The 68,528-nt window shown below is 38.1% G+C and overlaps 1 protein-coding gene across 1 annotated transcript; it reads right to left on the bottom strand.

The window, feature by feature from the left end:
- Positions 1–7,967: 7,967 nt before the first annotated feature.
- On the bottom strand, positions 7,968–41,947 carry RORB (RAR related orphan receptor B). The gene is made up of 9 exons (XM_065661923.1): positions 41,837–41,947; positions 37,324–37,465; positions 33,852–34,256; positions 16,693–16,814; positions 15,304–15,436; positions 13,275–13,382; positions 12,083–12,193; positions 8,593–8,705; positions 7,968–8,123 (listed from the first exon to the last, which is right to left on the bottom strand). The coding sequence occupies exons 1-9, from the start codon at positions 41,945–41,947 to the stop codon at positions 7,968–7,970; spliced, it is 1,401 nt and encodes a 466-aa protein (XP_065517995.1).
- Positions 41,948–68,528: the final 26,581 nt, after the last annotated feature.

Genomic DNA, 68,528 nt, shown 5'->3' with positions numbered 1-68,528 from the left:
TACAATTTTATTTATATCGTCCACTCGTTACAACCAGAATAATTAGTTTAACATGGGAATTAGCTCACAGCGATTAGCATAAATCTCAAAATACCCCATGCATTTGATTTAGCTGGATGTTGATAACAGTTTAGAGTTCAGTTGTGCTTCATTTGTGGCCACAAGTACAATCAAGAGAGCCACTCCCTCTAGCCTACTAGAGGTCACACTGCAGTCACGCAAGAGAAAGAGACTACCACGGCTAGTTCACTTGCTATGCTACTCAGTGGCTTATTTAAGAGTAAGTGCACGAATAAATCCCCATCTACTGCACGAGAATGAGTAGTCCACACTCTGTAGGGTTGAATGATTATTAGCATTTCTTACTAACAACAAAACATCTTTTTTTGCCTGATTCTGACACTGAAGTGACACATTAAAAAAACACAAATGTAGTGCATCTGAATCTGAATCCCCAAAGTCAACAGCTTAACGTAGTTACTTTGACTTATTAAGCTGTGTGTCTAATCAAGACAAGTGCTTTTTTTTTTATTTTTTTTTTTTTTATTTTTTTTTAATAAGCTGGTTTTATTTGGAACAGTCTTCAAGGAAAAGCCTGTTCTTTCCTGTTCTTTGTGGCTGGCCATATGGCCCTGCCTTTTTTTAAATGCAGTTGCGCTCTTGGTGCCCAAATAAGGGACCCAATGTGATCATAATATTGAAAACTAGGAGACATCTTTTAAATTCTGTTCAGACAGAGTTTTATATCGAGCATTCTTTACTGCTGCCAATGTATAGCCATAAACAAGGGCCTGAGCCTCTTCTTGAAGCACATACATTTTTCTCAACAGCAGTGCCTTCGATCACAAATTAGCAGCTCCATCCAACGAATCCAACAAATATGTAAACCCAGTGATATCTACATTATATGAAGTTTTTTCTTTATGTTATTGTACAGGAGACCACGTGCAAAGCAATTTCTGCAAGTAGTTACAAACAAACACTTATAATTTATTTATTGCTGCTATATCCAATGATGTTTTCTTTCACTCTACGTGCTGTGCTTGAATTGTGAGGATGATAAAATTATGTAAATGTAGTACATCATGTTACTGAGCTCACTGTGAGCAGTGTTATCCTCGCTGCCTGAAGTAACAACCAGGAAATATCTTTCCTTTCCCAGACCATTTTGTGTATTTCCTTATTCTTCCAGCACAAATAAAATGCAAGGATCATTTGGAGGACAGTGACACATCTATCACGTCACTGGACATTCAGGCTGCCTTTTTAAAAGAGTTACTGTTCTGTGAGCTACTGTAGAAATTTCAGGTCTCTTCGCAATGGCTTTTGTCTGCAGACTGCTACAGAAATGGCTTTTATAGTTGTGATTTGCTGCAAACCACCTTTGGGATGGTAAATTACTGGTTTGTTTAGTTCATTGGCACACACAGCTTTACTTGCAGGAACAATGCATGCAGGAACAATACAGCTAAGTGAGGATTTGGAGGCTGGGAGGAGCCTGCTTCCTATCTCCTCTGAGGAGCCTCCCTTGAAGGCTGCAGGCAAAGATCAGCTTACAAAAAGATCTAAGATGAATCATCTACCTCTCCATACTTCATTCACTAGGAGTCAGGAGTAAAACAAAAAGGAAAGAGAGGCAAGGTTCTGTGGCCAGAAAACTTTACTTTCTAATGGGGAGGTATCATGCTAACAAGCATTTCATGGTCATGGCTCCCAGCAACCTGAAAGATTAACATTCAAACTGCAATAGAACAGTTGGTAAAGAATGAAATTACGAAAACTTTGATGCATAGGGATGTTGGCCTCTCCTTTTCATCTCTTTAATTCATTCACCTGTCTTCTACGTGTAGGGAGTTCAGAAGATGGAGGGAGTCAAAACCCATACATACGCTCTTTGGGGATAGGAGCAGTGATCATACTCAAAACTGAGGAAGACCTCTTGGTTGGAGACCTGGAATTAACTCAATGACTGCAATTTGTTTTTCTGTATGTGTTCTTGTAATTATAGAATGTCTACAGAAAACACGTGGTGTAAGGCTATAAGCAAAAGCAGATTTTAAAATTCTAGGAAATGGGAGCATTTTTCAGTAACACACTATAAAACAGGGTCATGTTTGCTTGAGGTGAGAAAAGGACTGGTCATACCATGGAGAAGTGTTGCTACAGAAGCCTGGGGGTAGTTATGATTTTGTGCATCCCTGAGAAGAAAGTGTAGCTGTTAGCCACTTTATATTGCCTGTTCTTTATAGTCACGTCTCCATGTGGTAGCTTGGCGTAACTGTTGCTGTCACTGATGACATACTTTCATTGAATCCGTGTCTTAACCTTTCTGATTACATGACTGCAGCAATTCTGAATATGAGCTCACATTAATGGTACATAAACTCAATACCTTTAAACTGCACTTTCTTTTGTCAGTTGTCTAAATTTAGTAACTCATACAAAGCTTACTTGCATTTTGTCTCCAAAAGGACTTTAACATCACAAACTGATGGGTCAGTAGGGCTCCACTGACTGTGAAACAATGGTGAAGTGAGTCCTGCATCAAGCTGAGGAAATACTGACAGTGAATTTAGTTTATATCAATGTTAATTATAATCACTGGCTTGAAAGCCTTGTCTGGGTTGCATTCATTTGGGCAGCTCAACCTGTGCCCTTCAAAGCCTCCAACATTCTCTTCCTTATTATCACTGTTATATTTATATATCTATTTTTAGTAATGAAACATCCCTGAGTGGCATACAGTGCAACATCTGCGTCAAGCAGTGATTGTCATTTACAAAGTGTGAAACTCAAAAAGGAAAGAAGAGGACTGGGTCTCCAACACACTGTTCCTAATGGATGTCAGAGACAGGAGTTAGTTTGTAGACTGGAGGCAGAAACCACTGGTACAGGTTGGTGGGTGTGAATACACTATTTTATCATTGCCTGGGAAAAGCAAGCTGTTCTGTTTCAGGTTTCCATTTCAACTGTGCTTAGACATAACACATCTGGACAAAACAGTCATGTTTCAGTTTGGTCTTACTGCCCAGTGCTATGTTACTGGAACATCCAGCAGACGTTCTGGAAATTGGAAGCAGCTTCCAGGCTGGACCTTGGGTGTTCTGGAAACAGCACAATCAGTGCAGAGTCAGGATGGAGGACAGGGGTAGCCTGAACATCTTTCAAAAGGGCTTTGTAGCACAACTTAAAGACAGGGCAAAAAAGACAACAGGGAAAGGTGCCATCAGCTGCACATCTCTGACTGTCATGTCTGATGAATTCGTGAGACTGCTGCAGCCTTGGAGCAGCTCTCACAGCCTGATGGTGGGAGGCTGAGAGGCCAGCACACAAGAGCAGCTTTGCACCCTCTTGTGTAGAAGTTGTTAGGTCAGAAATCCCTGCAAATGGTCTCAAAGGAAACATACACCTGTGCAAGCTGCCAGTATGAAACCAAAGAAAATCACATAATAAAGCTCATCTTCACGGGCAGGTCTGGTAGCTGCTCCACCTGGAGCACCATTACCTGTCACAGTGATTGAGATAGCATTGATGCCCACAGTGCAACAGGAGGAATAAAATGTGAAACGGAGCTGAAATGAACAATGGGAAGCATGAAGTAAGAGCATTAAAATGCAAGTATGAGTAGAACATCTGACTTGTGCTCTGCAAAGCTCTAAGGGGACCTCTTAACACTAAGGGCCTCTGACTTTATGAGGGGTTGAGCACCTTCTGTATGCTGCTGAGATGCCTCCATTTTTAGTGGCTCTAGTTATAGCTAAGGGAGCCTAACAACTTGCAGAGTCAATTCCTAAATGCTGTCTATCACAAACCAATCAAAAAGTATACATTTCTTTTGGAAACAAGTTGGTTCAACTGAGGTGTCTTCCATTACCCTGTTTTATTTTCTAGCAATCATTAAAGCAGTCTTTCCGTTAGAAGGAAATATGACTCTTAGAATTAATTCTTTATACAAAGACCTGGCAAGAGTGACATTTATACAAAAATTAAGTCTCTGTGGTAGTGCAATGAAGAGCCTACATCTGCTTCCTCAATGCGAAGGATAATTTAGGTCAATGTGGCTGAATTATCTGAGAGCAATGCGAAAAGTAGAAGATTGAATACATGCTTTACATATCCGTTTGTTAAAGATCTTGGGCTAATCAATCATTAAAAAATGTGTGCTCTTTTGAAAACTTGTCACTGAAAAAATCAACAAACAAAACCGACTACTACAGACAGCAGATGTGACAAATCCTAGGTTTAGATGTTTAATTGAAGGGCTCAGATGCTACTGTGGACTCATGAAAGCCAAGAAGTACAACACTAATATTTTCTGAAATGCATTTTTTTTTTTAGTAGATGATGCAATTATTTACTCAAATTCATGTTATTTTATTATTTAAAGTCTATGAATAACTGGAACATATGAAATTCAGTATCAAGATTTGAAATCTTGAGTATAAATTACCATGCATTAAAACCAGCAACAAAAATCTAGCCTGTATCATGTGATTGTTAGTTGTTGTTCTATATTCAGTCAGTGACAGGCAAAAGAGGTACTATATCTATGTGGCCAATCCCAAATCACAGAAAAATAAATAAAATTTATCAGCCTTAGTTACCACAAATAAATAAGGTATAAGAAAGGATTTTTATTTTTCCAAATAAACTACAAGTTTATTTGCTCAAATTCTGTAAAAATAGTAACAAAAATAGAGCAAGCTGTTGATAATTAACTTTATTTGAAGACAAAAAAAAATCTATTGGCAATGATTGTAATTGTTTGTACAGGCTATTGCCTATCAATGGCAATGAAGATTTTGTATACCAGCATCGTAATATTTTTTGGAAAAAGGCAAGAATCCATTATTGTTCCAGGACTGGACACTGCTACCTGTGTGGTGCCTGGCAATTAATTTAACTTCTTTTCCTTGAATTCTGCACCTTTAAAAAGTGGCAGTAACCATTACTGATTGTAAAGGTCATTAGGCTGCAGTGATTTAAGGGTAGTGCTTTAACGACTGAAAGCCCTGTGGACGATTAAATAATATCTTTCTCACTAGTGATCTCCATGTGGTTATCTTGCCTATGACATAAATAAAAAATCCCAAGGACTGATTAGCTTATTTGAAAAGAACAAAACTTTTTCAAGATTTAACATATAATTGTGAAGGACTATTTATAAAAATGACTAACCTCTTTATTTATCAGCACTAAGAAAAGTAAAATTTATCACATATTCTATATTCCTGTGGGTTGGCTAAATATGTTACTTTTGATATACTGAAAACAAGTTTATAAAGGATTTCAAACAAACACATATTTGTGTTTTCTTGTGTTGGAAAAGATAAGGAAAACATTAATCTCTTGAAGTTAAAACTGAACACTTATAAGGTTCAGTCTAACTTGATTGTTTTTCTAAAAAAATTCACACAAGCAATACATAAATGCAGTTAAGTTTTTGTGATATGAGAGAGTTAGATTTGGGCATCCTATTCATGGATTTGCCATGTAAAAAAGGCTGCAAACAGATAAATTACCTTACAAAGCAATACCAGTCTTAGGGTTTAAGTAGTATAAAGAAACATCAAGAGTAATACTTCAGTAAGTCAATTGATGATATTTTAAAGCAATCACCAAAGATCAGAAAATGTTCTCTAAATTTGGAGGAAAAAAAGTGGTTTAGATACTGCTGTTCTGTAAGACTAAGTAATTTTGAAGAGTATGTTATGTTTGCAACACAATTACCAGCACAACCAACTTTGCTGTGAAGTTTTACTTTTTAATCTTTTTTAAGTCATAAGGGACCTACAGAGAAACATTTATTAGCTGAGAGTTTGTAACTACCCTTGTGTCTGGTCTGACATTGCTAAAACAGAGCAAATACATGTTGATGTTATCTAGACTGGATTCTGTTTAGAAACATGTACGAAAACTTGCAAACCGGCTGAGGGAGGGAAAGGGAAAACTCCACAAAGTAGTTGGAACAGCCTGTGAATTATTTGGCCATGCAGAAAAGGGAACCGATCAGGACTAGAGGTGTGTGAGTCTGCTGGAAAAGCTGGAGGCATTAAGCTGTCACTGTGACAAACCAATTCTCTGCATGTACCCTGGTGCCCACCTGAGTCCCAGTGGGCTCCCTGTGACACTGCTCTGCTGTGCAGCTGGAGAGTCCTCTGCCCTCCTGCCCGTATGTGCCTCCTCGCCTTGCCTCAGACTGCACTGACTTCTGTGTGATTTGAAATAAAGGAACACATCTGCTTGTCACCCTGCCTTCACTTCATTTTTAATCTGCTACCTGCTGCTTCTTATTTCTGCTCCACTCCCTCCACTAGTGTCCCAGGAGGAGACTTCTCTGCAAAAGCTCTCAGCAGGTAGAAATGGTGGTAAGGACAGAGCCATAGCAGAAACTGAATCCCTCTTCTATAGCTAAAATGTCTGTGTTTTGCTTCTCTACCAGTATCCAAATACATAAATCATGACTGCTAATTAACCTTAATTAATCCACAAGATTAAGTCCATGGCAGTCTTCCACTACCCTCTGTGTTAGCCTTTGGTTTTGCAAGCAACTGCACATAAAGTGAATTCAGACAAAAAGAAAGACCCAATCCTTTGCTCCCCTCCTGAAGTGCATCTAAGATCAACCCTATATATGTATATATATACAGTTATATACACACAGTTATATGCATACATATATGAATGTGTATGTGACATACATATAAGTATGTGTTTAATGGAAACCGTGAGTCCCATCCAGATGGTGGCTATGTCAGAAACAGTGATATTTGCCTTTGTAACTAACCATGGACATTGCTCATTTTGACTTTCCTCCCCCTTTCCTCCATTCTTCCCTCTGCTGCTACTCTTCAGAGCTACATTTTAGGCTTCCTATGGTTTTCACTGAGTTCACTACATGTCTTTCCATTGAGTTCAGCAAACAACAAGCCTCACAACTAATTTTCAAAGCAGTATATATAAAACAAAAATTACGTATGGAATCAGAAAAATATGCATGTGGGATAGTCTACATTATTACTCCATGTTTCAGATACTTTACTGACATCAGGATGTTACAATGTTCACTTTTATATATGCTCTATCTCTGTAACAGGAAGAAAATTCCAAGAAAACTTTTCCTCTCCTCACTAAGATCTTCCAGACAAGGCTTTTGCACCATTGATACAATCCTGATGTTTCATTTCCAGGCTGCGCACGTGCACTACATTACACATATCTCAGAAGTGATCCTGTCATTATACATTGGCATCTGATAAATAACTTCTGACTGGCAAAGCAAATCTTCATTGCCCAAAGTAAATCTAATACATTACTTGGAGAGTAAGAAATACATGAAGCCGGTCTGAGCATCCTCTGAAAGTAGGCATGGGATTTTTAAGCTACAGCATGTATGCATATAATACCTACATATATATATATATAAAATATATATATATAAAAGTATATAGCACATATATATATGTGTATTCCATACATGCACTGTAATTTTCAAGACAGCTACAAATCTCCACATGCATTAAACTATCTAAAAACATAGAAATAGGCAAGCCTAATAAGTGGAATTTTCTTAAATTATATTTGAACAATAAACAGCAAGAGTAATACTGCAAAGTACTTCTCTATTCTCATGTATATCTACAATAAAATTCTAGGAACAGTTGTCTCCCAAACCATCCCCCAATAAAATAATAAAAAAAAAAAAAGGTAACACCCATATTTGTATAATCATTGTCAGTTCAAAAATAAAAAAAGAAAGGTAAACAAAGAGAAGAGAAAAAAGACATCCCCACTCAGAGTTGCATATTTACATTCTTCAAACTGTAGCGGTGAAAAATAATTCTATTAAGTGCAGGACATTCCTAGTGTTGCAGTAGTGACATTTTTAGTAAGTTCTTCATGAAAACATTTCTTTTTTTCTTAATAGTGATGCATTCCATGACTACGTGAAAATTCTATTATCCCCTTCACTTGCAGCCAGTGGTTGAATCTGGGTTGAAAAGCTCCTTGTATAATGGAGGAAACAGTGTGTTCACTATGTCTGGATGAGATTGCTTAAATACCTGTAGTTTCTCTCCGTGCAAGTTGCAAAGTGCAGTAATGGTTGGTATCTTGGCTATTAACTGTGAGACATTAAAAAGTAAGAGGGAGTAAGAAAATTTAGTGTAAATTACAGTTTTCAAAAGAACTATGTTAACATCTTGTTGGGTAACTAAATGCAGTATTCTGAACTCCATGAAAATTATGAAAAGGACCAGACATTGTTCTTACTACACAAGGCTAAAAACAATTGTCCTGGAAATTTTAGCCAAGTGTCAAAAATGCATTAGGAAGTAACTGCCTCCAGGGGTATGCGTTTAATGAAGTGTCATTCTTGTGAGGGTACCAGTTAAAAAGATTGGTGGGCTGAACAAAAAAACAGTAAGAGAAAGCAGGGACATGAGTAAGACTAGCTTTACTTCTCCTGTACACTGCACGCACTTAAAATGCTGTTTTAAACTTACATTAATGTGCCAATACATGGAGAAATGGCTAAAAAATCTAAAACAGTCATGATCAAGGAATGCTTGGCCATTTGTTTTAACAATTTACCTTTGTCAAAGTCTCATCGTCAAGGTGGTTCTTCTGGATCACATGTTGAAGTGCAAAGTAAATCTTTTCCTGAAGCTTCTGGACCTTCCTTGGCTCTATTAACCAGGCTCGATCTGTCAAAAAGGAAAGCAAGAGCTCAAGTCAAGATGCACAGGCACGCTCATGGATGAACACAATGTCCCATGCTGGCAAGCATTCACGGCACTCATAATTCCCATGACAATGGACTGCATGATAATTAAGACATGACTTCAGACACAAAGCCTCTTAATCCATTAAAGGATCACCTGAGAGTTTAATTAACAAAGCATAGAGAAATGCAATGTTAGCTCTGCATCTCTTTGTTTAAACCAAGATGTTAAACATAGGAGGAGAAATAAAAAAAGGCCCAACCATTTTATTATTCTCTGTTGGTAAAATCAGCATTTTAACTTCATACTGGCTAGGTGAAAAACATGTCATGTTATCTCTGTGTCTTAACACATAAATAATAAATATATTGATCAAAACAGTTATTTGAAAATAACAGAATATAATTATTTAAAAAATAAATAAAATATATATCTCATCATTTACTTTGAGACCAAATATTATATTCTGAATAAAAAGAAATGGCTTCCTTCAAAATACTTTCTTTAATAATTTAACAGAATTATGAGTTGTTGCAATGTCTTGAAGTGCAAATTTCTCATTATTTAAAAATGAAATAAAAGATTATCTAGGAGAATAACAGCTATAGACACAATTGTTTGGAAACCTATATGGCTTCTACTGAATTCAAACCCAAGTCTCTGTGGTCTTCCTTAAGAACTATATTCTCACAAGTCATAGCTTCTGGAGACAAACACACAGGAAGAGAAGTAGCAGACCCCAGACAATCCCCAAACAATTAATACAGTGTATTTACAGCACCATTGAACTTTCTGTTTTCCCATGCTGCAAACTTGTTTCTTCCTCCCTCTATCCCTCAATCCAAACCAATTCTTGGGTATAGGTTTTAGCTTTCGAACAGGAAATAAGAAAATCTATTTTAACACAGGGTATGAATCTACATGTACAAATTGAAAGGCAAAGGAAAATGCTGTTCACTTTCAGAGCTCTTTCAGCCATTTCCAGTCACCGAAGTAATGCATAGAAATAATATGTCAATCATTTCAATGAGTGCACATGCCACAGAGGCTGGAGCTGAATAGTATTTCATCGTGGGAGGAGTATGACTATGTCATTTGCCTCACTGTCTATGGAGAGGTGTGTATGAAAAGTGTTCACCACCAAGGACTGTGAAAAGAAACAAAATCAAGCCTCTAGCTACCTAATAGATGATCAAGAAAAGAAAACGAGTTTTTTTGCAAGGCTGAAAGAATCATGCTCCCAGTAGGTAAGCCAATGGATCCTGTGCCACTGGTGACCGTAGAAATAGAATTAGCTGAGACAACACGCAGTTGCTACACAAATAAGCATACAGTAATATTTACACTTCACAGGTTAGGTGCCAAATCTTATGCTATTGCAAAAACATTCCATTCAATAGTGTTCAATCAAGGCTTACTGTAGCAGGCTGGAGCTAAAATGAGTTATCATAGAGAGAAATACTTGAAGATTTATCTTTCTGTCACAAGAATAAGCTTAAAAATATTCTAAGGCTATTGGAGGACAGGTTTAATCACTTATCTGTCATGGATCATGCTGTTTATAATACAAGAGTTCTTAAATTTACTACAAGAGCTAGGTGAAACTTTTACAATGGATGTTAACTTTGCCTCCCAAATGTGGTTTCTACCACCCAACACTGTCTGCAAATTCAGCTGGAATGCATTATGTACCTCTAGTTATATTTACAAAAGTGCAGAAAAAAGACAATAGATCAGTGTCAACCCATAGAGGATACAAGAAGTAGTGGTTCAACTGTACTTTTTTGTTTGTGTTTTGAACTTGTGCATCTTTAAAGATTGCACAGGCCACTAGCCTGGAGAGTAATGTAGGCAAGAAGTTGAGGGACGACTTCAAAGATCTGCTTTTGCAAAAAGGAAGATGGTGAGTCAGAATTTCAGAATTTCACAGCCAGGTAAGTGTCTTACCACCTGAGGCTGACTTGTTTGCAAGTGGAGATGCCTCTGCAACCTTCTCTGGACTCCTCTGGCAATGTTTAACCTCTGACATCAGAAATCAAAGTAAAGAATCATCTCTAAGCAGAGTGGTTAGGTCCATCCTAAAGGAGAAGACCTGTATTTGTGCTCTGATTCAAACGGAAAATGGGTCAGACACTGGGCTTTGCAGCCTTAGCAGTTGTATTAGTGGATGTTCTTAGGTCCCCTTACTCTTGATAAGACCACTCTGTTTCAAATTGAAAATATCTGCCCAGGCCTAAACTCAGCTTAAGCCTAGGCTGCCAACTTGCTGCAATGGGGGGGAAAAATCAATCTAAAGAAAAGGTCTACAAGTAGACCTTTTTTACAAAAAAGTAAACAAAAAGAAGTTTGTTTACATAGAACTACTTAAACACTGAGATCAAGGGCAGACAAATCACCTTTCAGGATTCCTTTAGAAAAGAAATTTGAATATGAGTACTTTCCACAGGGAACATCCGTGTACCCATATTACCGGACGGAAGGACTGGTGCAATTACTTCTGTGAAGCAATGCTTGATTTTTATAGTGGGTGTCATTAGTGATGAGAATGAGCATGTTGACACCATCTGTGCTAGCCTAATTCTGCCTAACATAATCTCCGCCATAGATGTGCAAAAGGGCAAAGTGACCTGGAGGAAGTTTATAGCAGAACACGCTGGAAAAAAAAATTCTGGCAGGATTTTTTGTAAAGGCCTTTCAAGAGGTGAACTTAGTGGGAACTGGAAGTCTACCTCCCCTGAGGTATGTTCAAAAATCCCACACTAAACTGACAGTTTATCTACTCAGTCCACCTTCTGAGTTGATTCAATCACAAAAATCTCTTTTCTGTGGTCAGACAGCTAGCACTCATTGAATGAATGCTTGCCTGTGCAGAGTTATGATATGTGAATGCATGAAAAAGAGCTTGTTGCCCCTGGAAATCACCACTTTTCACCTGGAACTAAATTCAGACAGGACCTCATACAGATTTTTACTGCTCCTGTTCTTATACTCACAAAAATGCCAATTATAGGAACTAGATAATCTGCTCAGGGCTGTGAGGTTTGAGGTCCCTGAAAATGCTAGGAGGAACACGTACCTCCGTGAGTATCATGCTTCTCTGTATGTGGTCTGGAGGAATGTCAGCCTGCACTGCTTATCTGCACAATCCTGCTCCATGTCTGTTATCCTCACACTTTGGATATATTTCCAGTATGTCTAATTTCCAATAATCTACCACAGGTAATTCACACCTTCTTCCATTGCTTAATACATTGCTTAATATTGCTTAATACAGCTTAAACTGCTGTTTAAGTAGGTAGAAATAGAAGTGGACTAGGAGGAAAAAAAAAATCATTATGGTGTTTGGAATGAGAAATTACCTGGAGATATCAGAACAGCAGATGAAAACAAGGCAATTTCCTCCTCAGTCAGCTGTAAGGAACATAAATTCTTTGCAAAGTCAAATGCTTCATTCACCAGATCATCAGAACCTGCAGACCACAGAGGACAAAATTAGTGCTAGAAATCTATCAGCTCTTTAACCTGATATGAAAAGTACATTGGATTGGTAAAAAAAAAAATCGTGAGCGCATGTCTGTACTTCTAAACCAACTGCCTTATATCAGCTATTACAATTCTACCTACCCTTAAAATTTATCATTAAAACACCCACTGAATCACAGAAATATCAAGAATTAGGGGCATGGCCTGAACAAAAATGACATCTTAGGAGAGTATTTTCTATTCCCAATGTGGAAAGAAATGTTATTTCTAAATAGAAAAGAGGTGAATGACAAGTCCTAAATAACTTTCACATATATAATTTTATTAATAGTACAAATATTCAGGAAAATTTGTGAAAACATCACAAAGACTAAAATAAATTAACTAATGCATATTCAGAAATGCCTTAAGCTTGTAAAGTAGTGTTAACATTTATCCATATGCAAATAAGAAAAATATATACCTATATGATAGAGCTATATATATCTGAAGCAAATCCCTCTCTCTGAGTTTGGTCCTGATAATGCAGCAGTCTCACAGATGGACAAAAGATATCCATTTAGCTATTAACATTTCAGGTAGCACTCAATATCATGCTAAGAAATGATGCAATTGTTTCAATATATGAATTTAAATGAGCTTAAAATTTTTGGGCAAACCAGTATTTTAGTTAAGTCCTTGTCTGTATTTTATAGTAGCTCATCAGTTTAGTCCCCATGTTGCTGGTGCTAAAATTGCCTCCACAGGACACAAATAGTGGGAGTGATTTGATATATCAAGCATAACTGAATTATGATGATAAACTTCTTGGCTCCTGTCATAAACTAATGTTTTATTAAAACTTCAGTTGGCAGATTAAGAAATCTACCTGAAAAACCCTCATGACAACTATCACTGTTAGCAACCAATGGAGTCATCTTTCCTTTTTTCAGTTCCAGCCTAGAGATTTGTAGGTTTGGGGCTTCAACATTTACTGGAGATTTTCACTGTGGGTCACTATTTTCAGAAAGACAAATCTGTCACTATCTGGCTTAATTTAATTGGTTGAAAAGAAAAAAAACAACGTACCCAAGGCTTTAAACATTTGCATCCCTCCATACTTTCCTTCAAACAGAACAGTATTGTTGAGTGGGTTGAAGGCACGGCACATTCTTACCAAAACCACTTCCAAGCAGCCTATCAGACATGAGAAAGAGCAAAAGTACCACACTTAACTGCAAACCATCAGAATATATGAATTTTCATTAAAATATGTAAGGATACATCAGTTATTAGAAACATCAGCAGAGATCGACGCTCTCTGAAGACGTCTAGGTGATATGTCTCTCAATGACAGAAACATAATTCTGTCTGCTTTGGATATAGAAAGGTGTAATTTCTGGTCCAGCTTAACCACCTTTTCTTTAGATTGATTTTTTCCTCCCCATTGCAGCAAGTTGGCAGCCTAAGCTTAACCTGAATTTAGGCCTGGGCAAATATTTTCGATTTGAAATATGCTGAAAATCAGGCATTTATTGAGACTCTTTTAAAGAAATATGAGTTATTTTTAGGCTTTTTAATGCATACAAAAAAGCAGGTTCATTCGATGTATATATAAATCCCAGCTTCATTTGGCTGGAGGGGAAGAATATCACAAAGTGTTTTTAGAGGGAAAACAGAAGTTAAAGTAATGTGAAGAACACCCCTAAATTGGGGTTTACTTTTCTGTTTCTTTTTTTTTTGCTTTAAGGTTGGGGAATAACCAAAAGATCCCCCCACGCCCCTCCTTATCTTTCTATATTATTTCCTAACTGCAAAAATATACAGTTTGGGAAAATGAAGGGAAAAAATTCAAAAATCCCTTAACTAAATCCAAATCTCCTGTAAGAGAAACTCTGTATCTGAGGATTCTTTTGCAGATATGCTTTTGAGTACCAGGTCCTGATTTTCTAATTCCTGCTTAGCATTAATAGCAAACCAGAAAATAAAACCTGACATATTTACACGTGTTGAAGCTCAACAGGGTTGTCTGATGGTACAGTCAAATATAACTAAATGTTTCACTGAAGGTGCAGTTGTGTTGTTAGCTTCACCAGCCAAACGAAGGAAGTAAACTGGGCACCACTGGCATCTGCAGAAGCATAAGGAGCTTTAAAAAAAATAGTTCTCATGCCACAATTCTGTTTTTCCAGAATATTGCCTGTGTGTTCCCAGGGTCTTTGTATCCTCTCCTTTTGCACCTGTGCTTGCTGCCTAACTCCAGACCCACACTGTCACAGTCCTCTGTGTATGGAGCACTGAATCGCACAGGCTTTCAGCCTTAATGAAGAGCTGTTTTCAAATAGAAAGCACTTCCTACACTTTAACAAGCTGCCTCAAACAGCATCCTGGCTTTTACACATGGAGGGTGCAAGAAACTGATATGACAGGGTAAATGCAGTTAATTACCAGTTGCAGTTTGCTTGGTCATACCATTTTGTCCTCTTGAGTTTGGCAGTGTTACTACATAGTCACAATAAATCTTATCATGACTCTTCTGGAGGACAGAATCCAAGTCCCATGACAGGGAAGGAAATCCTTTTCCCCCTTGCCCTTATGCATGCACAGGCACACCCAGGCATGCACAGAGAGCACAGCCGGAGCACAGTGCCGTAATCTGCCCTCATTTATTCTGAAACCAACTGGCACCAGCAGGGATTTTCCCTCCTGCGCAGTGGCTGGAGGGTATTTCTGTAGTCTCATTAAAAAGATTAGAGATGACCACAGAGGCAGGCCCCGGTGAGCCTGCGTTCATTTCACTAATGACAAGTAGGGATTTTACAGGGTGGCAGATGACTGATTTGACCAGCTCAATTTGCAGGGCTCCTCCACAACATGTCAGGTTTGAGACTGCAGTTTCTGCAATGATTGTGTATGCATACTTAATAATCAGACCTACTGTAAAGGAAGGCAGTAACATGACTAATATGGAAAAAATACAGAACAGTTAATGTAGCTAATTAGACAGACTGAAATTAGGGCTCATTCAAAATAAAAATGATTTACAGAACAAGTAAGAAGAGCACATTTGTAACATGCTGCATGCTAAAGCAGTCTCAAGCCTCTCGTCTTTACCCACCTGATTTAAGGAGAAGAATTTGGTCATTCTGGCATAGCTCCATGAAGCCTGTTATGCGCTTTGCAAACTCCACCACGTACTGGATAGCATGAGTGATCTGAATGGCACACTGCTGCCACAGAGCTTCTCTGGTCTTCCAGGAAAACATGTACAGAAAAGCAGAACAGTGAGCAAGCAGGTTCATCAGCACATTGAGTTCTTCAGGTGGCCTTGCAGAAAGGCACAGACCTCAGACTCTGACCCCAACCCCAAGCAGAGCTAGCAGCATCTCTGCTTCTCTTTGAAGCACTTTTCACTAGAAGGCTGTTTTCTTAAGCTGATTGCCCCATTGATCTGAACTCTGGCACTGCCTCTTCAAAGGGGAAGAATGCATTGTCCAAAGTTAAAATGTGATTTTAACGTTGGCTTTTGTGCAAGATAGACAAACAGTAGCACAAAGAATGCAAACATCCCAGAGTACTCTTAGGGAAGAAGTGGCACAGTGCTACTAAACTATCCAACAAAGAATTTTTGCTAGTTTGAAACTTAACATAAAATTAAAGTATCATTGCAATTTGAACACTGACTGCGTCAAAAATTATTTTCCTTGATAATAATTTTTCTTGCACACACAAGTGCACAAATGTAGATTGATGCTCTTAGTTTCTGCAAGCTGTGATGTGTCTTTAGTATGCTCGATACATAGTATGCATAGCCCCTCAGCTTTCAAATGTCAAGCTGGAGTCTCTTCTTTCTCTTGCATGATCGGCTAATGTGTGAACTGAAATCTGCCTGAAGAATCATTCCTAGCAATGCTGGTGCAAGGGGCACAAAGATTTCTGTTAACTGGACTACACCTGAAAAGGTGCCAATGGGAAATAGTCTCAACTTGACCTGGGAATTGCAGAGGTACAACAAAAATGTAGCGTAATGAGATAATTTCTCCACCCAGTTTTAAATAACTTCAATTTCAGGAGTTTCACTTTGTCATTTTCTGTTGTCTGTAAATGACAGGTACTTGTTATTCACCTAAAAAGGAAATGCGTTTTTAAATTCATAAAGAAACAAAGTTAGGTTGACTTTTGTCTTAATATCCTTACAACAGGGGATCCAATCCTGATCACATTAAAGTCACTGATTTTCTGCATGAAGTTTAGACCTGTGATAAGAAGCAAAACATGGAAAGCTGAATTCCATAACCATGCCTAACCTCTGACATTTACAAACACCCCAACATGCTGGAAAGCTGCTGCTTTTCATGAAGTGTCACTCCTTTGCTCTCTGTAACCATTCCTCAAAGATATTTAAAAGTCTGTTTTGATCTCTATGAAACTCATCAGTATATCCTTGCTGAATACATTATTACATGTTAACAATTTCAAACCATAAGATGCAGAAAAAGGATTATACCTTGCTCTGGTAAACCTTTATTTCTTCGTATGTGTGGGTCTGCCAGGCTAGCTGGTGCAGTTCCTCCATTGTATATTGACATGTCTCCAAATGAGATTTGATGATATTCTGTGCAATTCGATCTGTGAAGAGGCAAATGAAAAAATAGCTTGCATGAAACAGCAAACAGTGATTTGCAATAGCAAAATGCTGGAAACATTAAAGTTGCTGGAAAATGCAGATAAAAAAAAAAACAACACTTTTTTTGCAATGCTACCTTTTTTATTTTTTTTAAGATTTCATTTTCTGAAGATGACTTTTGCAAAATATTTCAGTATTTAAGCAAAAGGCAAATAATGCTTGATAAATAGTGCATATGCAAATGCAAATAACAATGAATCTTATAAAACTACTCAGAATCTTTCATTCTGGAAGTGATTTTTTTTTTCTGCGTTTAAATAATTTTTTATTTGGACATCCTGATTGCTTCATCACTTCTGTCTGCCCCAAGCCTGTGCAGGTGTCCAGCTCTGGCAGCTCAATCCTTGCATGGGCATGCTCATTACCTTGGGGTGACTCGTATCAGAGAAACAGAAAACACATCTCCTCTGTTTTCTCAGATTAGTTTCCAGCTGGATCAATTTCTGATTTAGTCTGAACATGAACATGGAGACTGGTGCTAGCAAGGGGTAAAATTACTGTCCTGGGTCTTCACAGAAACATGGAATGGTTTCATTTGGAAGGGATCTTAAAGATTGTCTAGTTCCACCCCCACCACCGGGGGCAGGGATCCCTTCCAGTAGATCAGGTTGCTCAAAGCCCCATCCAAGCTAGCCCTGAAGGAGAAAAGGTGGGAATAGATCTCACATACAGGATTAAGTTATTATTAAAATTATTCTGAAATTGCAGCCTGAGAAACTACTGCCTAACATGGAATGCAGGATGCAAAGGGGAAGGGAAACATTCAGTGCTGGCCTAAGACCCACTGAAATGTAAAGTAAACCTCTCAAGGAAGCGTTTGAAAGTAGATCTTTGCCCTTTAAGCCAACTGACTGGATTAAAAAAAAATCACAAAAAATTCCAGGATGAATTCGTTAGCATTGGAAGTTGAAACGTCTTGATAAAACATGCTTTAGAAATGTGATGATTTCGTATTTTACAGCTTTGAGGCCTATATGTCTAATGAAGCTCAGTGCTTCAGCCTGAAGACATTGCTTAAGCTGAATCTCTCTTAAAAAACAGAACAAAGTAGAAGCCACAGAACTGAACTGAAGCCCTTGTGGCAGAAGTGGCATTTTACAGAAAATGTGTTTGTCAAAAAAGGAAGGCACATTGACAATGCATGAGCCAAATCTGAGCACGGGAAGTAGAAAGAACTAAGAACCTCATCATTTACTCATTCACATCCTCAAGATTTATAGTAGGTAGATCTGGTGCTTGGAGTCCCAAAATACCTGTTTCTTTGGCCAAATGTTGACTGAATTTTAAAACACTAGCAAGAAGGAAAGCTGAAAAATGAATGTAAACATGTATATACTCCCTGCAGTCACTGCTATAGGAATGTTATTTAAGGGAGAGATGTCTGCATTACTGTCACAGCTAATAAGCTGAGACTCAATGGAAAGGTGCCGAAGAAAACACAAAAGAATTCCAGGTTTTTGTAGGAACAATAAAACCTCTTCAATTTAATCTTTACAGGTACCCCCTTAGAGGTCAGCACTATCTTTAGGTTTTCTGATGAGAAAATTGACTCAAGCATAAAATAAGTGAAAGCATATACTCATAAGTACAAGGATCTATCCATTGGTCTTTTATGGAATGTTGGATGCAAGTCTTAATCCATGATGGTAAGCTGTTGAGTTTTACAGTAAAACCATATAAATGAGCATGCTGGAATAAGTGGATGATGTATCCAAACAGATACTTTTTTAAAAGATTGGCAAAGATTTATTTTAATTTCTTTAACTAAGACAAGCAAATAGCACCCATCTTTTTTAGGAAGATCAAATTTCAGATGTTAAGTCCCACACTGTTCTATTTAAAGTACAGTTTTAACAATATTATCTTCCTGGAAACACCCTTAGCCACAGTAAACCTGACTGCACAAGTTAAGTGATAGGTTTTGTCAGTTATGTTCCTGGAAGGTTTTAACCAGACAGAACTAAGGTATGGGTATAGGAACATTTAAGCCTTGTATCTAAAATACCAGTGAAAGAAGTACGAGTTCAATCTGTATTACAATTCTGCAGCCTGAATGGAGAAGGATTTTCTTCTCTGCACCCACTGGATGGTCTTTTTCTCTCTAGTGCTTCTCAGCCCAGGTCTTCTAGCTATACCATTTGTTACCAAAGCTGGAACTATTCAAAATCTTGACATTAAGAAATACCCCAAATACTCTAATATTACTGCATAGGCAGATTTTGAATCAGATAAGGTGACCTGATGCTAACAATCTGGAAATAAAACCAGTTCACTGACCTCAAAATATACTTGATTAGCTGTTCTACATTACTGCAAAGATTCTCAGCTCCACTCCTTTTCCTACCATTTATGTAGTTTCCTTAGGACCGAAGAACTGACAAACTCTTCAGGGTTTTGTAGGGATGGCATCCTGTGTTTTACCCCTATACATCTTTTCCTTGTGTACTTGTGCTTATGTTGAGCTGACATTAAAACCCATTTAGATGTGTGAAGGCTTAGGGCAATCACAGCAAGCAGCAGCTCTGAATGCTGACATCCAAAGAGGAATCAGGCGCAAGACAGACTTGAAACTCTTGTGCCGCAGGCTAGGCAAGGCTGAGTGTGTGATGGAAAGGGTACACTGGGTCTCAGGGGAGTAGCAGACTGCTTCATTCAGCACAAGCAGCAGAGAAGGCTGCTCACTTATACTCAACAGTGGAGTCACTGGAAGAAGTTTCATGCAAATGTAGCATACACTGAGTATGCAGACCTGACATGATGCAAAAATTAAATAAGTATAAACCTGTCTTGTCTTCTCAGATGGTCCTTCAGCAGATGAACCAATGCAGGCAGAGCAAAGAACATCACTCTCATAAGGTTTCAAAGACCATAGCCTTTTTTTCTGCCATTTTCATTTTTTTTTTCACTTTTCCATCTTTTCACTAATAAAGTCAGAATCAGCGCAGATCTCAGAAATCCCATGCACAAAGAGGTTCCTAAATCACTGTGAAGAATGTACTGACATCTAATGTAAACTGTCCCGTCACATGGCACAAGTAATGTGCTGGGCAAAAACATGATTCATCTCCATGAGACCTGGCAGCTCTGAAGCTCTGCTGGCAACTGAGTTCAACAGATTAATTCTTTTAGTAGAACTAGGAAAAAAATGCCAATGAGGAAAAAAAGCAAACAGCTTCTTAGAGCAAGATGTAGAGCTATTGCGTTGCTACAGGGGCTATGGCCTTAATCCTATGGAGGTACTCTGCTGGGGCGATGCTCAACAGCAATGTCCCTCCTGTTCTCCATGCTAGAAGAGTCCAGCAAAGTGAGTCAAAGCACCAAATCTTGGCTGTTGTTTGTTTTGTTTTCAAAAATCTTGGGCCAGAGATTTCAAGGATCCCCTTACACTAGAAGCTGCAGAGATACAACTAGGAATCCTGTTTGGATGTGTTGTGAGGACTATAAAAGACAACTCCATTTTTGTGACCTCAATGTGAACTTCATTTCTGCTTGAAATGTTGTCAGTTTCCATTTGTGTAATTTACAAGGTTTGCAAGACTTGCATTACGAAAAGGAAAACAAAAGAGATTATGCTGGCCACTCAGGTGTGAGAATCAAAGTCTGCAACACTTTCTTTTTTACAAGCATCAACTGCTGCAGCTGCTGAGTGCAAATTAAGGATTCCAACCAAAAGAATTACTGAGCCTGCATGATAGTACACCACAGCATTATAATTACAGATGTAAACTGGAGGATTTGTAAAGCTTATCTGCTGTAGTATGTAAATGCAAAGGTAGGCCTAGGTGTTTCACTCCTCCTGTCTACATGCTGGGTTTATTATATTAGGGCAGTATCTCCTACACATGCATCATGATCCTTTTATACTACATGATACCATGCAGAACCTGATAGCCACAGCATAGCCTGGAAAACTGAGTCTTCCTGGGAAACATGGTCCACAGACAATAACATGTTCCTATTGTCTGAACTCCATCCAGCATGCACTGTGACATGGAAACATTTGCATGAGATAGCTTGCTTCTAAGTTTGAAGATTTCTTAGTATTGGTATTGAAAATTTTCCCAGAAAAGTAGACACTTTTGGTACAAATACTATGTTTCATTAGAAAAGCATGTTTCTATAAAAACCTATTTGCTTCCAAAGAGGTAAACCAGAAACAACACACTCAAGAAAACAGTCAAAAGTTATAAGTAATATGAAGTCTTAAAAAATCAGAAATACTCAAATAAGGCATACCCTGGAATGACCACTTATATTTCATTTCTGTCCTGCATATATCTGACTGGTTTTCTCTAATGGGTCAGTATTCTAGCTGTAAAGTCCTTTCCATTCTTAGGGGTGACAAGGAAACCTAGATATTGTTGATTGGCATGGCTGTAGAGCAGAAAGCTGAGAGGCTGGGCTGGCCAACATACCCTGCAGCTCATGGCAACACTGCCCTTCCTCTTACAGCAGCTCAGGTACTGCTGGTGGGGCTCCAAAAGATGTCCGGCTAGATGGGGAGATAAATTAGTTGGGATATTGCAATTCAGCAGTGTGAAAAAAAAAAACCAAATCAAATGCATGAAGGGGATGTCCAGAACCAGTTGAAAATTATATATTAGGAACCTGAAGGATTATCTGTCAAACAGGTTTTTCCCATTGAGAGAAAAAATTGTGGATTGCTTGAAAGAAATACTGTGTGCTGTATGTAATTTTGTGGTCTGTGACATGCAGCTTGTCAGACAAGACTGCTTTAATACCTATAACTAGACGTAGCAAAAAAAAAAAAAAAAGAGTAAGACATACAGTGGGTGAAATAAAAGCTGTACAACGTGAAAGGGACCACGGTAACAGGATAAATAAAAGATCTATGACATGTCCCCCTGGGCTCGTCACTCAGTGGTTACAAACAAGGTTTTTGAGGCCAATATCTGAAAGTGGCCACATGCAAATATTGATGGGAACTGTCCTGACGCATAACTAGGGATCTCACTGGTGCTAACAGAATTAGATGAAGCTCTTAGGGAAATGCAGCATCTGGAGAGTCAGATGTGGAATATAAAACATAGACAAGATAGGGATGAAGAGGGACACAAGAGATTCACGCTGTTTTAGGAGACAAAATGGCTTTAAATTTAGCCTGGCCTACCTGGATCTACAGGGAGAACAGAAAGATTTGAGGATGGCCCAGTGAAGAGTGAAGTAAGCTGTACTACAATTAGTGCAACAAGTGCACCAGAGTTTCCTATAGATGTGTCAAATATCACTTGCCATTCTGTCTCTGACCTCCTGTCCCCTGTGCTTGGCTGGGTTAAGGGTGCCATGAACATGTACTATGGGCTGGCCTGCTCAGGCTGACTCGCTAGCAACCACCATTTTTTGGGGTGAACATGGGCTTGGGTCATAGCTTCTGCTTTTCTTTAATGTTGTCTTTCTCCATCACCTGCAGGGTAGCCCCTTTTGTAAAGCCTGTTGAAGCTCAAGCAGCTGAGATTCTGCTTCCCTTCACTTGAGCTGGACAGTAGGAAAATAAGTGTCCCTGCCCATGGCAGGGGGGTTGGAACTAGATGATCTTAAGGTCATTTCCAACCCTAACTATACTATGATTCTATGATTCTAAGTGTTGTATGGTCCTGACAGAAAGACTGGGCAGACAGCAAGCCCACAAAAGACCTATTCCATCAGCAAAGCCAAAAGCATAAGTTGCTAGGGAAGAGCAACAGTGCACAAGCTATATACCTCTCACATAAACTTGGGAATAGAGCTCCCAACAACTTCCAGAACAGCATGACCTTTTCTGTTTGCAGTTTTGGCTACTCTGCTGGGCCCCTTTTTTTTTGTTCCCCCTATCTTTTTTCCCCCTACTGTAATTTCTTTTTTTTAGATTTCAGTTGACACCTCACAAAAAGCACGCTCCAAAGGTTATGATAACTCAAACATGCATTGCACCAGTGGGTTAGGAGCTGCTAAAATCCTGAATACATACAGAGAACTGAACATTGCAACCTATATAGCATAAATCAGCATAGCACAGACCTGCAGGGGTCTATCATCAGCTGATGAGTCAGTCCTGCCATTTTCACCAGCTCCTTGTAACATTCAGAGATCTCAAACTACAATACTGAGGAAAAAACTCTCAACTTGGGGTCAAGTAAAATGCTGGTGGGGATAGGTGTAATAACTCCATGGACTGCACAGAGCATTCACCAGCTGTGAATTTGGCCTGCTAAGTGGAAATTATCCAGACTATTCGGCAGTGTCTGTTTCCTACAGGCTCTTTAGTTCTTTCATTTGTCTCTCTTTTCTCAGGAGAGACTCTCAGTTTTTCTCAGCATTCCCTTCTTTTGCACTGGGAACTGAAGAACTTTGAAGTGTGCCTCCTAAAACACTGATAATCATCCTCAATTAAAATGAATAATGAATTTTTAATTTGCCACTTACCCTTAGGATCCAGTTGAGTAGCTAAGAGCTCATCTCAGCTTATATCCTAAGTTGAGCTCTCACAGGGATGCCCTTTGAATTAATGCAGCAATAATACCACAGCTTTGGCTGGCTGCTGTAAGCTTGGGTATCAGTTCATACAACTTTGAAAACTCCAGCTAAACATTCTAAATAAAATCTTTGTTATAGGATCCAAAATAATGCCAAGCTAGTATCAGATCAACACTCTTCTGTATTCTAATTCAAGGGTAATATGACTGCAAAATGAAAAGTTTCATTATACCAATTAGCTCAATAAATTTCTAGTAGTAGAGGCACTGGTGCAGGTAACAAAGCAAAACTATGTCTTGTGGTTGCTGCCAAACACGAATAATAGGTCCCAGTTCTTTTAAATGAACTGGCCGAAAAATACGAACTTTTTTTGCAGAAAAGTGGGATCACTTTTTCCTAAAAGTGGTTGCAAAAACCTCATCCAATTTTTCATCTGTCCCTGGCATTTGCAATACCATAATGCACAAAAGAGGTCCCTTTCAAAAACTGTTATAGATAGACTGACAAGTTTCATAACCCCCATTTGTTTAATAAATTTGTAACACTACACAATATGCAGCCTAGGAAGACGATATGAAACTTTAAAACACTCATATCAGACTAGAAGTGCTTGAATTTAGTTCAGGAATAACCCTCCCTTGTGTTCAAGTTATTGAATGCTTACTGTCAGGAACAGATTGCACACTGAGTCAATGTTATGTGTGTGAATTCTGTATTTCCTCTCCTTTTGAAATACATCAGTTTCATCTGCTTTCAAAAAAATGTGAATAAATTTCAACAAATGACAATACAATTGAATGAAGTCCTAATCCGAAGGAACCTAGAGGATGGACCTAGTATTCTGTTAAATCCTAGAGGATCTTTACAAAAGCTTTAAAGGTCTCCACTTAATAATACTTTTGCTGGGTCTCAGCCAATTTAGTAAAACGTGTATTTTGAACTAATTAGAAATCATTTAGCTGGCAGCAAAAGCACTAACCATGGCAATCACTAGAGCTTACAGGACATGGACTCTACAGGCACCATACAATTATCACAAATTTATTGAGATGAGCTCTTTCCTAACTTCTTCCAGGACAACTTACACAAAGTGATCTTTATATTTAAACCTAGATTTCTCCGAAGCAAGAATGAGGTTTCATTTACTACAATTAAGAAAACATTGCTGGAGTGGACATTGCTTGCTACAAAACCTATAGGTATGCACAGAGCAATTGGAATATTATGAGTTTTAAACTAGGGTTGGAAGGGTTTGCCCTGTCAGAGTCTGCAAAAGGCTGGGACATACATCTTAGACATACATCTTAGCACTTTCACTCTCACAGGCTTACATTTAGATTTTTATAAAGATTTTAAGCAATCCAGGTATAGAAATGCTTTACAAAGTAATGACAAAACATTCTATGATGGTTCTATTTTCCTGTAGTGGGGCATCTGAGGTGGATGAAAGTGCTGTTAGTGTATATTGTCAGAAAGTGAAACAATTTGGTCATCATAAGCAATAACAGAGATTTCACTAATCACGAGAAAAAAATATCCATGCAGTCATAAAAGAACACAAGACAGCACTCCATGCCTTAATATCTTGCTTTAACTGTTGCAGTTTATGTGTGACTTCCATCCCTGCAAGACTACTGCACTATAAAAACTGTGTTCTGATAATCAGTTTCAGAATTTGTCAGAGGCCTATGTCCTGTTGCATTGTATTTTTCCACTAAGCACATCCATGTGCCTCTCCTGCAAGTTTTTCTCACATCTTTTCCCTCTTGCATAAAAGAATTGTTGCTGTTTTATGAAAAAGAATATCAAAACTGAATGGACTGAATAAAGATATTGTTACCTATAGAGCTGGAAACAGCACTGCAAACTGTAACAAGCAGAATTACATTATTCTCAAGAATAAGGTGTAAAATAGTGAAAAGTATGCAATAAGTGATGAAATCTTACAGACAGAAAGCGTACAGTATAAAAAAAAAGTGAACTATGCCCTCGGGAAGTCAAACTTAGGATATTGCATGAGTACAGGGAAAGAAAAAACAAATTTCTGTTGGCTTCCATGTGCTTGCAGATTAAAGAACAGTCGAATGATGTCTAGGATGACAAAGAAATACAGTATGGACTCCAGATTAAGCACAAGGTAACTATGCATATTGTCAGCGCTGACTGCCCAGAAGCAACATACACAAACATTAAGGACAGGGAGCACTGACACTGAGATAAAGGGATTACTCAGATAAGGAAGTAAGCAATGTATCACTACTAATTCACAACAATTTTTGCAGATAGTATGCCACTTCCAAATACTACAGCGATTTCTAAATCATTACTGCCTTGCCCTCTTCATTATCATCTGCAGTGTTATTCTTGCCTCCTTGCGGGTTGCGTGTGAGACACAACCCTGCAAGACAGCATCCTCCACACGTCCCAGGCCCTCCATACCCCGGCAACTGCTCCGGTCTTCTCTTTTTGAGGGTTTCTGATATTGACACTGCCGCTGTGAAGCTTACAACAGGAAATCAACCAAATGGCTATTCCTACAGCTGGCGGCAGCAGCACGCCTCAGTACTCATTATACCGTTAGCTTTACATAGATCTTTTTGTGTGATTTCTAATCTGACAATATTCACAGCACAGTGTCATTCCTGAGAAGATTGTCATGATTGATATATGGTAATATATGGGATGTATGATATAGTATTTTACATATTTTGACTGCTACAAATGGTTGCTTTCTAACTCCTTTTTGGATTCTCAGTAGAATGAACATATTTTGTCAAGGTTAGTTATGCAAGAAAAAATTCATATATTTTAAGAAAGGAGGAATTTTATATACTTGCTTTAATGGATTAGAAATGTAATGACTTTAAAGAACTATACTATCATGCTTTAGAAATGTAAGCTATAGAATGTTTGAATGCATCTCTTAAATTAATTTGTAAAGCAATCTGAAAACCAAGTCAGACAGAATAAAATATCACAAAATGTTCCCCATCCTCAATCTCAGTTAAAAGATATGACTGATTTTATTAATTTCACTGCTTAATCCAGCTACTTATATTGTTCAAATAATCATGAGCGCAGTTAAGCTGAGATCCCAGTGTCTTGGGTCCTGCAGAACAACATGGTCAGTAGAAAATATTATTTTCTTGAAAACATGCATCATATGTCTGAAGTTATTACACTATACCTCTCTGTGAACAGAGTTCTTGATTGCATTCCCACTTTCAACACTTATCCGCAACAATAAACATAAAAGACAATATTTAAAATGGCTTTTTCTGCAGCATGTGTAGCACATGGCCTGTACTGTGACGAAACCCCAGCTAGGAATACTGCCAATGGTGATAATTCATAAAATCATTGTGACATAAGTAGTTGGCCTGCATTTGACATACGGAGAGACTTAGATGCATGAAAAGTCAAACTGTTTTCAGAAATAGCCAAAAAGCTTTATAATTTTCAGGCAAATCCAGTCTTGGGTATATTTTTTAGGCTACCTACTTAATTTTCAGATAGTTTTAAGTAATTACTTTACTGTATAAATTTGAATTAGAGTCAAAAAAGCACACTGCATCACGCTTATTAAGCTGCTACAGTGTGTGTTAAGGACTGCCAGTACGAACATGTGACTAATCCAAAGTCCACTGCAGTTACTGTGAGGATGCCCAGTGACTTGAAAACCACAGGGTGGAAATAATATAGTGCCTAAATACAGTACCTTCTAGAAAACTGTGTTTTCTAAATCTGTATCAAGAGTTATAACACAAACTGTGCCCTCCCTAAGCCGCCTTAAATCAGTAAGTGCTAAAATATGCAGTTAGTAAAATATAACATAATCAGTTATTTATGAATATTTTGATATTTAAACTACTGGGTTGGGCATCATAAAGTCATTAAAACCTTTATGTATATCTATGATTAGTCTGGGCTTTGTCTAAATTAAAAAATAAAGAGAGATTACTAATTTGGAGGTGGGAAAAGACAAAAGTAGTAAATTTCAAAAACTTTCAAAAATATTACATTTTACTCAACATTTCTGCTAATGTTTTATTATTTGTTTTTTTTGGTTAAATTAATTTCTAAATATAAGCTTCATGAAATCAGAACTTACAGTTATAAAAAAACACCCTTCCCTCCAACATCAGTTCAGCCAGAATGTTTCAGCATCAAAATGCTCTAATTTATTTTGCCACTTTTCTGTCCGTTTTTTATGAAATTGAAGTGTTTCCTAAGTGAGGAGTGCTGTCAAATTAGTTTTAAATCTTGCCATTCGCTGTCTTCTTGAGTGTACGATAAGGGGGAAAAAGTAGCAGAAGTTCTAAGTTTTGTCACATGAACTGAAATGAGTACAGAAACGAAATATTAATTCATTCTGATTGTCACCTTTAAATAGGTAATGACGGTAAGATATAGTGCCCTAAGGGTATCTGAGCGATACGCACATGCTGCACATTTGTAATTGTTCGCTAGATGGCAACATTGTCCTGCTGAAGTAAAGCTGTAGGCTGCAGGCGCCTGCCCTGGAAACGTGGACTATCGCCTTGGTAGGAGGGCTATTAAACTATGGCTTAGAAAAGGGGTGAAGAAACATTATGCAGTACTACAGCCACGAACCTATCATTTCTGCTTCACCGTATGGTGAGCAGTGGCCTTGTAAACGGAATGTCAACATAAACGTTAATCTCACCATACACATGGGTTTTAGGGAGTTAATTGCATTTTGAATGTGACAATGCCTACAGGGTCCCTTGGTCTCTCCCAGGCCACATCTAACTGACCAATATATGTTCAGTAAACTGTCTGTTGATGCTGATTTTGCACTGGGAATAAATCCTGGAGAAAGGATTTAAAAATAATAATAATAAAAATTGCTTACTACACCGGAGAAGTGCTTTTGGAACTTTCAACAAGAAGGCAGAACATACTTTTAAAGACATCAGGCTGATGCTGGTTTATGTACTGCATATGCAGCATGCAGACCTGTGGGCATCCATGAACAGAATAGACATGGAGGATTAAATTACACTTTTCTGAAGTTAATGGAAAGATTTCTACTGAAAGAAGGAAGGTGTGGAACTGACTTTCAAGTGTATTTGAAAGGACATAAGAATGTTTCCAGGTGAAGATCTCCACTTAGGATGGGATAATGAGAGAACTATCATTAAGATCCTGCTTGTATGGTATTGCAGCAATGGAAATTTAATAACTTTACAGTGTATAAAGTTGCTTGCTGTGGGTTGTGAGATAAATGTATGAACTCAGCTAAACTAAGGTTTAGATATGCACAGGGTGTCATTTTAAGTTACCAAGACAGCTTTACTTTTACATGCCCATCCTGAGCCAGTATTTAAAACATTTTGAAGGTTTAGCTTTAGTGTAATTTTCCTGTCAATGTGTCAGGGTTAAAACAGCTGTGCTTTACGGTGGATTTGGTGAGCAACGAAGGTGGTACCTCCTTCAATTCTCACCATGCGGCTGCCCTTGTGAGCTACTGCTCACCTTAAGATACACACTACAGAGCAGGGTCAGAGGCATTTAGGAAAGGGAAGACTGAGCCGAAGCTTACCAACCTTCTTAGTACTTCACTTTAATTTTGGTAGAAATGTAAGCATCTTTTCAAGCACTGATGCTGAAGAAAAGCCATGTAAGTATGCATAAATAACACTTCCTGTTACTACAGAGGCTGGCATATGTAACCTCCTGTATGCTCTAGTAGTGCCTTATTCACTATCTAAATACACACAACTATAGGTCTACAATGTGACCCTGAGTGAATCTTTAATCAACCCATTTTCTTCACAACAGTGTTTGCTAATTATTTCTTCCCATCTTTAGGAAATCATAGGCTGGTAATCTCAACTGCATTCAAGGCAGGGAAATCTTTCCACTAACTTTCACAGTCCAAGATCTGAGCCATGTGTTTTGTGCAATGCTCAGCTCAGTGACAGATAATATTATGCACATATATTTAAACAAGATGGTCTTTAATTTGACCAAGTCTAAAAGTAAGCCTTTAATACCTGCTAATTTAAAATCGCACTTGGGAGCAAGCATTGTCATTTTTCTGTGGGGCTACCAGGTCAGGAAATGGAGCTCCCTCCTCCCTTTAGGATTTCCCACACACCATCTGACCTCTGTGAATCTCCCCGTGAGGAAAAAGCTGTTCTGCAAATTACCAAATCCTTGCTTTTGACATGACAAGTGGATTTCAGCCTGCAGTTGGACGGAATTTCTGCCTTCCCAGATGTGCACATGGCACAGTGATCAGAAGCAGGACTGTGCCACAGGGTCCTTGCAGCATGCACCCTCAGGCCATGGGTGTCTCCTGTGCTGGAAGTATTGTTGGCTGGTGGGACACAGCTTGGTCATGCCACCAGTGGACAGCAGGACAGGTAGAGAAAGAGCCTGCCCAACTCATCTGATTGCAGCATCTGACCTATTTTGTTCTCTGCCTACCCTGCTATCAGCCCAGATCAAGTGTTTGTAAGATGCCTTGAGTTAAGGACAAAAATACCTGTCCTAGAAAAAAGAGATGGCCCGGAAATGCAGATGATGCCAAGCTAAGGCTTTGCTTCTGTATACTTATTTACAAACTTTGGATGGATTTCTTTATGATTTGAATTTTTTTTTATTACAGAAAATAGAGTAGTAATGTGGGCTGAGCCTATGGCACAGTTCTGCCTAATGGGGAACCACCTGATTTTATTCAACTTTCATCCATCGTAAGCCCTGGAAGTTACATGAGAAATTTGTATATGTATATGAAACTGCTCTTTGTTTATATTTAGTCCTCTCCTCCATAGGAGACATTACCTATCCTGTAGTGATCAGATATTGTGCAGTTGTGCCCTGGACTATTCAGCTCATTTGGAGGAATATTAGTACTAAATATGTGTGAAGGAGCTCTACAGAACTTTAATTTGTCAGCACCTCTTTCTCTTACACCTATTTCCTGGTACAGGATTTACAAATACTAGTAAGCATGCAATACAGGATAAGGTATGTTTTACTTGCTGTGCCGTTCTAATCCTATGTGTTGAAACATTTGCTGTGTAAAATTTCAAGACTGTTAAGTTGAACAATTTCCATTTCCACTACAAAGTCTACTATAGATGAAGATATGTTCAGGAAAACAGTACTTTCACATTCACATTGAAGCACAGAACTGTTAAAGATCAAAATAGGCCTGACCATTTAGATCCCTTTTTGGTGAATAAGAAAATTAACGTGATTAAAAGAATGTAAATGATGTGTAAATTATGTCATAAATTATCTTAGAAAATATTACTTTTATAACTGAATCTAACTGACAGGCAAATGAAGACTTGTTATTTGGATTTTTCAGACAACCTTACTGTTGCATATCAAGCAAAAAGTAAACACTGAAGTAATTCATGCAATTGTATTAAGTTGTTTAGTCAGGTGCAGCAGGGACCATTGTTAGAACTTGTTTTACAGGCATTTAACATTTTCATTAATAATCTGAAAAAGTGGGTTCACAGCATGCTAACTAAATGAAGAGGTAAATATAAATTGAAAGAAGTCACAAAGCACAAGTGAGGACTGAGACATAATGTAACAGGACTGTAAATGTTTGTTAGAAAAATAAGAAAATTTAAAAGATTTAAACTTGCAAATGTTCTGTCAGAGCTATCTTAATAAAAACTGCCCTATACAGGAGAGAAGTGAGTGGGAAACAAGCAAAGTAATAACACTGAAGGAGTAAGCGAGCTGGGTATTAGTCGGCATTTGATATAGAAGCTGCAAAGACTGCTTTGATTCTGGTCTCTCCATGAAGAAGTCTGTCCCTTGGATAGCTTAAAGAACTTTTAGGAGCTTAAGGATGGAAGGAGTCTTATGCATTTATTTATGAGGAAGAAATTTAGAGGTTGCACTCAAGACCAGGCAAGTGGCAAGAGATGCTGTGCTTAAAAAAACCCTATGTATATGGGTTTCAGATGTGTATTCAGATGTATATGAAGAATATAAAGATGAGAAGAAAAGTAAACCAGGAAATTTTGATTTGGTAGGAAGTCTTCAGTGAGGAAAAGAACTAACATGATTGGGATACTTTAGGCGATGATTCAATATACCACTAGACAAGATAGTATAAAGAAATTTCTATTAGGCATGAGGATCAATGCTATCCTGCACTGATCCATCTCTTATATATTCTCTATGATTTCATCTCAGTTAAGGCAGTACCTTCTATATAATAGGAGTTGAGCTTATTCGTAAATCTCACTGGAGTAAGATAAAATGCTGTGGTGAAATTTAAGAACACCGTAATATGAAATCAATGCATCCCAGTGCTTAGAGTTTTCTTGCTTTGACTGAAAGACGGCAGCATTATAGATGGTCCAACAATCCACTGTGGTATTAAGAGGCATTTTCTGGTTGCTTTTAAACACTGAAAATGTAATTTATCTGTGCATTAATCCAAATATTTTATGGTACATTTCTTCCATTTTTTTCAGTTGTGTCAGCTGATATGTTATACTACATTACCTCTCACTAACACCCTTACCTCTTTCTGTGGGTGCCACAAATGACACACAGTAGTATTTGTGTAAAATCCTAGCAATTTAGGAGCCCCTGTTCCAATTTCAAAAGGAAGAGAGGTAACTCCCAACACCTGAATTTTGCTGTCAGCTCAGAGACAGGCCTTTTGCTATGTCCTGCTCCCTGTGCTCTGTGCTTTTTGCTGCTTTGTGTTTCCCAGAATGGGAACACTGGCCACATGACACAAGAGGATGAAAGACCAGGAAATGTGGGGTGTGTTTAGGGCTGGCTGGTTTAGGACTTGGAGAAGAAAAAAAAGGTGACTATTTAAGGACGCATTATTTCTAAGTGATCCTGCAAGAGATAAAAGTTCAGTGATTCTCTAAAGCTCTGTGAATCAAAAGATCACACTGACTTCAGTGGGATCCTTTAGCAACTAAGGATATAGTCCTGTGGCTATATTCTCTCTTTGGGCTCTCTTCTGCAACTATGCACAAACCCTCATTCATGGACTATCAGAATTGTCCTATTTCTGGTACATGCTCTGAATCTCTCTGGGAACATCTCTCTTTGGTACAGGGTGATCCAGGGAAACAGCTCTTATGACTTAAAATTATCTCTCTCATAGCTGGGGTACTGTGAACCACTACTAAGAACTGAGGTTTGCACAAACCACATGTGAGTAATATGCACATGACCACAACAGCTGCGAGGGAAGCTTACTAATCCTCTGTACTACTAAGCTGGGGGTGTAGGACTTTACTGGACAGCAGCCTAGGCCAAACAAGGTAACAAAACATGTCCCACTAAGCAGAGGGGCAGAAAAGCATAACTTTCTCCAAAGCAAGTTTGCAATTAAAGTACACCATTTGTTACACAGCTTCCTGTACACGAGCAGCCATGGGTAGAAAATATGCTACAGATTCTAGCCACGCCTTGATTTTTTTTAATCCAACAGTAACTACTTCATACACCCTTTCTGCAATATATATTGAGTGCATGCCACATCTCCAGGGCCCTCAGTGGGTCTGAGTACACATATAAATTTAGACATCACAGTATACCTCCATGAGGCAGCAAGGCCAAGCAGGCCAGAATTGTACCTGGTTTTTATGATGTGACATTAATTCATTTGTTATGGGTACTCTTGAATTATCACCTTGTTGGTTTTTTTTTCTCCTTCTTTCTTTTTTATTAAATTTCATTAATGAAGTGTTTGATTATGTTCTCAACCACAACTGACTCAGCACACCTCACTTGTTGAGGTCGGAAATACCTAATTAGGATGACAATCTTCTTTCATGTTATGTCTTTATTATAGAAGTAGTACTTCCAGTTGCATTGAAGAGGTACTGCCTTTCAAACTCTTGTTTCAGACAGGTTTCTTTGCTACTTTTTAACAAGAAATCAAGGAACAGGTTCTCAAAGGCATTCAAGCATAGGAACAACGTTATCCATGCAACTGAATTCAGAGCTTGTGCATCTCATGAATTCAGTGATCTTGCTCTGCATGTATATCCATACACCAGAAGTAGCAAGCTGGTGCTTTTTGACAATAAATACACTAGAATTAGCTTCCATAGGGATTCTGGGAGTTGACAAGCATATGGATGGATGGATGGCTGAAGAGGTCATTTAACCCTGCTAGTAATGAGCTCATTTGAAACAAGCTTCCCATTACTAACTATCACTTGGTTCTGATTGATTCATCACCTGCTTTGATGCTCCTATTTCATAAACAGAACATGAACTGCTGAGTTTAAGAAACTGCATAATTTGAAGATTTTGGTAAAACCAGAACTGCCTTGATACTGTGTCAATTACTGTAAGACTGATTTTCTTTCCATTACTCCCTATATGTGTGTGCACATACAGACATGTGTGAACAAGTAATTATTGTGTACCTGTGTATGGAATGCCTATATAATATTTTAATAAAGACAGCATTGCAATGTAATTTTAGTATATATACATTATACTAGAGGAATGAGAATTTTCCTTACCTATTTCACTCATGGATATCCCCATGGATGCTAATTGCCCATTGTTGAAAGAGCTATAGGTAAACAAGTTTGGTACAGATGTGAGGTCATAGATAGGTTCCTGTTTGATCTGTTTGATTCCAGTCATGTCTAACCCAGACTGGTCTGGGGAAGGCTGGGTAGAATCCACGTTATAATAACCCTCGGATTTTGGCAGGTCGATGACGTGTCCATTTGAGTAAGTGCTGCCAGTTTCATTATTCAGGTTGCTCAAGCCATTGCTGATGCTGTTGCTGTAAACCCTGGCGAGGGCTTCTGCCTCACCGCTCTGCTGCTGCCGTTGTTCCTGCAGTCGCTGCTGGTGCTTCTGCACTTCAGCATACAAACTATCCCTCTGCTTTTTGGACATTCTCCCAAACTTCACAGCTGAAAAGCAAAGCACAATGCAAACCACTGTCATCTTTCATTTTTTCTTGATTCCCCTCAATCCCACCATTCTTTAGATATTTACTTGCAGCCATTACTTTTGCTGTGAAAACTGTCTTTTTTCTGTGGAAATGAGAGAGGATGCAAAAGTTTGAACCATATGCATCTCACAAAGGAAAAAGTAACGTATGCTTGGATTTACAAGGTGATGGCAATGATTCCTATTTGACAGTAGGACCTCAGTCAAGCAACTCCTTACTCTGAATATTAAAAAGACCATGTATCATTTTACATCTCTGTGTTCACTGAGCAACAACCCAGAGCTGTATGAAATGTACAGTCTAGATTTATATCCCATGTGATTTACCAACTTTCCACAAACCTTTAAACAGTGCTCTAACAGGATTAGTACTCTGGATGAAAACAAGCCCTAAAGACTTACTTATTATCGCATCCTGTCAATGGGGTGCTATCTTCACACTTAAAAAAATCCCAACAAAACCACCAAAATCTTACAGGTTAGAGTTAGAACCTAGAGGAAAATAACAGATTTGAAGGTAAACGGCGCAAATGAATGTAATCTTTTCCACAGAGGAGAGTCTCAGGGATTTACACAATCAATTTACATAATCTCCATGCACGAATCCATGCATTTCTTCTGATGAGAAAGGGAGGAAAACATCAGAGTGCACACTACTCTTCCCAGGAACAGTATTCATTATACTGAGATTGAAATTTACAAAAATTACAGGCTGACTGCTGTGGAACTAGGAGGAGTAAATCCACAGCCTGCATATACAGTGGGACATAGCTGATTATCCCCCTCTACATCTCCCTCTTAATGCTGACTTTGTACTGGGCTAGATCTTGGAATCTCAGAGCAGAGCGCGTTGTTAATTGCGCTCTTCAGCAAATGAGGGCTCTAAAATTGTACTCTAAACCAAATAATTCAGCAGAATTTTTCAGAGCACAGATAAGAGGACACTGCTTTGGAAATACTAATTTCTATGTTTTATGAGGTGAATTTTCCAACATTGAGTATTTCCAGTCCATCTATAATTGGAATGAATTCAGAATCATAAAATTTCTTAGCACAGGATGGGCTTTGCTCTCATTTTTGCTACCCCACAGTTCAGCTATAGCCCTTGGGAAAAGTCTGAGCCTATGCATGTGGATGAATGTGAAAAATCTTCAGTCAGGAAAAAGAACAGAAAAGAAAGAGCCTAATATGAAAAGGCAGTACCAGAACACAGGGAGATAGCAGCCTCTTCAATTTATTTGCAATTTTTTACACTAAGAGGTTAATTTCTTGTTGCCAACCTCAACTTACTTGCAGCCCTTCACACAGGCTGCAGGCTAGCTCACATGAATACAACCTCCCTGTAGAATCAGTCCACAGTGCACTGCATACTCTTACTGACAATACACAGTGACTGTATTCTGAAAAACGCAACAGTGTATTTTCTCCAAATTTAGGTCCTCAGTAATAAAAACAAACACCCACTGTTTATTCTCATTATATATTCATTAATTGGATTCTCCAGCTGCTGTCAATTAGCATCCTGTCTCTGCATGATAAAACTGAATGTTACATGGCTGAGAGGTAAAAATCACATTCAATTTCTCTGTTAAAGAAAATCCATACAACCTATTTTAAACTTGCAAGAGCTCTTAAAATTGTTAAGTATAAACACCCTTGCATAAGCAATGAGATAAGAAAGTGACGTTGTCAGAAGAATCACTCCCTTTGTACGCAGTGGTCCCTGAATTATAGGTTGGGAAGACAGTGTTGTCAGTCAAATTAAAATGCTCCTGTGATACCTCAAATCATTGGAAGGTACTACTTTTAGAAGAAAGGCGTGTGCTGTTAAATTACTGAAATGTTACTACTTCAGTGTCCTCTGGGAAGAACTGGGAACTAAGGCTTCAAGTAAGGTGCACACTAGGACCAAAAATGCCTCACAGATTAAAGGCTAGACCGTGAGAATCCTCCCAGAGTCGTTTCAGTTAGACATAAAGCACACTGAAGTAGGAAAGACCTACTACAGTCCAAATTTAAAACAATTTTACAATCTGTGGAAAGGAATTGCACTTTGAGTAACTTCTCCACCAATGACTGTTAATTTCAAATGACACATTTTGTGTAAAGTTTCCAAGACAGAAAACTGCTGTTAGGGAATTGAAATTAACATAACCCACCTTCAATTAAGGAACATTTTCTTCTCATACTTCCCGACCATTTAAAAAAAGATGCGTCCTGTGAGCTGAAACCGCCCTGCACTAGCAGTGGTGGCTGGGGCAGATCAGCTGCCAACAACCTTGCCCAAGCCTCCCATTGACCGCAGCCTCTAGTGCGTGTTCTCACTCTGCTGATCATGCGTTGTCACACCACAACTTGGAAGGTAGACCAGAGCTCCTCAAGGACCAAAGGATACTGCTGTTGGATGCATGGTGGAGTTTTTTTTCTGGTGTAGTGTCCAATTCAGTGTTAAACTATGAAATGCTTCTTTTACAGACTGTAAAATGCTTGTTTTGTCCAGACTGGGACAGGGAGCAATGTAAGGGTAAAATAAATGCTTTTTTAGTAATTCAAATTACTTGGTCAAGTGCTCTGAATAAAATAAACAGAACCCCTTAATGCTATCAAGGTACAAATTTCTTCTTACCTGCCTATTTACTGTGACAGAGCTTTAGAGATCTCAAGGAAAGGGACACTTTCACACGTTAATATTTAACATTAAGTTAAATGTTAATGTTTAATATAAGAGATTATATAAACTGGAATATAAACCTACCTCTCCAGAGGTGACTTTTTGGTGCTTTTGATCAGAACAACACTTTGCACTTCTGACTGCTCTCCATTTTGTGATTTCCCCACCCTCCCCATGAAAATAGCATCCTTTGTTAACTGAATAGCAAAGATATGTGTCTCACAGTGTGTGCATTACAAAGCAAGGAGCTTCTCTTCTTTCTTTTTTTTCCAGAAATCTACAGGGAGTTTAAGTAAGTCAGCAGTGAAGAAGAATTTCAAAGGGTTTAGGCGTGAAGCAGGAAACTGACTCCTTACCATCTCGAGACATTCCCAGGGCAAGACATTTCTGCAGTCGGCAGTGTTGGCAACGATTTCTGTTGGTTCTGTCAATTAAACAGTTTCTCTGCCTTGGGCAGGAGTAAGAGGCATTATTCTGCTGACTCCTCCGAAAGAATCCCTAGGGACAAGAGAGCAAAAAAGACAGAGTATTACAATGTGCACATATGTACACGCACACACACATAAACAGAGAACCACGCAAATTAGTAAAATAAACTCTTATTTAGTGCAATGCTACTTATACTATGGCTTTGCAGATCTATTTGCCTTGTATAGCGAAAATAAAGAACATATAATAAGGAGAATTGTGCTTTATTCTGCAAAGAATGTAATTCTACTTCGTTAAAATGCAAATAATAATTACAGTTAAAGAATGTATTCTTATTGTGCAATAATGACCATACGTCATCTAAGGTTTGCTCCTAGTAGAGGAAAAACTTGCGAGCATTTGTAAACAGATGACTTTAAAGTACTAGTTCTGACTATTTTCTTCTTTTAATGAGAGACTGGTAATAACCATCTTCTAAATGCACAGCATTAGAAGCTGAAGTCTACTGTTCAATTTAACCTGGCAAATGTAAATCTGATCTGGAGTGACCATACACTTCAGGAGTGAAAAGTAATTGAAATTCAAGCATCACAAAAGCACTAGGATTTAATGACTGTATCAAGTAAAACCAACACACAAAGGAGAAAGTAACATCTTTAGTCACTACCATGAGAAAGTAATGACATTTTCCATTTGAATGGAATATAACATTAACCATTTTATCTGGGAAAAAAATGGTAGTTATTCTATCTCCTAGAAGGTTTTTCTGACCAGTTTTGGGCTATTAGGCTAAAGATCAGATGGCTAGGAGGAGTATTAACCCATACTTAAGGCCTTATGAGCTCCCAGGTGCTTTGAATTACACCAGGAGGTACCATTTTGGTAGCAGTGACATGAAACAGCGGATGTGTCAAAGGAAATGAAACCAAGAGGTGAAGATTTAAGAGAAAAAGCAAGGGGCAGAAGACATTTTAAAATATTCTTTTATTTCCTGTAAAATAAAGGACAGGAGGAACAGAGAGTACAGAGAGAGAAACAAAGAAGAGAAGTTTATTGGCCATTTTGGCATCTGCGCACAGGCAGCTACAGCGTTGTGTGGTGGGAAAGCTGAAGGACAGCCTAGCCACTGCAGAAATCCATGAGGAGAAAAAGGACAGAAAGCATTATTTCTGTAGTTACACTAGTCACCGGAAGTGAGTGATGCCAAAGTGGTTGTGCCTATTTGGGCTGCTCTGCAAGTAGCTCTGAACGGAGCCATAAAGCAAGAGCTGACTTGTAATTATCACTGTACAGGCTGCCAAGTGGCAATAGCCAGCATGGGAATCATGGCAGCCATGTGTTTTGGAGGAGTGTGAGTGGGGAAACAACAAGATGACAGCATCACAGGGCTAAATTTGCTTGCTACAGGTAGTCCTGAAATCTCACTCAAGTCCTGTTGAACCCAACGAGGATGATGTGGTGTGTCAGGGACAAGAAGGGGGAGGTTGTCCCACTTGGTGTGTCTCACCAAGCAACACCAACAGGACTAGTTTCTGGGGTTGAGCATGAAGAGAATAATTTCATCTGGCCTGTGCTGGTTTTATCAGCGGTTATAGTATATTCAAAATCTAAATTAAGTTTAATGATTTGCACTTTTGAGAACACGAATGTCTTTTAGGGGAACTCTCAGAAAAAATCTGGTGGGGACTTACCTGACCCTGGCTGGCCAAAACTTTCACAAAACTGTGGAGGTGAGTTTAAGTCTAAATGGACGCTAATTGCAGATATATCTGCTCTACTTGCTATACTTTACCATCAATTTTGGGTTTGACATACAAAGGATTTTCTGGTTTAAAGATCTAGATTTTAGCAGCTCCGAAGTGGATAAGGATTAGAGAGAACAAATGAATTAAATAATGGTACCCCCCCCAACCATCTAGTATTGACTGTGACTTATCCTGTAATGCTGTTTTTTCCCATTAAGGTTGATCTCATCTCAGAAGAATTTGTTTGTTTCTTCTTTTCCCCTCTTAGGAAAAAATGAAGGGTTACCTAATAAAATTAATCTACAGCAGGTAATCTATTTGTCTGTGAAGACTTTTGTACTCTTTTTCTCCTAAGAAAGAGAGATTTAAATGCTGCCTTACAAAGTACAGGCAATCCTTTCATTTCGTTTTTAGGAGATCTTTATATAATACTGGCTATATTTACAGAGAATAATTCCATTTGAGAAAGGAGGATGCAGTTCATTACTGAGGAGATATGGTCTCAATGACAGGTTTTGCAATACTCCCAACACTGACAAGTCTTTCTGCATCTTGAACAAGTCAGTTCATCCATCACCGTCAGTCAGTCTGAAAAGGGAAACGGTCATGCAAACTACTGTCTAAATCATGACAAAAAATCCATAGCAAATATTTTGCAGGCAGGAGAGATGATGAAAGGCTTCTCAGCAAAAGGAGTCACGAAGACAGACGGGATGGAAACCTGTCTTCCGTTTTCACCCTTTCAGTGATGATAGTGGCAGAGCCACCATTTTCTTCAGTGGGTCCAGCAGGTTATTCAGCTTATGAAGCCGTCCCTTGAAACAGCAGTAATATTTAAGATGCCCCTTAAACACTTCTAATATGCATTTTCAGTGACATAGCTAATGTAGAGACACAGAGTTAAAGGATTTGCTGTCCCTTGAAGTTTGTAGCACTGCCACTGACAGTACAATCCTTGGACGCTGTGCCCTGAAACACTGCAGCTGTCTCATGCCTGGCTCAGTGTGTGTGCATGCTTGTGGAGTGGTCCTCACCTCCTTCTTCCGCACATGGCCACCCTCTTAATCAATTCAGATTTTTAATACATTCAGACAAAAGAAACCAGAAATGACCAGTGAGAATGTGGGCTGAACAAAGACTTATTTAATTGGTGGGCAATGAAGAACAGAGTTGCGCTGCCTCAGACAGCACTTACCTTAAAACAGAACTCTGACAGAATGCAATGCCTCCCTTTGACCCAGTGTGAAAACTGACATCTTTTTTCACAACAGGCTCACAAAACCAGATTAGACTAATAGATCTGATACTGCAAAACTGGCACAAAAACAATACGGTTAAAGGGACTGTAAGTGGAAGAGAAGCTCTTTATCTCAATAAGCAGCCTACATAGAGAGCTGAGGGGTATCATCTCCTTTTGAGGCACAAATAAGGGCCAGTATTAACTTTAATCACATCTACATGTGACTCTACCCCTAACAGCTCTGTAGGCACTGAGTACTGTGACAAGACGCTGTTTTTCTGTTTAAAGTATTTTTCTCCTGTATCTTTTGTGCCTATTTTGAAGTATCAGATAAATTAATCTAATCCTGTTTCATATGATCATCATAAGATGCTTATTTTTAGTCCAGTGTCACACTATGACAGTGAAATGCTGCAAGTTGTTCTGTTTACAATTGTTAACTTTTCTGAAACAAATGTGATATTTCACAATATACTGCTTCTCAATGTGTTGGCATTAAAAAGTTTCTTTTGAGAATGACTGCACCCAAATTTTCAGATTTTTCAGATGTTCTAAAATTTTGTAAATCATTAGGTAAATACATAATTGCTGTTTCATTCTACAAATATACACCCACCTTCAAATATAATAGTTTGTGTGCTTTCACATAGAAGAAATTAGAGATGTTGCCCACCCATCTTTATCATTTCACATTTACAGTAAAAGCTGATATAGCAACATGTAGTATGAAATTCTGGTATTCCATGAGTAATAACTCCTTCAATAATGGAGTATTTTTGGGGTGAAAACTGAAGCCTTTTTTCTCTTGGATTGGGGTCTGATTTGTGTTATTTGAAATAATGCCTGTGATAATACATTAATACAAATAAGCATCCTAGAAAAGTTGTTTTTTTTCCCTGTCCTCCCTCCCTCTGTTTTTTTAACCTCCAGTTCCCAGCAGCTGCCCTGTGCGGGAACCTATAAGGAAGAAAACAAAGGATCCTTTTACACTACTTATAATGTAAGGCATTTTTTCTCCCAGAGATTACAATTTGCCTGCAGAGAATACAAAGAGGATAAAATACGACCAAACTGACACCTGTAAGCTTTTAAGATGTTGAACTGAGATACCACAACAACTTCTAATGCTACACAGGTTGTAAAGGAAACAAGAAATCCATTTCTCAAGTTGATTTAAGGTAGAACAGGTGTGACTTACAGTTGTCAGCCTCTGTATCAGCACTTAAACTGCATCAGATGTGGTAAGTTCATGTTTCAAACGGGGAGTTAACTGTAAAGACTATTTGATGAAAAGAAATGTAAGTAGTAAAGTTAAGTATGAAACACATCTATATCAGCAGGAGGCTTTACAGCCTTTGGCACCACTGCATGAAAGCATGTAAGAGTGTATTATTGCACACTACTGCCTGAGGCTAATGCAGATGTTGATGACTATGCTGTATTAAAATCTCATACCTTGCATCCTTCACATGTGATGACTCCATAGTGTATCCCAGAGGACTTATCACCACAAATTTTGCATGGTATCACTTCAATTTGTGCTGAAAAAGAAAACAAGACAAACATTTTGAGTAATATAATTCTACTTAATTTCGATCTCAAATGAAGATCTTGAAAACTATAGCTAGACATCAGGCAATCTCATCACCCTCTGACAATATCAAACTGCTTTGTATTCTACTGTCCATTTCTGAATGCTTTTATTTGGCAAATTTTAATCGCTTTATCTTATGTAGCTTCTACCATAGCCCACAAAACTCTTCAACAATTTTAAATATCTCAGGATTAGCAAGTTCTCCCTCATATTCTCATTTCTTGTTTTTACTTGTTAATTTTATCATCATTATTGCTAGTGACAGTCATCAGGGCTCCTAAATAATTATACAGATTGTTCTTGGTTACACATTCCAAGTATTTATGACTTCTCACTTTGTAGAATTACATATAGTATTGATGAATTTTGATGCATTTTTCAAAGCAGTAAAGGTGATGAAGTTTTCACATCCTTCAGATTATGGCTTCAAGACATGCAAAGATACCGATCCCACTGGTAGAGCTAAGTTTGCAGGCGATTGCTTAATATCTTCTCTTTGAGCTCCTTGTTTCAGCACAGGCAGGCAAGGCCCACAGCACCCAGTGGCTGTGTGCTGGGAAAGGCATGTACTATCTGTTATAAACATATCCTGTTATAAAGGTCATTTAATTCAGAGAAGGAAAACATATTCTTTTTTTTTTTTTCTTCCTTCATAGTTTTTTGCTTGCCTCAACTGCTTTGAATCCTTTGTGCATTTCCTTTACAACACTGTAAAAGCACAAACTCTGAAACGTAGGGAAGGACTGTGCCTTTATTCTATTTAGGTGCATTGCGAATAAGTGGAAGATCTATTTGTTTTCCCTTTCAGATATGCTGCCTCTGATCAAGCACATTTTTAGCCACGGCTTAGGCAAGCAAACCATTTTTAAATTGCTCCTAATCCAGGATGGATAGAATTAATTTTATTGTATTAAATAGTAATTTGTTGCTAATATATTCTGGATGGAGACAATCCAGAACCAAAATATTTCCTGTCTTCTTACTAAAGTTCGTATCTAGAAATAAAATTACATGTCATCCACAATTTTGGGGTTAGCTTCTGTATCCCATTTTGTTTTCATGAACTAGGCAGTGGTAGTTTCTTTTCCTTCTTAAGAAACCAATATACACTAGCTATCCTGGCATAACAGATGCATAAAAAAGAAGGTGATTCCCTACAGAAAAGCATCTACAGTTCCTCGGCAATTTTGCCAGGTTATCTTGCTCAAAAATTCCTATGCCTTATCCCTGTTGAGATAATTAAAACATTTAAATATGTGCCTCCAGGTGGTGCTCTGTGAGAGGCTAGTTTGAGTAATTGCTCACAGGTCTCTGACTGAGGATCCTACAGAGGGAGAAAGGCTCAACTCTGGGACCACACACTGCTTTATATTGACAAGCCTCAAAGACATGTGTCAATGTCAGAGGCAAGAACTACAGTTGGGAATGTGAGGAGATCTTCAGGAAAAGCCAAGACAAAGGAATAAAAAAATCCCAAACAATATGAAAGCACTTTTAATGTGACTTGCATATACATCTGTAACTAAGAACAGAGCACTAAGAATGGAGACAGAAGAACTGATCCTGTGACACTTGTCTAATCTAGCACAGTACTCGTTACTGTGAGCAATAAGTAATTCTATGCATGACTTGCAATTATAAGCACTATGTTCACGGTAAATATCTATGGAACAGGTCACTAAATTCTAAGTATCCAGGTTTCAATGAGTATGAAATAAATACTTTATAGACTTGCGACTCATCAGTTAATTCAAACCCTTATTCGAAATTAACCATTCTATAAATTAGTAAGTACACGATGTCTAGGAAATTGCTGCCATGACTCTTAGAGAACTCACAGAAAAGACAGTATCTTTAGGACACAGAAAGCATTTGAAGAAGTTTGAAAAACTAGACTCTGCTACTGTCTCCAAGGCATTTCTTTTTGTTCATAAGACAGCAGAACAGTTTAAGGATTCTCAACAGAAAACTTGAGTCATTAATTGTACAAGCCAGATGAAAAAGAAGCCACTGTATTGCCAGAAACATCTTGAATTACTGTAATTAACACCCAGTGTACCAGGTTTCTTTTGCAGATTTAATGATTGTCAGAGGCTACTACACCTTTTTCACATTGCATCTTTGATCAGTCACATACAATTTTATGCTGTTTTTCTTCTTCCCTTCTCTTCGTAAACCAACAATTTAGGGACTTGTATATCCTACCTTCATAGCTATTATAAAATAAGCAGCTTGCTTTGGAATCTCTTACAAGTATAAAATGCACTGATTCAGTACAGCTTGCTCAATATTGAGGCAAAAAAGCAGAGAACTAATTAATAATAGTGGTGTTTCCACCATGATAACTTTCACCAGCACAGGAATAGAACTTATTTTCTCCCAATGTAGTAAACATGAGAACATGAGCAAAGAATAAGAACAAATCTGCTTCTCTCCGCTCTTAAAAGACTTCCATTTGCATTCCTACCCATCAGCTTTCATGGTGCAAATACGAATAATGGCTCCTGCCTGTTTTCAAGCAATAACACAGGTCTCAACTGTCCATTTGTCCAATTTTTCAATAACCGTGTTCAGTTTTCACCCTGTCTTGACATGTATCACTTGATAAAAGCCAGCAACCCCCCCCCCCCCAATGTCTAAGAAAAAATTTATAATGTTTGGATACATGCTCCATTGTGATTGCTCCTTATCACCCACTGAGCTTCTCTCATCAGTACCACAGGATCGTCCTGTCTCTCTGAGGTATTAATCTCTTATTTTACACTTACGTGTAAATTTCTTTTGGGGTTGAGATCTGCCTCTAGTTTAATATGGTACACTACAAATTAGAGTGCTGCAATGGTAATTAATTTATTCTACATGACTAGCAATAATAATCCTCAGATGCTGAGTTTACCACCTGGAACCTAATTCATTCTCTTAGGACAACAGGAAGAAGGGGGAATTTTATTAAGGAAACAAATACATAATTATAGAATCATAGAATAGTTAGGGTTGGAAAGGACATTAAGATCATCAAGTTCCAACCCCCCTGCCGTAGGCAGGGACACCTCCCACTAAACCATGTCGCCCAAGGCTTTGTCCAGCCTGGCCTTGAACAGCGCCAGGGATGGAGCATTCACAACTTCCCTGGGCAACTCATTCCAGTGCCTCACCACCCTAACAGGAAAGAATTTCTTCTTTATATCCAATCTAAACTTCCCCTGTTTAAGTTTCAACCCGTTATGCCTTGTCCTGTCACTGCAATCCCTAATGAAGAGGTCCTCCCCAACATCCCTACAGCACCCCTTCACATACTGGAAGGCTGCTATGAGGTCTCCAAGCAGCCTTCTCTTCTCCAGAATGAACAGCCCCAACTTTCTCTGCCTATATTAATACAGGAGGTGCTCCAGTCCCCTGATCATCCTTGTGGCCCTCCTCTGAACTTGTTCCAACAGTTCCATGTCCTTTTTATGTTGAGGACACCAGAACTGCACACAATACTCCAAGTGGGGTCTCACGAGAACAGAGCAGAGTGGCAGGATCAACTCCTTCAACCTGTTGGTCATGCTCCTTTTGATGCAGCCCAGGATACGTTTGGCTTTCTGGGCTGTGAGCGCACACCGCCGGCTCATGTTCATCTTCTCATCGACCAGCACCCCCAAGTCCTTCTCTGCAGGGCTGCTCTGAATCTTCTCTGCCCAACCTGTAGCTGTGCCTGGGATTGCTCCGACCCAGGTGTAGGACCTTGCACTTGGCATGGTTGAACTTCATAAGGTTGGCATCAGCCCACCTTACAAGTGTGTTGAGGTCCCTCTGGATGGCATCCCTTCCCTCCAGCATTATCAACCGAACCACACAGCTTGGTGTCATCGGCAAACTTGCTTGAGGGCGCACTCAATCCCACTGTCCATGTCACCAAAAAAGATGTTGAACAAGACCAGTCCCAACACAGATCCCTGAGGGACACTACTTGTTACTGGTCTCCAGATGGACATTGAGCCATTGACCACAACTCTTTGCACGCAGCTATCCAGCCAGTTCTTTATCCACTGAGTGGTCCATCTATCATATTGATGTCTCTCCAATTTAGAGACAAGGATGTTGTGTGGGACAGTGTTGAACGCTTTGCACAAGTCCAGGTAGATGGTATCAACTGCTCTACCCCTGTCCATCAGTTCTGTAGCCCCATCATAGAAGGCCACCAAATTGGTTAGGCAGGATTTCCCCTTAGTGAAGCCATGCTGGCTGTCACCAAGCACCTTGTTGTTTTTCATGTGCCTTAGCATGCCTTCTAGGAGAATGTGCTCCAAGATTTTGCCAGGCACAGAGGTGAGACTGACTGGTCTGTAATTCCCCAGGTCTTCCATTTTCCCCTTCTTGAAAATGGGGGTTATATTTCCCTTTTTCCAGTCGTCGGGAACTTCACCTGACTGCCATGATTTTTCAAATACGATGGCCAGTGGCTTAGCAACTTCATTCGCCAGCTCCTTCAGGATCCACAGGTGGATTTCATCAGGTCCTACAGACTTGTGCACGTTCAGATTTTGAAGATGGTCTCGAACCAGATCCTCTCCTATAGCGAGCCTAAGGTCTTCATTCTCACAGTCCCTGCATCTGCCTTCCAAGACTTGGGTGGTGCAGTCAGAGCCTTTGCCAGTGAAGACTGAGGCAAAGAAGTCATTCAGAACCTCAGCCTTCTCCAAACCCTGTGTAGCCAGTTCTCCCAAAAGCTTCCGGAAGGGGCCTACATTGTCCCTAGTCTGTTTTTTATTCGCTATGTACCTACGGAATCCTTTCCTGTTATCCTTAACATCCCTAGCCAAGTTTAATTCTAGCTGGGACTCAGAATTCTAACTAGGCCATCTCACATGTTTTAAATGAACACTTAGATAAAAACAAATATGTATGTAAAACCATCTTCAAACCAAAAATTTGCTATTTCCTCAAATGCTGCCCCAAAAGGTATAAATAAAAAAGTACACTGAGCTGATATTTGTTTGTTTGGTTGGTTGGTTTTAGCCAGCAGAAAAGTTTACTCAAGGGCACAAAATTCATTATCTTAAAAGTAGGTAAATCTGGAAGGAGATATACAGTTAATTTGCTAAATTCCTCTTGAAACAAAGAGGAGTAAAAAAGGGAGCTAATGTGTCTATTTCGTACTTGTGAGGACTGCCACTCTGATGCATATGTTGTCTAGATGCATTTGTTAACTAGAAAAAAAAGCAAAAGTCACATTTTCTATAATCTCAGTTTAACATCTGAGAAACTTCATTTGGGTGAGACTATAATATCCCAGGCCTGTAGCTCTGGTTCCAAGGGGAAAAAAGATTTAAGCTTTCAATATTTAGTTCTTGATCAAAAGAGGTACTAAAGCATGCTGGGCATGAACTTTGAAAAGGAAGTCCTCTTTCTAATTTGTTGCTACTGGAGGGATTGCGCTTGGAAACTTCAAGGCTAAACAGAGAACTGATAGAAAAGAAAAAAAAAATAAACCAGCTCCTTCACCTTCCAGGGATTCCCATCATCCTTAAGCTGGAGCACTCTGAGAAATACTAGTAGATTGATGCAGTTCACTTTCATGTTTGTATCCCTAAGTGATTTCAAATTAAGTATACTCAGCATTTATATCTAGTTGCCAACTCTGCTTTTTTTATCCTGGCCTCTGTGAGTAAGGGAGGCTTTTTCCCTTGAACTTCACCATCAATAGAAGTTTCTACTTTAAGTTAGGCTGCCAAGTAGACCTCGGTAACTCCCTTGCCACTGCATTAGATATGCTGTGGCTTCACAGCAAGACTTCAGGTGCTTTGCATTTGTATTTAATACCTGAAAATATGCAGCTGAGGATACTAGTTATGTTGTCAGCCTCTGTCAATACCTCATGCAGTGAGAGCAACATAGTTAGCAATACCTCATGTAATTAATGCTAGCTAATGTAAATTAATGTGTTCGTAGATATATCTGCTGTCAGCCATACCCCAAATGAGACAACAGAGTAAGCAGATATGATGGAATTCACCCAGGAAAATATTTTCATAATATCTAAGCATTTTCACACAGTGATACACACAACTTTGTGAGTCTGGACCCTGGACTTTCTTAGAACTATGAAGACTGTCAGGTCCACTCTGCCCAGGGCCCTCTCTGCATGTGCAGCAAGGCTGGTGATTCTCAAATATGACAGTCCTAAAGCTCATGGGCAGAGATGTACTAATTCCCCAGAAGCAGAAGTCCTTGTATATCTATATGTCTCACTAGGCAAACACAGTAGATTTGATCTATATATGATCGGTAAAAACTTGTCATGAATTTCAAGGTAAGTGGTAGCCTTGGAGGCTGGATACTGAGAAATCTGATAAATTATTGCTCAAAATAGAAGGGTGATAGATTACTGCTAAAAAGATTGCTTTTGCCAGAAATCCACGCAATTTTCAGGTCTGATTTCTTTCACGGTCTCACAGTTTCAGTAGATTTTTTTTAGCTTATAATCAATGCCACTTGAAAGGTTTTTTTTTTTGTGACATGTTTTCTTTTACCTTCCTGTTCCATGATTTTCCAATGGGGAAAGAAAATAAAAAGCACTGAGCTGTACACCAACTTTTCTTAATAATCAACTTTGCCCTTTATTACATGGTAATTCTAAGGACTGCTGGAAAAAACCCTTTTAAAACCTCAAGATTTTTTTTATGACAATAAAAGTCTTTACGTGCATAGTTATTGTGTGCATTTAAAATTCATTTTTTTCTAAAGAAAAAGATCAAACATTAGAAATATGTATGACAATGTCTGTAGACTGATGAAAAGTTTCAAAATTACATGTTATATATTAGCCTTTTTGCAGGTCTTACATACGAAGGAGATATGTTTATATCTGTACTGTAGATATAAACTTTATAAGACTTTTTGTAACATTTTCATGGCCATAATAACGTTTGCAGACTATTGTCAGAAGCTTTGAAGCAGACAGATGAAGTAATAGTTCAAATGGTTATGACTGCTCCAGAGTCAAAAGTAATCTCCAAAGTGCTCATATGATCTCATCTTTTTGTATCTTACTGTTACATTTTGGAACAAGTCTGGAAAGATTACTTGCCTTTACATTCAGCATAGGAGGTGAAATTATAGGAAAAAAAAAAAAAGCGTGCAGTAGAGCAACCTTTTCCCATCACAATAAGAATGGAAATAGGAAAAAAATGTTTTTGTTCACATGCCCTTTCTTTCCTTTGTGAAGTGTAACTACAATAGATCTAGCAGTGTTATTTAACAATTTATGAATAGTAAAAAGTTGCTATGCTTATGATGGTCCAAGGATATAGATGAGATGAGATTTTCAGATAGATGAAATATCTTTTATTAGACCAAGGGATACATTCTTTAGAAAAGAAATGCTTTCGGACCCCTAGGTTTTTATCACACCTTAGATAGGAACAAAGAACTTCAAGATTAAAACAGGTTAAGGATAATTGCACAGAGCTGAATTTCATTATGCTAATCAATTAGAAAAGCTGCAAGATTTGCAAGGCTGGATGATTCTCTGTGGCGCAAAGCTAGTTGTGAGCAAGAGAGCCATAAAAGTCTTAAGAACAGTGACATGATGCTGTGAGATAATTGGTATATGCTTATTTTTGATTGCCAGTCTTTTATTTTTTTTTTCTGCAGAAGTGATTATTTTAATGAGTTAAAAACATTCCTAAATTAACAGAAAATCTGGATTTCCAGGGAGTTATTACATGATCTTTCATGGACTACAAACAAAAGCTATGCAGTTTTTTTTTTTGCCAAGAATGGCAAGCCAACACTGAGTGAAACACCAGAAGTTTAGAAGATGCCAAAGGCACACAAATTGCTACCTAGCAGCTTGTTTGTTTCTTTATTTTGGACAAGACAAGAGTGGTTGAAGTGCATAAGAAGCACAACTGTTTAAGGCTGCCCTGGACTTTTGTGGCAAGGTAAATGAGCAGGGAGAGTAGCAGAAGACACTCAGAACTGCCTGCACCCTTTGCAGGGCAGTTACAGCTAACGCAGGCGAGTACAGCCTAGTGTCCAGATCAAAAAAGACAAAAAATCATCTCCCTGCCAGAATCTATGGCTCAAAGGTAGCCCCCTGAAAAACTGTGCTTGATGAGATCAGAAAGGGTCAAAGAATCAGTAAACTTTGGCATTTCACCTAGAACTCTGTAAATCTGTAGGAGAGCATTTTCATTGCTACTCAGTATGGGCTTCTCTATATTAATCTATGTTTCCCCTAGTAATTCCTATGCATGGAAATCATGTGTGTAACTTCAAAGGATGGTGCTACAGTAAAACAAGTTACCACACAACAAAACCAGGTTGCCAAACCAATGATTTGGGCTCCATAGTCCAAATCAGAGAGATTTAATTAAATTCTCAAAGCCTTATCCTGGGCCCCATAAAGAGCCTTATTCACAGGGGAAGATTTCAGTGTATAATAAATGCAGAATTATTACTGTACAGTTTATAGTTCCCTAAAAGACTCAAGTAATGGTTCTGCTGATACTGCACACTTTCCCTAAAGAGATTATTATGGTAATCCAAAATATTATACTACCCAAGCTATCTTATATTTGAGCTCATCAGTTCCAATGTTCTGCAAATAATCTCTAGCAGCTTTACCTAGTGTTTATATAACCTGGTCAGAATGGCTATTTGAGCAGTGATGACCATGTTTTCTATGCAATTCTCTACACAGTAAATATGCACTTGCTCAAAAAACAGAAGCCTATACAGAAAATACATCGCACACACAAGGCTCTTTCCTATGAGAAGCACATTTCGTATTTACTCTGCATACCTGTTTGTCATAGTATGTGGATGTTTCACTTAAATGGTTTACAATATAGTAGGCATTCAGCATGACAAATTCTTTTCTTCCTTGTCTTTACTCAAGAAAGCTACTCAGAGTGAGCTGAGTGTTTCTAAATTACTGTTTCCTGGTAGACAAGTAGTCATGGCTATTTATTTTTTAATCTCTTCTGGATAAATGGATTTATGAACTTTGCAAGTGAAGAGCCCAGATACCATGATAAATGTTTACAGTCCATTTTGCTTTTTGAGAGCTGACTGAAGTTGTCATATAGTACTCACCATCTCAGTGGGAATTCTTTGTTAGACGCATAGGTCACTGCTGTACAGTTACAAAGCCTAGCAGCACAAAGACAGATGTTGCAGGAACAGGCTCTGATGGCCTGTTTTTAAAGCTGTGGGATCACAGATGACCTTATCTTTCCTCACATCCAAGCAGTATTATTGTTTGCTGGAGTGGCGTGGAAATGAATTTAAAACTTACTTCAGCTTGCAGTGGAAGGAAGGTGTCCTGCTTATTCTTAGCTCTGCCTGTGGCAGCACCCTCTTCTCCAGGTCTTTGCTAGTGGACCTGAGCTGCAGCACATACACAATTCTTGTATCCTCCTCCTCTTTCCCTCCTACTAATACTGTTTTCTTTTAGTATTCCCAGTTTCCTATACTTCCAATACCACTCAAACCCAGAATTTGATGCCGTGCAAAATCATCAAGGGAAACGAGGACTGCTGCAAAGTTCAGGTCTGCACACAGAATGAGCTGACAAGCAGCAATTTGGGTATTTATGACGCAGTTGCTACTAAACGGGGCCTGAAGCCAGTCTATGTACAAACAGAGGCTTCAAGGATAATCCTAATTAGCTCATCTTTTACAACTGTCTGTTTTCTGAACTGCTTCTCAAGCACTTGCTCCAATAAAGGGAAGAAAGGCTGCACCAACAGCTGGGATGGACAGCTCTAAGAGACAGCAAAGGCATGGGTGTTAGTAATGCAATAGTACAGTGAATGATTAAGGACTTAGAAGCTTTGTTTAATCTGTGGATGCACATAAAATAGAGTTGCTGGACCTACAAATAATGCAGCTTCAGAGAAAATAACAACTGGGTCAGAACCTTCTCCTATTTTCCCACCTCTCTTTTTTTTTCTTTTCCCAATATTTATATTTAATGCAAAAGTTATCCGCAAAATATTAAATACTTACACAGTTTAAAATGCTTTCTTCTTCTGTAAATTTATAACATAACAGAATCAAATCATTTAAATCTCTACTTCTGAAAATTAGCAAGTAGTACATTGCTAGAACTGAATACGATTAAAAATATGATAGAAAAGTCAGTAAGTGACACTTAGAATGGGACAGTACTTTTGTATAAGTGAGTTCACCATTCAAATAGCTGGATGTTTCCTATTCTTCTATTTCTGGTTTTATAGAGGTCTCAGTATGTTCTACTTTTTATAAATGAAATATTGGAAGAGGAAAGAAGGGAAGTTGAGAGCAAAAAAAGTCCAAACCTAACATATACACAACAGGAATAATTAGGGACATTTTTAAGATTTCTAAGCCGTGTTTAAAATGTTAGCTTTAGTAGGAACAAAAAAATCACTTCAGAGTCCAGAAATCATTGGACAGGCATACATGAAATGTTTAATAATTTCATATGTTGTGTGCATCTTTAAAAAACAAATTTGATTTTCTTTTGTAACCAGTGTTACAGCTACCTTAAACATTACTTCTAAGATACTGTACCCAAAAATGGCATATTACTTTACAAGTTTTGAAAATGTGATTTAAAATGACTTAAAGACAATTTTAAAGCATACTCAGTGGTTACTAATAGCTTTTGCAAATGTTGAAAAATCTTGTTTTTCAACTTCTCTCTCTCTTCTACACATGTTACAGAGGAGATACAGAAAAATACTTTCATGTCTCACAATGACGTGTAACAATGATATGTTTCATATGATAAGTATTCTGCTGTGGAAATCACATATAAAATAAAATAATGTTTCTTTTGCCTTATCAATTAGCCCAATGCCTTATTCATTAAAATAACACAGCTGATTACCTATAACACATCGCTGTTATTAGCAAAACTCCCCTCTTTATATTTGAATATGCATGCCTTCAGGATTGCTTAAACACATAATTACATTAATTGATCATATCCTCAATTTCTCCCAAATACTACATACTAGTATGAATTTTTATAGTTTTATCATTTGCTGTGTCAGGTAAATGTTACATTTCTGGAAATTTAGTCCTGAGAGTTTTCTTTTATCTCATACTGAAAATTAAGCACAAAAGGTAGCCCAGCAACAAACAGTGAAGAAGCATATACACTCTTGAGTCACCTGAAGATGTACATTTAAGGAGATTAACTACTCCCCCCAACACTTACTACTCTTGTTTTGTGGAATGTTTCTCATTCTTCGAAATCTCTGTAAATCTTTTTGTCCATGCTTACCATATGCAAGTTGCCAAGAAATTTTTAGCTGATTTGACTATTATAAACAGATAGTATGATTAACAATACTTTGGTGAATCACAGGGCATAATACAACTTAAAAACCCAAAGCATTTTAGTAACTAAATATATTGTATATTTGCAGTCCTGATAAACCACTAATTAATGCAGCTTTTAATGTATGTTTTACAGTTTGAAGCTTCTTCCCAAAATAGCTAACTGTAATGCTCAAGGAAAAGTTGAGAGGGAAGAATACATATGCTCAGTTTATGTCTTAATTTTTATTAATGAGCATGACTCAGTACCAAAACCCTTCTTAAAAATAGTTTCTGCCCGACCTCCCCCTTCTGTTTTGGGATTGTTGGTTTGTTTTGGTTTTTTTTTTCTTTTTCTTTTTAAGACAGAAAATCATCAAGCTGGTTGCCCAAGGGAAAGAAGGGATAGGAAAATGTTTTTCTGTAGGTATATATTTTGGTTCTGAGCTGAACTAGGTAAGCTAGGAGTAATTCAACACACTCAAGTAGAATTATAGCAGTGCAGCAAAAAAGAGGATCTAACTGGCATTGTCTGAGACATTATGTAACTGCCATTACAGTCAATGGAATAATTTCCCATCCACTTTCCTGAATCACTTTCCTTACACTACCTTCCCCCATAAATTAGGCACAATACAACTCCTACAATGCAAAAATGACAAAAGACATAGGCAACAATAAACAAGTAAGAAAAGCGATTTCAGTCTGAAATGAGTCTGAAATCGTCCTGATGTTCTTTTCTCAGAGCTTTTCAAATGCGTTCATATTTTCTATCATCAATATGGATTTTCACTTTGGCACATTTTTATTTAAAATCTTTGCCCCATCTTTTGAAAAGCAATCAAATCAGCTGGAGATATTCTTGGATTTGCATCTGTTGCTGACTGAAATGTTACACTTCTCAACTGTCTACATACCAATTTAAACTGCCATCTTTTAACACAGTAGGAAGAATTAATCTTTAGTAAAACTTCAAGTGCAGTTGTCTCAAAGACAGGTTTTTATATCGCATGTTTAATATTTCCCTATTTATTCTTCATTGGAATACCTCATATTAAGAAAGTGAAGAAGAAAAATGTTTCAACTCACCAGTTGCATCAGTTTTTATTCTGGGTTGAACATCACACATTTTGTTGTAAATAAGTAAGATTCCTAGGAACAGAACAGTATTCTTCCTATTACCGTTCTTATTCACAGTTACACCTGTGCTGTTGCAAAAGTGGAGTCTCAACAGACTGCATTAACAAGATTAAATGGAAGAAGTGATAAAGACACAGGCTGTTCCATTTCATTAAGGAAGGGAGGAAGACTGCTGGAGGAACTAAGTAATGAAACATTTTATTTTGATACTGTAAAATGTACTTCTTATTCCAGCCCAATCATTTAGAAACAATACTTTTTTCTGGAAGTTCTGAAAATAAATCTCAGCTTTCTTTTATGATCAGCTGATTTTGTTTCAGATGTGTGTAAGTAATGGGGGATTAGAATGATAGATTTAAAATGAGGAATTTTATTTTACTTTTTTTTTGTTTTGATATTTTACAGCTAAAACCCTGCCTTGTGCAATAACACCTATATTCTACCTATCTGCAACCAGAGCAAAAAACTTAATTTGGTTACAGTTTTTTTAGGTTCGATGTTACAGACCTGACTGAACTGTCTCTGCTGGACAAACATTATGTTAAAGGAGTATCAACTGAATCCCAGTTGCCCTTGTTTTTCATGGCCAGAGGGAATTTAGGAGAAAGCTCTCAGTATGAATCTCTAACAGACTTGCCCAGAACCTGGAACTACTATTTCTTTTTCCCCTTAGGCCCCCACATTGGCTAGAATTACATCCTCATTCACAGGTTATACTTGCAAAGGCATGCAGTGGCTGTCATGCTACAGAAAAACACAAAGCACCCCAAGCTTCACAACAAGCTTTCTGTCAAAAACAAAACAAAGCAAAACAAGACATAAGAAGAGAGCACTTTTACAAGACAGTTAATATATTAAATGCAGTGCCTCTCACTAATTCACATTTCCCTTGGGAGTCTTTGCAGGTTTTCTGCGCTTGGAGAGAATTTCCCTCACCTCCCCATTACACATTCCCAGGCTTTTTTGCTGGAAGAGCTCTGCGAAGTTGATTTCCAGGTAGCCATTCCCTATTAAAACATTTTCTCATGTCCTCACCTTCTGCATAAAGTAATTCTTGGAGTAAGAGATGATTGAGATTTTAACAGTTCTGTCCTGCTAACTCTGCATATTCATTCCCTTGGAACTTGTGCCAAAGATAAAACAGACAGGACTTAAGTTTTAGGATGCAATGAGCTTGATACATACAGAAGACTACCAATTCTACATGTCATTAAAAAAAAAGTTTTAAATTGCTATCAGCTCAGCCACTTTGCATTGAACGCCTGTTCTGGTTAAATACAACAGTTGAGGAATTTTCAACAACAACAAAAAAACCCCACAACAAACAAAAAAACGGTACACAGGGAAGTATTAGGGGACAGTTCCAAAGTTTATGAAAATAAGTAGAATTATTGAAGATTAGGTGAAGTACAGAAAACAAACAAATACAAGACCTGGGAATAGGCAGGCTGAAAAAATATTTTTTTCCAATAATGAGGAAAACATTATTGGAAGCATAATAAGAAACAGAACTTAATTACTTATAATAACTCATTTAAATCTGCATAAACATTGCATAGCTATTTTTTTCATGCCTGGTCCTAGAACCAGTCACGTAGGCTACATGTGATGTTGTGGGATTCTAATCTTTAATGAGGTCCCAAACTCTTGGCATGAAGCATTTCAGATGAATAAAAATTCCCTGGCTTGCTAAAAGAATAGGAATTGCCCTCTCTTTATTATTTCATAAAGGGAAGCCTTTGATGTTATGGGGCATAATTTTTCTTAACTGGATAAATAATTGGTGTATAATTTTCCTCCTGTTGCAACAGCATTTCATTCTGCTGAAGTAGTGATTGCTTAGAAAGATTTTTAAGTCTTACTGTTTCATAATATATTACAGTTCCCTGTTAGACACATCATTTTCCTCTAGATAAAAAAAAAAGAAATAGATCCAAGAAATGGCCAAAAGAAATGAGCAACATTTAAGGGTTCTTCTTCCTTTTTCTCTCTCTCTGGTTTGTGTAACTGAAAATTAGTTCTGCATGAGTCAGAAAGAAATCCATAGACTGTTGCCAAATATTACGGACCCTTCTGATGCAGGAATTAGTCACAAAATGGTACTGAGCAGTGATTCCAGAGGCACTGGCCTTCAAATCAAGAATGATCACTTGACTAGCAGCCTAATAGATCACCCTATATGTCCTGCAGAGTGTGTTCTGCCTCTACAGGCATCAGGGCAGGCAGAATTGGATGCAATGTTCGCATTTCGTAAGGAGAACTCAGTTCAGAAGAAAATGGCGATATTTAAACTCTTATGAAAATACAATGATAAGGGATAGTTTTCAGTTCAAAGTTCATATTTCTAGAAACATACCACACTCTCAGCTGAAAAAAGATGATACTGAGGAACAATTACAAAAGCTGAACAAATGTAAAACAAAAAACTCCAGTCATCTATAGCACAAAGTAAAAAGCATGCTCTGACATCAATGCATTGCTAGCTGCCTTCTGATCAGAAAGCTGTCTTGTGAACTGGCTTAATAGCCTGAACCAATGGACAATCTGCATAAAAGGGGCCATCATGCACTTACTTTCTTTTTAACTGTTTCAACACAAAGGGGTCATAGAATCATAGAATAGTTTGGGTTGGAAGGGACCTTTAAAGGTCAACTATTCAAACCCCCTGCAATGACCATGAAAAGGTTCTATCTACACATTCATGAAAATATGTTGCCTATGTTCACTTCTCCCTGATGATGTTCAACAGAACAAAGATTTTTTCAATATGATAAATATTTTTAAGATCAAGAAATGGAAGAGTCTGATGCTGATAAGTGCTATGCCTTATTCCTTAATGTTCTGACAGTTTATTCTCTCTTCAGTCTTTCTCAGCAGTTTTTAGCATCTTCTAATACAGTCAGAGGATTAATTACAGGAAGGAGGAATGTAAACAATTTACCCCAGTAACTTAGACAGAAAAAGAAACTGTAAAAGTTATTTCACAGAAACTGATGATTGCACTACGGTTAAAAAAAAAAAAAAACCAAACCAAAAGAAAAACCAAAACTACCAAAACCACTCTCCTGAAAAGACAAAGGCATTCAAACTCAGAAAGGTCATAAATTGGATATTACAGGTTTTTGTAGAAAATACAAATACTCAAGGATATGGTCTGCTGGAGCCAATCTGTGTACTTTGATAGCTTCAGCTGTTCTAGGTGATAGCTCTGGTGAAAATGATTTAGCTAAACCAAGGGTAATATGGCCATTACTTTAGAGACTAGCAAATGTGGAGATTACGAAGGAGGTACAATGGAATTCATTTCCATTCAGCTGCCTTGGTCTTAAGAGCAGGCACCAAGTGCATGCACAGTCAAGAACTTTCATTTCTCTTGCTGTTCTTGCGTTTTTATCAAAAAACACCCAGCCATCTGGGGAGTAAGGGTAATGAAAAAAAGTGTGTGCGCATGTGTGTGTGTACAAGCAAGATTGTACTGGGTCAGAACCTCATTTGGTGTGAACTGATGCAGAGCTGCCAGTGAAGCTGTGCCAAATTACATTAACCGTAGGTCAGGTCCTCTTCTCATTTATTCCTACATCACATGACAGGTGAAAAATAAAGGAGAAAAGTGTTATTTAAGAGACTACAGGTAACTATTTCACTCTCCTCCTGAAGGCTGCATGCGCTACATCCTCTTGGTCTTCACTGCCAGAACTATAGGAAATCGAGCTTATAGGTTGTGGCCCTGCAGACTTTCAAAGAAGGTGCTTCTGTTCTTTCATTTTAGGAAGTAGGTATTGTCCTCGGGGAATGTTATGCGAGAAACCTTGCTCTCTTTTGATTCGTATATTCTTCAGCCATGCAAGCTCTGACCCACCTTGCAAATATCCTTTTGGATGTTGGCCTTCCTCCCTTGTGAATACCGAACAGAAAGAAAAGTCTTGCTGCATCCTGAAATCTTGTGATCTGTAAATCTAAGTCTCTGCAGCCCTGGGGACATTTCAACAATGTGAATCAAGTTCTATTTCACTTGTAGGCTAAAGATACAAAAATGGTGAAGCTACCTCCCAGTTTAAAGAAAAATCAGTACAAATGTATCAAGAACCCAGGTGCTTTTATCAGGGTTGCCATATATTTGGAATTTTATTTTATTTTTATTTTTTTCTGGTGAAAAGTAACTCTGCCAGACTGGGTGAAGGGGAGCCATGAATGAGAGAGTGCATGCTCCAAACGTATATTAGTCCACTGTGCAGTACATTTTAAGTTCAAAGACATCAGAAATTATAAGAGAGGCCAAACTTTTATGTGCAGAAAAGAAGGATCTTTGGACAACCTTGTAACATTAAGGTGACAGACCTCCTTTGTTGGTATGACCTCTTAACAGCTTTGAAAAACACTGAATGAGTTTTAAGAACTAAGGACTAGATGGTTATCCATAGAAAATTTGAAGAAAATGATGGACATGTAGGAAATAGTAACTTTGAACCAAATTGAAAGTGCTGACCTCAGACTTTTAGCTGCTCTATTATTACACTTCTCCATGGAAACTTACAGCATCTGGGTGACTTGTTCTGAGTGACTTTTTTTATCTCACCACTTCTTATTTCACCTTCTAAGGAGTGACAGACCTTTCCAAATAAAAAAAGTCATATCCCTCAAAATGATGCTGCATGTCCTTGGCATATGCAAAAGGCCTTGACAGCTAAATCCATTCAGAAGCAAGTCAGGTATTTTAGACTTTTACAGTCAAGATGTTCACATACCATTTAATCAGACTACCAAAATTTTGCTGCAGGAAACCACTGATTTTCCAGAACAATATCACTGTTCTCATAATTTTAAACTTCATGTGTCACATCTCACACATATCACGTCTCAAACGTCAATCTCTTGCTCTTGTTTTTCTAGCACTAGAGCAAATAATTTGTCATTGGCTGATGCCCGTGGAACTATTGATTATTTACTTGTTACTCTAAGTACCATGAAGATGTACCTAACAGGGCTCTTTTGGAAGTATAGTGGTCACCTGTAATACTAGAGCAATTAGGCATACTTTTGTTATGCCTGAAGATCATCAGAACTAGCACCAAAATTTGTATTAGGTTAGACATAAATAGAGCACTCGCTTCCACCCTGCACCCAATATATCACGAATTGGTGCACTTCTGTAAAAGAAACTGACTCACTCTGCTTTCAGACACACTTCCAAAGTTTCGAAGCAGTGGACAGTTTCAGCCACATGCTATGTTGCAATCTTCATTAGTTGCCTAATTAATTGATATTTTTACTATGATTAAAATAGCCAGCAAATATTCTCTTAATTATAAATCACCTTCAGAGAACTAAGAATACTGACTGGTGCTTTCAGGTTGAACCCACTGATCTAACTCACTCCTTGCTTGATAGTTTGAATACGAATTACATAATTTGGCAATTTAAAAGTAGATTTATTTGTCTGCACAGGATAAACTATTACATGTCTGAAATTTTGGCCATTTACAGAAATTATTTTATTACGATGGCTGCATAAAAAAACCTCACAGTGCTTCCTGTCATGAACCAAAACATAATTCTGTATTTAATGTATATTTTATTGTCCTTCCTTTTCCATCCACTGTGACTCTAAGAAGCCTGTCAGCTGTTTTCCTTGTATCTCTTGTTCCCCTAAACTGACATATCAGACTGAATTCAGCCTTCCTCAAGATCCTGGGGGCTGATGTATATCATAAAGAAAGAGTCCAGGCTCTTTTGGACTCTTGTTAGAGTAACAAAAACTTAACTCTGGTGGACCCTCACTCAACATACATGCATAAAAGCTTCACAAGAAAGTTGTCAGTTGAACTGCCACACAAACATGGGATGGGGAGGGAAAATAAGATTTTACCATATTTTTGTGGCTTTGCTGCTGAGGTTCAACGAACTTGACAACAATCAAAAGACTGTCTCTTTGTGGGTCCCAAGCTTACGAAGCCTTATTCTCTTGTTTGTCTACATCTCTTTGTAAACTGGAAGAAACAGCAACCCTGTGAATACTGAAGTGATTCGTTAAGAAAAGTAGCCCCTACACCTTGAAAATAAACTCAAAGCAGAAGGATTTAAGTGAGTTTGATAATTAAACAAATCATATCAAAAGGGAATATTTTCAAGAGTTTTCTATTGTGTAACACAAGCCTCAGTCTTCAATACTTTAAGCAAAGTATGAGCTGAAACATCTTAGTTTTACTCCTGTAAATTACTGTGACTGCACTCTGCTTCCTGTAATGTAGTCCACTGTAAACTCCCTGGATTATAGTCTATAACTATAATGTCTAGTTGGAAACTGAGTAAAATAGGACAATTTATCTGCCAAAGATCACGATCACCTTGAGTAAGTTAGTGAGACCAATGTAATTATACATAGTTCAGTCTGAGACCTCTGTATTTAATGTAAGGAAACAATAAATGTCTCTGGCACCTCTGAATTAAATGTATCAGCAAATGGCATTTGATTGGCAGCAATGCTGCTTCTAAACTGTGCTTGTATCATGTCCCTTCAGTCTGCCAAGCCCAAATATTGGAAACAGTGGAGTAAAATTACAAGCACAGCAGCAGATTGTGCTTTTGACAGAGTGAGTGCTTTTAAATCACTCTAAACACTACTAAAGGCTTCTGTTTCCAAGTGCAGCATGTGAATAATAGCTGCTGAGGTCACAAATTTAAAAACAATTAAAAAAAATAAAATTACTAACTAAAGATCATGTCTGTTGCAGGAAGAAGACATGTAACTGAGAGCGAGCATACCTGCTCACTGTACTGTGCTGCTATTCTAGATATTAGTAGGATCTCCAAGCATAAGACAAAACTTCTGGTACTATCAGTGAAAGTCCTCTAGGAAGGCATGAATTGGAGTGGAGAGAAACTGCAATCAGTATGACAGCTTTATTCTAACTAGTGACATGAAAAAGATATTCATCCACACTGAGATATGTTATGGTGAGATCCGAAAACCATGAAGAACAAAGACTCCTAAGGCTTTGGTGCTTAGACACCTGTCTTCTAAGAGAAATTTGATTTAAAATGGGATTATTAAACCAGTATGAAGTGCCTAAATGCTTCTACAGCGTATAGGCAGCCCAGTGATTTGCCACTGGATCTGACTATCTGTTGACTGGTCACACATAAAATTCAGAGAAAAGAAGGAAGTATCTTAGGTGTCTTAGGTAACCTACCAAGGGAGGTTTTGATTTTGAAAACTTACCAAATTTCCTTCTTAAGAGCAACTAACCAATAAAATTGTTCCAGTGCTATCAGAATAGAGGGAAAGCAGGGAATAAACTGTTCTTATACAATCATTAGATATACCAAATGTAATAATCTGTGTATAGTGATGTTTTTGTCCCTCTGTCCAAAGCACCTGAGCATTTTTTCTGACAAACCTTTAATGAAAATAGCTGTAACTTTATTAAGGCTAAGAGGGATACAGCTTTTCCATCCTAGCTGTATAAAACAATTTGTTTGTTTGTTTGTTTTGTTATAGCTACAGGGTAAAGAAGAAGCTGTTTGTAAGTCTGTGTCTAACAGTTAGTGTCTGGGATGTGGCCACGTCTGAGGCAAAGTACAGTATCTTGAAATCCTCAAACAGCAGTAAGACCAAGAAACGCAAAATGTTCTAGCCACACAGAACTTCAGGGACATTTAGTTAATTAGGCAAATGCGCCTGGTGTACTAGGAAATATACGCCAGAACACTTTTACAAGATGCTGTGAGAGCCCTCAGAAAGAGCCCCTCACCCCTTTCAGGAACTGATAAAGCCTATCACCATCTACAGGATAAAAGGAAAGAGAAATATCAAATGAATCACAAGTACAGCTTCCTGCCATGCTAGTGAAATAATACATCCTTGACAGAAGCCTTTCATAAGGCCATTTTAAAAGAAATGAGAACAAGCTGAAAGGAGAGAAGAGACCACCAGTAGAACAGTGGTGTTACTGTAATTTTTTTTTATCACTGTCACACTGCTTTGTCATTAGGTTAGGTGTGCTTTTCTGGCTTCCCCTTCCAGGAGCTGCCAACTAATTTAAAGAAATGAGATATAAACCTTTAACATCTACCTCTCAGATTTTTAAAACCCCAAACCTACAAAATAAGCAAAACTAGGGACAAAAAACTGATCCATTGTTAGTCAGTTTCATAAACATAAAAAAAATATGGAAAGGGGATTCTACTTTTGTAAGCTATGAAATATAAATCTTCTTTGCTGGTATGTTTTGTTTGTTCTTGAGAACAATGAAAGACATAACCTCTGATGAAGACAGTGAAATGATTAGATGCAAATCTGTTATCTCCTAATGAGATAGGATAGCTGATGAAATCTAAGAATCCAGTAGAGAAAAGCAAAATGAAAAATATGTTTCTTGGAACTTTTAATTCTGATAATTACCTAGACAAGACACATCTACTTATCTAACTGAAAGATTTTGTAATCTAAGTGCTGAGATTGGGAATTTAATTGGCTTTTACAAATTAAATGAAGGGTACAGCAGAACAACCATATTTTTCAAGATTAAGTACTAGGTACTGTCTATTGTATTCCATATACAGCCATATTAGAGGTGTCAGAAATGGTATTGCTATTAAAAATGTTTTAGTGGTATAGTATACTCAGGTCTGCCTAAAATGACCTCTATATAATTATTTTTTTCCTCTCTACAAATGCCCTTTCTGAAGGAGGAAAAGTGTGTAACATCTACCCCTTTGCACAGCTCTCATACATAATGCAATTACTATGATTTTCTGCACCTCAAAAGTGCAGCCATTTCCCATAACTACACAGAAAGAAAATGACCCAAATTCAAATTACTGTACAAGAGACAGACCTTACTAACATAGGCTTTATTACTTAAGATGACAGTGAATAACTACAGATAGCATTAGTATTTTCACTAAAGGTGGTTCTACGTTCGATTAGTAACCAACCCTACCTCGTGTTCCCTTGGACACTAATGACTTCTGATAATGTGACTCAGTAGATCTGAGAAAAACTGTAATATTCGTCCTATCAGGAATTACCTACCTAGGTAAAGGGAAGACAATATGCCATGGATATATGCATAACTTCAGCCCATGTTATGGGCTTATTTGCTGTAGCTTTAGCTGTTAAAGTGAAGAAAGCAGAAAAAATGTAAAATCCTGCAGCATCTGGAGCTTTTCCTGTTAGTTTCTTAGCAATCATTGCTAAGCAAATCTGGCATTCAGACACAAATGTTTTGCTTTGCAGAAAAATGCTGGAAAAACATTATTAAAAATGTCAGGAAAATTGTTGTATCTGTAAAAATTGTGAACATTGAAAAAAAGGAAAGAAAAGCAATTCAAAGCAGATGTTCTCAATATGTCTACCTGAAACTTTTCGTAACAAAGTTCTCTCTCCACTTCATCGATCTAAAGCTTTAATTGGCAGACAGTAAAGTCTGATGGGAAAATAATGGTCTTTTAAATACCTGGGAATGAAAAGCAAATTGAGTTAGCACAGTGTAAGAAGCAAGTAATTACATAATGTCAATCCTGTTTTATACAGTTCAGTCTTTAAACAGCATGCAAAGAAAAGACATGTCTGGGAGAAAATATGAATCTCCTTACTTCAAGTGACTCATGTGCTCTTTTCCCAATAAGAAGTTAGGGCTATTACATGTAACAGCAGGCTCTTTGCTTAAGGGTTTCTCAAACGCAGCTGTTGCAGCTGTTAGCTTGTGACTATTCAAAATTTCCTCTACCTCTTGTCGAATGCAAATGTCAGTCACTAGCTACAATAGTACAAGTCTTCATCGGGCAACTTCCAAAATGATCCTCTCCACAGAAAAAGCTATTATCTTAGCTAAAAGCTCCCACAAAAAGTAGTCATAAAGTTAAAACACTGATTGACATTTCAAGAATAGATACTATGCAACTGCATATTTTCATTGACATAATATTTAATAATTTCCTAAAATGTAAGCAAATCAACTGAAAACAAACAAAAAAGAGGAGTTTTAGATGGCTCCTGCCTCACTTCTTCACTGATTCTGCACTTCCCAGTTTCTGGTGTCTGCTGTGTTTGTACCATCACTTGGCCTTATGCCACATACTTTGCTTTAGCAGGATTTCACCTAACAGACTCAACATGAGAGAAGGTGCCTAGAAAAGGGGGCAAAACCTGACAGGAAGCCAGAACTCAATACCAGATGTCAGGTAATTTTTCTAAGCAAGATTGTCATATGGTACTCTAAGTTTTCCAAGAAATATTACCCATTAGTTTAACCTTGAGTAGTTTGCATTTGCATTGTCCCAGGCGCAAGGATTACCCAACAGCAATCACTCAGCTCCATTCTATACAGGAAAGAGAAGATGATCCTGGTTCACAGTGGTACAATTACTGGAGCAAATTTCGATTATGTGCAAAGACATGATCTCAGAATCCTTTGTGTAAGTAATGCACCTAAATATATTCTCAATAGGATCACAGACACTGAGCTGATAAAGAAGGAATTGAGAACAGCTATTACTGTCATGATTTTATTTTATTATGGGCCTCCACTGTTGCTCCTAGCAGGGTGAATGCAATTAAGTTATAGTATAGTACTGGGTATCTCAAAAGATTTTAACCTCTAACCACTTGGCTTCCTCCAAAAAGGGAAGGATTGCATATGTCTCCAATTTAGGTCCATGGTGAATTTGAATCTTTTCTTTTGTCAGGGTGCCTACAGGCAGCTAGAGGACAAAGTTTGGCTCTTCTTTTGCATTTTCTTTCTCCTTTTACTGATTTCAGAACAAACGAATTCACCACTATTGCTGCTCAGTCTCCTTTCCAGAAGCCAGCTTATTTTATATCTGGCGCAGAAAGGCAACAGAAAGGGTGCCTTTCTGATAGTTTCCCAACACTTGAACTACTCATCTTATGCTCAAATCCTACTTGCCACCTCCTTTCCTTAATGTTCTCATGGATTTCATACAGACCTATATAAAAATACATATTTCCCCTGCTCTCACTCCAGTAGAAGTTGAATGCATGAAATCTTTCCTTCAAATTCCTCTTTCTTCCCCATAGCCAGTATGAAAAAATATGGGGTAACTCTCTTGGTTTGCTTTGCTACTGCCACCTCTGACTCATAATACCATGAGCAATTTTTAAAGTGGCAGGGATCAACTGACTGCCTACTCACCAGTGTGCCAATGACTCTTACTTGCTCACCTGCCTGACACATTGGTCACTCATTGCAACTGGAAATTTTCCTACAATTTTTTCAAACTTTTTTAAAAAATCCACAAATTGAAGTTATTTTGTTCACAGCAAGTAACTGCAGTACCAAAGTTCAGCTCTTGCCATGTAGAACTGTTGCAGAAACAGTTCTTGCTAAGTATTTTCAAACAAAATTTGTTGACATACAGGCCACAACTGGTAAGGAGGAAAATAACAGCTAGCTACTGAGGAGGTCAGAATTGTGAGGCCATTGGCATCCACCTGCTGTGGTTTAGTAGTCTTAGAAAGTATTAGAGAAGCTCATAAGATAACCCTCTATAATAGAATTCTGTTAGACTCCAAATATAATTGTTTTGAATTAAAACTATTAATAAAAATCACACACAAAATGAGCAAGTAAGAAACAAATGTCAAATGTTGTGAAAGACAATTTTCACCTATCACCTGGAAGTGAATACCTATTACATAGATCTAAATGAAGAGTTATCAAGGGATTTCGAAGTAGCAATCATGCTACATTTGCAAATTATGATTTTGTTAACCTTAAGTACCTAAAACAGTTTCTTTTTAAAAGCTAATAAATTAGGTAAGCCTTCCCCTTATAGAAACTTCAAAACCATAAGAATCAATAAAATGAAGAACTTCTTTTAGAACAGAACTACATTTATGTGGTCTTTAAGAAGAAGTTACTGACATATTCAAGAAAAATACCCTGACCAGTAAGTAGCTGAAACTGCATGCAATGACTTCAGGTATTTCATGTCTGTAGGTCTCCAGAAGTTTTGAAGTGTGTTGACCTAAGACATGCATATGTTTATTCTGAAAAAGACATTTGGACTGTAGGCAAACAAACATACACTACGAGCCTCCTGGTGGCTGGAAAATCAGAATTGTTAAGGGGTGCGTAACTCAAAACAAATGTCCTTTTCTTTTGTTTGTTTTCCAGCTATTCATATCTCCTTATTCTTTCAAAGAGCAGTTCCTACCTTGACATTTGCCTCAGAGGCCAAACAATACAAAATAAACTGAACTCTGTTTAATTAACTTTTACTCCTGAGGCTGCTTACTTTTTTCATACTTAAGTGTGCAGATGAAACAAGTTTGCAGAGTACGATAAAGTGTTTAAAAAGATGTCAGTAACTTTAGAAGCTTCACTTTCAAAAGTGGCATAGAGCTTTTGAAAGCCAGTTGGAGATCTACCCATCATTTCAGCGGGCACTAGTTAATGAAGTCTTGATAGAACGAAGTAGGTTTTAGTTTAGTGGTACAAACTAGTTGTTTTGCATTTGCATGGCAAGGTTTTAGTACTGGAGGTGCTATAGGGGTGACACCTGTGAGAAGCCGCTAGAAACTTCCCCTGTGTTTGATGAAGCCAGTGCCAGCCAGCTCCAAGATGATCCCACCGCTGGCTCACTTGTGATGGTGGTAGTACCTCCCCGATAACAGCAGGGGAAGAGTGAGGAGTCCTCCCCCTGAGGAGGGAGGAGCAGCCAAGACAACATGTGATGAACTGACTGCGTCCTTCATTTCCCATCCCCCTGCACTTCTGTGGGAAGGAGGTAGAGAATTTGGGTGTAAAGATAAACCCAGGAAGCAGGGAAGGGAGGGGAAAGGTGCCTAAAGATTTGGTTTAATTTCTCATTATCCTACCCTGATTTGATTGGTAATAAATTACACTAATTTCCTCAAGTCAACCCTGTTTTGCCTGTGATAGTAGTTGGTGAGTCATCTCTCCCTGTACTCATCTCCACCCATGAGCCTTTCATTATATTTTTTCTCTCCTGTCCCGTTCAGGAGGGGGTATGATACAGTGGCTTTGATTGGCACCTGCCATCCAAACTACCCTCCACACACTAAAAACTACTTTCAAACAAATTTTAAAAATGGAATAGACAAGCTTGTTTTAATTATGTTTAAAGCCTCAATTTCTTGAATTATTTTTGAAAATGGCACCCAGACCTTGAAGACATTCATCACCTACTTGCTTGAAAACCATGCCTGTAAAGACATCTGTAAAATCCTTTCTTCTATTATATCTGTATCTATTACAGATGAAAGAGAATTGAGGTCTAAATAAACAGTAAGACTCTCTGCAGTCAGAAAGATGACTTTATCTGGTACATAATCAAACCTACATTATCATTAGTCTTTTAGGGAAATGAACAAAAATGTGATGATCTTCGTTACTCCAGGGATTTTGTTTACTAGGTGTTTATTTACTATAAGGAACCTGTTCTGAAGATAGAACCAATAATTTCTCCTTAAGAAACAGATCACATACTTAGGGATCTGAATGCAGAATTGACAAGGCAATGGAGATGCTGACACTCCCTTTTACCTACAGATCGGTTAACAATTGTGGCACACTTGCAGGGTAAGTATTTCTTGTTCTCTAAGGGATATGAAGGCACCTCTCATTTCTAAATTACTTAGCATGCTCCAGCAAAGGCTAAAATGGGATTTCCATCTCACTCAGAGGTGAACTGTCTAATTTCTGGAACTGGAAAACTTTCTTCTATTCTAGAACATGGGAATTTTACTATGTATCAGATGTTCCATGTGTCCCAAAACAATGGATGGAGGAGCACAAGAGTTTAGTTTGAGCAGTCTGCATTTTACATAAAAAGAGTTCACTTCAGAAGGCACAAGTAATGACTAGCACTATGGATTTTACTGACCCTGTGTGCAGAATGCCTCTATAGGCCATTCACTGTGGGCAGAACACAGCCTGAGATATCTCCACTCCTTAGCATAGAGGACAGAAAGCTGCAACTTGAATTCAGACAGTGCTGCTTCTTAGGGTTCAATATTTAGCAAAAGTACCTTTTTTTTCGAAAAAGTTTGAAAGGACATCGTTAAGTTTAACCATTTTGAGGTTAAAAAAGAACCAGCTCATTCCAAGATTTGAACAATGCGTGACC

Source organism: Lathamus discolor, chromosome Z, assembly GCF_037157495.1.
Source record: "Lathamus discolor isolate bLatDis1 chromosome Z, bLatDis1.hap1, whole genome shotgun sequence".
In the NCBI taxonomy this organism is placed as follows: Eukaryota; Metazoa; Chordata; class Aves; order Psittaciformes; family Psittacidae; genus Lathamus; species Lathamus discolor.
This window is presented reverse-complemented; position numbering and strand designations above follow the sequence as displayed.

Coding starts and splice junctions, on each gene's coding strand:
- RORB (XM_065661923.1), bottom strand. CDS start 41,947: ATGTTTGTCTTGTTTTCTTTTTCAGCACAAATTGAAGTGATACCATGC. Junction 15,437..16,692: donor TAAAGGTTTACCAGAGCAAG/GTATAATCCTTT, acceptor TTTTCCTGGAAG/ACCAGAGAAGCTCTGTGGCA. Junction 13,383..15,303: donor AATTCTTCTCCTTAAATCAG/GTGGGTAAAGAC, acceptor CATGTCTGATAG/GCTGCTTGGAAGTGGTTTTG.